We start from the raw sequence: 71819 nt of genomic DNA on the forward strand, positions 1-71819 counted from the left end.
GCTGCATAATTCCAGTCTGATTCCATAGTTTTAATAGATGAAAAAGATGCAGGTGCCACTTTAGTGAAGTGGCCAAAATGTTCTATTAATAATAAATATATTTATATACTATATGGCTATTTTAGTCAGAGATAAACTTTTTGTTTCTGCCAAAAAAATCATGAAATTATTTCTACCATCATGATACACTTCTCTCTGAAATACAATACAAGAAGGTACAAAAATTAAATACATGTATTTTATTTAAAGAAAAACAATGACAAATAACAAAAATAAACTTTCATTAACAATAAATTTGATATAATTATTATTAACTAGGAGTGGTGTATATCAGTCTAATTTTAATCATTTTTGATGATATTAAATAAAATCTCGGTGCACTGATTTTAGTGCGACTTCTCTGTAAGTAATGAACCTTGGAAAACAAAAGTATCATCAGTTTAAATGGAGCATTTGGTGCCATCTAGTGGTTCAGTCCTGAGCCTCCGCCACAAATCAAATAGAGACTTGACCTCATTTTATCTTGTAAACCGCAGAGTAATTTAAATACATGTAACTGCTGAAATGATTGTCTCTAAAATCAAACACTGAATTTCCATCTTCTCTGTTAGTTTGTGGATAAATTGGGAGATGAAAAGAGGTGATTTTATTCCTTTTGCTTGTCTGTCTTCTCAGGGCGACGCTGCAGCAGGTACACAAACACAGCGACATTCACAACAAACTGGATCAGCCCGATAGAGGAGACGCCGTAGTTCACATACAAGAAGCCACCAATAGTTGGTCCGACTGTGCGAAGCAGAGATTGGACGGATGCACACAGTCCCAGCATCGTGCCTGAGTACAAGAGCAAAGCAGGTTCCAGTAAACAAATAATTTAGTGCATCTGCATTTTGAAGTTAGTTAATCCTCATATGGCTCACCTCATATCTGATATGAGGTGATCCAGAACTTTGGTCTCAGTCTTTTTACACCTTATATCGAAACATTGGGAATTTTAGTTTTACTTCTTTCCCTCCTTTTCTTTAAGTGGCTGTAATTAGTTGCTGTCAAAATAAGTGATCAAAATGTGGCTTTGCTGTGACTGAGCTGCCTGCTGTTCAGGCTATATATCACTAAGCAGGCATTTTTGTCCAAAAAAATCAGCAAAATGATTTTGTGGATTCTTAGGAATGCTTGCAAACCCCTATTCGTGCAGAAAGAAAATTATTTGGACAAACTTTATATACGTTTGACCAACAAAATCCTTTGGTCCAACTGATGTCATACCTCCAAGACATTGCTAGCTGGCGGCCAAAATGGGGAAACATCTTAATTTTGTTCCTTCACACCCAATATTTTACGACAAACACAGTGACGACCACCTCAATGATAAGATAAATGACAATATATGACTTGAGATCGCCCAGCTGCTGCTAACATTATATATGTTGGTTATGGAACGGGACTAGCCACAGCAGTTAGCATTAGCACTGAATTTGGGGTCTGATTATGTATTTTGTAGACATTCTCTGTTTTGGTTTTTGTTGTGTTGAGCTGACACTCATTTGGGCCTTATTCATAAAATGTTCATAACGTGGAACATCGTAATGTGGGTAATTTGCACCTGACCTGGTGTGCATGGTAGTCAAGCAGAAATTCACATGCGGATTATTTGTATATTCATGCCACATTTCTGCATCACACTTGTGAGAAACAGCTTTAACCGTTGTGTGGTTGTCGTGAATGTTGTGCAAGCAGAAAAGCAGAGTGGCTTCACCTGTGTCGGAGGACGGTACACTTTTGGTGAGAACGCTGTCTGTGATAATACCAAACACACTGAGAGAAAATATCATCGGGATGACAGTGAGGCAGAACTGGAACACGTTCTGCATGTAAGCCTGCAGAAAGAAAGAAATATTAATATAAAAGCATCTATGCAGGAGGTGCAAAAGAGAGTATTTTCATTATGAACAAATGCCAACCTGGTATTAAAAACAAAACTGTTATATGAACTCAAATACTTTTACCACTTTAGTCCATTTTTACACACATTCATGGTCACCAAAAGCTTAAAAACTCAAAAGTCAGGTAATCTCCTTACTTTTACTCTAGCTTCACCAGCAGGTTCAAACTTGCAGCTTAAAGAGAAATGTTTTAACAACTATTGTATGGTTTGGGAAGAAATACAAATCGGCTATATTTTTGTCAAAAATATGTGAAGAAGGCAATGAGCAACATAAGCCCAAAGAAATGATCCCCCAAAAATTAGCAAGAAATCTGTAAAAAGTACAAGAAAATTACCTTAAGAACTGCAAATAAAAAAGGGAAGTCAAAAACAAACAAGGATATGACCTAAAAGGTGCTAAAAAAGAATTAAAATTCTGTAACAATTTTAAATATATAAAAATTATCATTCTAAATGTAGTTTTATGGACATTTTTTCCTTGCTTTTAAAAAATAATAATTTTCTAAATCTACTATTTTCTTGCAATTGGCAGAACATTTCTTGCCACTGTCTTTTCCTGTGTGTTTTCAAAAGTAATTAAACCAATTTGCTCAGGGTCCAAAGGTTTACATACTCGAGAGAGGCGTCTGAACACAGCACAAGAAAAATGATGTCAATCCAGATTTTGAAGGGTTAAATGCTCCCCCAGCTCTGGTGTGTTTGTGTTTATGTGAGTGTTTTCATGCGTACCTGAGCCAGTCCCACCAAAGCAGAAACTGCGATGGACAGAAGCAGCAGCGAGTTCTCAGAATATTTCGCCGTCAGCCGACCGATCACTCCTCCCTGAATAACCTAAAAGAACATCCAGCTTTTACTGACCTCGTCTTACAGTCTGATATCTTCATGAGCTGCGGCACGTACAACATGAAGCACTGAAATCATAATCAACTTGTTTTGTATTTCAGTCTGTGTGACACTTACCATCGAGGCAATGCCAAAATAAGCCATCAGATAGCCATTCTGCTCCGGCTGCAGCTTGAAGAAGTCCATCGCAATGATAGAGAACATCACTTGGAAAATTCCTGCGGTAAAAGAGGAGCAGTTCAGTTTGATTTACAGAGTTTTAGTGCTTAAATTAAATGTCCAAAGATGTTCATATGTAACTCTATTGAACCCAAACTGAGCAGATCATTAATATTATTTCTATTATATGTACCAGTCAGTAAGTGGACTCTACACACATAGTCTCAAATAATCAATTGTGCAATGGAAACATATCTTCAATCCAGTAAATCACAATAAATCACCATGTAACTGCAGTGGGAGGCAACACAAAAGGCCCTTAAAAACAGTAACACTGATTACTGATTGACCATATTGTGCAACAGATTAATTATGGGAAAAAATACTACATTTAACTGTAATTCACTCTCAATCTGTTTTCTGATGCACATCAGAAATGAAAACCATCATATGTTGTTTTACGAAGACAAGATTTGACATGGAAAGTTATAGATATACTGTGGTAAATACCAATGCAGCTCAATGCAACAACAATGTTAAAAGTTATGTTAACAATATTACAAATTAACAGGTCAATTTCAGCTTTCTGCTGCTTTCAGTATACTGCTAAAATCCCAAAATTTAATTGACTTAAAAAAAATAAAAAACATTGATTACCACATTAAACTGAACACAAAAGGCACCAGTATAAAAAAGAATGATTTGTGTGCAGTTTCCTACTGAAAAGGCCTATCAACTAACAAAAACAACACAATGTGATTATCACACAAGTTGACATTGCAGTGATGATACTGCGACATCATGTGCAGTCCTGGTAACTCCGGTCGTGCATCTTTAATTAACCTCTACATTAACTCTCACCTGATGGCAAACCGGCAACTATCTTCACAACAAAAGTCCGCTTCACACCTGGAAACTTAATCAGCCTCGTGATCTCTCTCACGTTGAATATTGATTTGTCATTGTTTTCACCTGTAGAAAATTCAAAGAGAGAATAAAAATGATGTGATACCTCCCAGATTACATAGCGTGGGGGGGGGGGGGGGGGGGGGGGCGCGGTGGACCGGTTGCTGTGCATGCTGTGCAACCGGTCCATCCAGTGGCTGTTACCTGTTTGGTTACTTCAGAAGGTATTCAGACTACTTCACCTTTTGAAAACTTTATTGTGTTGTTAATTTAATTTTAAATAAACAAAACTGTAATTTTCCCCCATCATAAGCTGCACCAACAAGTGAAAACACATTTTTAGATGTTTTTACAAATATATCAAAAATCAAAACCTAAAATCTTTATTAAATACTTTTGCAAAAGTTATAATATTTTATAATAATGTAAAATAAGCAATAAATTATGATATTTAAAACACAGCCTGCAGTTTCAACCAATATACTTTTGGATTCTGGTTCAGTTCTGGATACATTTGGTAACTATGGAACTGTGTTGTGTTCACAAATTCAACAAGAAAACATTTTTGAATATGCTACCACTTTGATTTGTACCTCTGACTGTGCAGTGGCTGGTTAGTTGGTCAGCTGCAGCACATTGAATAGCACAGTTTTCTTTATTTTAACCCTCATTCCCCTGCCGGTGCTCAGGCTACCACCTGCTGATCAAAAAAATTCATACTAATTCCCAAACAGCTGAGAACATTAGGTGCAACAGACAGAAGTGTGCCTTACTCTCTTTGTTGGTTCCTGGAGTTTGAATTTTGGTATTTTTTGGAATAAACATCAAAACCAACAATAAACTGAAGGCACTCCCCACAGCACCAAAACAGGCAGTAAACGTCTCCCTGGGAAACACAAAGTAAAAGAAGTGTTAAGCAGAGGATATACTTGCTTTTAACTACACATTCACAGGCAGATAAGGGCTGCCTCACATATCTTGCATCTCTTTGGGGCGGTGGTTGTGTACTTCCTTAGAAATTAATGCTACGCTGTGTCCGCAAAATGCTCTAACAGTAGCAGCAATGTAGGGGCAGTATAAGGTGATGTAACAGGGTCAGAGGGCAATAGGCACATTGGAGGCAACAACAATGGCAGAATTTTTTGAAAACAAGTCAACATATCGAGTCTGCAATTTCCTACATTTGTGCAATGTGTCATTTCCACTGCACAGTGACAAAACAGCTGACGACAGATCCAAATGTGAGACTGTTGTTATGGTATGTTTGCATCATGCAAATCCAAGGTTTTATACAGTCTGAGTTAGGGCTGGGTGTTGTTAAAAAAATTCTGAGTGACAGGGCTGACTCAGTCTAGCCGTTTAGTTATTGATGTGAGTTTGTTGGGATCGTTTTATGGCTCAGTGTTGGATGTTAGCTGCTGCTGCTGTGTTAGGTGTGCTTGCAAGGTGTTTGCAAATTTTGCTGATCTGGCCGGGAGTTGGGACGGTCTGGATTCAGACTCCAGGAACAAAAAGCATTGAATGCAGTATCATTTGACTGGACACATTATGATACTACTTGAGTTGATAGGTATCGAGTACCAATACTCAGCCCTAGTCTGACTTCTCTAGTGTAGAATTTACCGGTACCTACGTAGATAAGTATGTGAAAAATTCCATTCATGACGCAGTTTTTCTATGCAAACACATAGTTAAAAAGCAAGTATATCTCTGGCCTTAGGTGGACAACATTTTGGACATTTTAGGTGTAATATAAATATAGCATATGTAACAATTCTGCACACAAATAATTACAAATGAAACATTTCAAAGTTTGTCGTTGTCTTTTTTCATTGCATTTCCATGTTCAGTGAAAGTTATAGAAAGTTAAAAAAAAAGCAAAGTTTGTGATGATATGAAACATTGACATTTAAAAGGCAGCCAAAGTTTATCTCAACTTGAGTATCCTATCCATCCCTTAAAACTTTGTGACTGGATGTTTCTCATAATAATGACCTTTAATCCACCTTTCTACTCTGCAGTAACCCACTCAATCTAAACTCATTCTCCAACAAACACACACACAGTGACTCTCACCCGTAGCGTGTGTTAAGATGGCCGCCCAACGTGGAGCCGATTATCATACCGACACCAAAACACAGACCTATTTTAGATAAAGCATCCGCCCGTTTTTCAGGTTCTGAAAGGTCTGTGACGACCATCTGAGACGCTGCAGGTAGAAGAGGAATGAAGAGATAAAAGCACGTAAAACTGCATTAATTTTATGTAAGTATGTGTTTCAAATGCAGGAAAATATTGCTTATTAGCCAGAAGTACACAGTTAAAACGTCAATGACTCAACAAATTGTCTTAAGTAGTCAAGAAAGACAGATATTGAACATTTCTCAGTTACAAAGGGGAGTGTTTTAAATGCCTCAATTCGAATGCTTCACTAAACTTAACCACAGAATACAATTGGGGGGGGGTACAGTGATTAATGAATGATTCATCTCTAACAAATAATAATCTTGGTTTGAAGTTTAAAATGTCAGACTGAGTGAGCAGGATTGCAGGTGTTTACCAGGTAGGACATGCATGAAGACAGTGGGAAGTTTGTGGATGAACAGCATGGCAGGATGCTCTGCGATGGCCAGCAGCAGAAAGAAAACCACTGTTGAAGAACACGCCAGAGACAAAGCAGCTCGTGCTCCAAAAATATCTCCAAACCTGTCGAAACAACAAAACTGCAACCATGAGTTAGTTTTCATGTATTTATTTATTTTAAACGTGTAAAACAAGATAGAGAAACGACTATACAAACAAGCAGATGGACAGTAAGTAATACTTACTTTATAAAAACATAAAGCAAAGGAAATGGTCAAACACATGATGACTTGGTTTACATATTTGAAAAAGAGTGAGAAGAAGTGTAAACTTATTTAATCCCACCCCTACTCCTTAGGTCATTAAATTTTAAATAACTGCTTCCTTATTAATTTAAAACTATACTCTAATTAACAAAACATATATGCATGCACCAACATACCCCAAATCAAATCAACTAGTTTACATTATTATTTGTAGAAAGAAAAGAAAAGAAAAAAAGAGAAAGATAAACTAGGGAAAAATATTAAGTAACCGAATAAATAAACAGAAACCACTGGTGAAAACTGTGTAGGTCACTAATGTTGGCAAAACAGCAGCGTTTCTGATAAATCAATAATAATGTTCCTGTTTTTAAAAGTAGCTATAACTGAAACTTTTTTTGTGTTGTACTCACCGTCCAAACATAGGACCCCCAAACAGCTGAAATACACCTACCATGGTTTGCAAATAACCAAACCACAAGGTGTCAAAGCCGAGCTTCTTTGCCAAATACTAAAGGGAGACACAATAAAAAAATACAGATTGAAAACCACACAGCCATCTACAGCATGTGAACACGCTCACTGCAGGTATGATCCAGACCTCAACTGATTTTTACAGCACAGCTCTGCAAACGTCTGCATGTGACACTCACCTGGCTAATGCATTTCTCACCAGATAAGAAAACAATCAAACGCCCCTGCCCCACACCTGACCTATGCAGCCTGCTGCAACTGGCCCCTGGCCTCCTTTAATTTTGCAAAAGTGGCCCCCAGGCAAAGCAAGCTGATTATCCCAGGGCCATGCTACGCCATCACATCATGCTGTTTGGTTTTGTCTTTTTCGCTGTTGGCGGGGTTATTGTTTTATCTTCTATCTATCTATTTTATGACATATATTTAAATATATAGATAGATTATATTAATTTTACTTCTTCAACAGCGCTGTGGCGTAACATGTCCCATTGCTCTGATTGGTTGTCGATCCATTAATTCTACCCTAAATAACGCAACTAGGAAATCAAAAATGAGCTGAAAAGCCTGCTGCGACTGGCCCTGGCCTCCTTTAATTTTGCAAAAGTAGCCCCCAGGCAAAGCTGAGTATCTCAGGGCCATGCTGCACCATCACACACACACACACATACATGCTGCAGTCTGTTAACATGTGCCCGTGGCTCTGCATGTAAATATATGTATATATATATATATATATATATATATATATATTGATATTATTATATTAATATATATGCTGCAGTCTGTTTACATGTGCCCATGAATCAGTGCTACGTAACATGTCCGGTTGCTCTGATTGGTTGTAGATCCATCCATCTACAGCCGTAGATAACGCCCCTAGTTAATCGAAAATGAGCTAAATATATCAGCCAGGCTTTATAATGTGGGCATGTTGCTGCAAAATAATGTAATCTTAGCAAAGACAACTACTGTAAGCGTGTCATATAATACACACGATCACTCTTAAACGCTACATATCATCTTTAGTTCGGGTTTTCACGTTCATGGCAGGCACGGAAATGTCAGCTTCCTCAGAGATACTCACAGGAGTGACAGAAAACTGTATAAACATCCATGTGATATCCAAAGCAGCGAGGAGGTAAACAATGTAAATGATTTTCATCCTCTTGGACTGATCAGTAACGTTAGCTTGAGGTGAAGCTCCGGTGATTTCCTCGTTAGTTTCTCTTCCTCCACCCATGTTGCTTCTTGTAGAAAATCACTGGTAACGTCACAACAAATAGTTGACCTAAAAGTCAAAATGCGGAAGAATCGAGGTATGTATGGTCAGGTAAAGTACACTTTAACCCGGTGAACTCCTTCATAGGTAATCTAACGTTAGCTGTACTTTGGAACCGAAAGGAAAGGCGACAAGGAGGCGTTACCGAGGTACATGTTAGCTACTTACTAAAAATTTACCATAGATAATGTTCTGGATTAAGCTTTGTTCATTAGACAGCTGCATTTATCACTGATATAAATATTGTACCGTAATTAAGAACCGAGTGAACTTAAACGTCTCTTAACTAAAGTCCAACCGAGGATGTTGAATTTTTTTTTTGTTTTCTTTTTTACAGTGAGGCGTTCAAGTACGCCTAATAAAATTGTACTTTTATTTTTTTGTAAAGTTATTTAACTTTTTGAGACCTGAGCATACCAGCTTGATTTCAAAAAAGGCAATGAGCAACTCAACAAGATAGGGAAAATTTAGTAAAAATCTGTAAAATAAAGCAAAATAGAAAAAAAAAAACAAAAAAAAACAATGAAAGACCCAGAAAGAATGCAAGACAAATATCAAAGAATGATAAAATAGAAATATTTATACTTTCTGTAACATACTTTTAAATATATAATTATAATAATTAGACCTAAAGTTGTTTTCTTTACATTTTATAACAAACTACCAATGCTACAATAAAAAAAAACCCACTGTCACAAAAAATGGCACCATGCCACTGTGGCATAGCATATTTATATTATATGTATTATATAAATACCTGTATTTATTATGTTATATATTTATGTATTATTGCATTAGTTATGTTTTACTTATATGTAGGTTTATTTATCTATCTATCTATAGGTAACTTATCTTTTTTGTTTGAAATGGCACATCAGGCACAAATTATTATTTCAAGCAAAATATTTTAATATGTTTTAGATATCTTTAAACATGTTTGGGGGATCTTAAAAAAAACTAATCCAGCGCTCAAGTTAGCAGACTTTTATTTTGAAGCGACTGTATGATTCTTATTTTGAAGTCCGTTAGCGCCCTCCTCCCGGAAGTATGCCCCGTCGTCTGCTGTGACATCCTCCACTCTGTTATCTGTGTGGGGGATGGCAGCCTGCTAGAAGACGACTCCAGTGCATCAGTTTGAGTTGTATTTTCCTCATTTTTATAGCATGTAGATGTCAGAAAACTCAGAGTGACAATGCATATCCTTACCCCGCATGTGTACTGGGCTCAGCGGCACGGAGAGATCTATCTCCGGGTGGAACTGAGCGATGCAACGGTAGGACAAGTCCACAACATCCAACCGGCTTCTCTCAGCTTAAACTCACTCAGAAATGTCGTTTACTGCTCAACCAATATGCTTAAATGCTTCTAAACTTTATTTTATTTCTTCTGCGTGTGTAACGGTAGCTAACGTTTAACGCGAGTGGCTAGCTTAACCGTTAGCTAGCCTTAGTGATGATGCTCGTGGCTAAAATGACCTCTAACGTTGAGCTTATCTGTTAGTTAATGGTCATAAAAATGCTAATATCAAGACACAATTCTCCAGTGTTCACAAAGTTATGTTTTTGTGTTTTTTTATCTGCTTAATAAGCACTATTTAACACGAATTGATAATTATTTATTGTCTGTCGCTGTTCATTCAACGCTAACGGTTATTTTAAAATGTCTTTAACTAGTTAGCTGTCTGAATTAACGCCTTAAATTAATCCTTTGAGACCTGGAGTGACATTACTTTTCTTTAGCTGCTTTCAGATGCCTTTCACAAGTGTTTACGTCTTTGAACCATGAGCAAATTGGGGTTTCTTTCAAAAACATAGGGGGGAAAAAAGACAGTGAGCAACTTGGTAAAAAAAAATCGCAAATCGCAAGAAATTAGTAGATGTAGATTTTTTTTTAAAAGCTAGGGGAACTGTGTAGAGAAAACTGTATTTACAATTCACAAAATTACATATGTAGAATTATGGTACGGAATTAGTATCTTTTAGCACTTCTTTGGTCTTTGCCTTGGTTTCTACTTTCTTATTCTTTATTAAATTTTAATTCTTAATTTAATTTTCTTGTTCTTTATACTCTTTTTTGCTAATTTCTTAAATTTCGTAAATTCCTTTGTTGTTACACATCCCCTTCTTCCCATTTTTTTCCAAAGAAATTGACAGCTGTAGTTTGACTTCCTTATATATTGTAACTGTGCTACTGAACCTCAACAACTATACTAAACAAATTTGATTATCAGCAGCAAGTATACAAGATACCAAGCCCTGCGTAATAAAAAAAACAAAACACACACACACGCTAATGTATTAAAAAGTTTTGGGTAAGCCAGTGAAGACTTGTATTAACACCATAGCAAATTGGCTTGATTTCTTTGAAAAACATGGAAAGAAGGCAATGAGCAATAAGAAAAGAAATGACCCAAAATGAGCAAGAAATTAGTTATAACTACAAGAAAATTACCTGAAAATTAGTTTTAAAGAAAAAGAAGAAGAAAATGAAGGTGAACAAGACTTAGAAAAGGTGCTTGAAATTGCCGTAATTCTGTAATATAATTTTAAATTTGTAATTATGGCAATTACAAAAATAGCTTTCCCTAGCTTTTTTTTTTTAGACATTTTCTCCTAGCTTTTTTGTTTGTTTGTTTTTTAACCATTTTCTAAATCTACTTATATCTTGCAATTTGTGGAACATTTCCTACCAAGTTGGCCCTGCTTTTGAAAGAAATCAAATCACTTTGCTCTGTGTATGAAGGTTTAAATAAGTCTGAAAGGCATCTGAAAGCAGCACAAGAAAGGTGATGTTGCCCCCAGTTTCAAAGGGTTAAGAATTATTTGCGTTAATATGGGCGGATGTATTTACCTAATCATGTAGCCTGTTACTACCTACATTTCATTCTGCTGGCTGTTTGTTTGCATTAGTAACATGAAATACAGGTCCTCCTCCTCCTCCCCCATCCAAGTCCTGCATCTGTTTTACAGTTGTCTTATAAAAGATGCATGGCTGTTAATGGTTGTTCTGGATCTTGTTTAGCCTCTTAAGGTTTCATGGTAACTGAAACAAGCTGACAGAAGAACACCTGTCATGCTGCACAGTTTAAGCCCATCTATTAGCAACGAAAGACTTCATATAAGAGACTTGTCGTGCAATACAAGTAATAAGCAAAGCGTTACAGTCTTGAAATGTCCTTAAAGTCGTACCAACACTTTCATGATGGCATGATATGTGCAGGGCCGTTGTAACAGACTGTTTTGCTTAAGTTAAGAGGGTCTAATTATTTGGCTGTTTATGTTAAAGGATAAGTCTGATGATACACTACCTTTTTCCAGACCAAAACCAACGATGAATTGATTCTACTTACATGTGTTGTCAGTGTAGCCAAAGCCTGATTGATAAATCTTTGTCTTTGTGCAATAGAGCTCCACTGTTGTTCAAAAACTCACATACACCACCTTACTGCCTTAATTACGCACAAAAGCACCAAATGTGTATTAATTCACTTCCAAAAATAGTCTTCAACAAATTCTTTATTTATTCTGATTTGAGTAACATTTGTTAAAGGCTACAGTGCTCAACTGTTTTAGAATATCCGGCTTCTTTAGAATGAATTTCACTTTATATTTGTGACCTGTAATTTTTTTGTTAGTCAAAATTGTATTCATTTTAAGGACAATCAAATATACTGACTTTTATACTTTTTACAAAAATACAAATCATATAGATATAAAATGATCCACAGTCAGAAAAGGGGGAAAAATAAAATAAAATAAAGCCAAATTGGACAGACAAAACCAAAAAAACAGTTTTTTTAAATCCCCCGTTTTCATACGTTTCACATGTTATGTGATGTTGAAAAGAAACCTATGCCCTTGGTTGTGAAGACTGGTATTGTGTCTTTCAGAATCTCGACATCAGCTTGCAAGAAAATAACACTCTTCAGTTCAGAGGTTGGTATTTATATTTGAGCATCGAGACGACAATATTGTTGATAATAACCATCAAGGAGAAGTTGCTCAGTTGCATTATGACAGTTTTACAGTAAAATATTGTAAAATTCTTCCCAAACTTTCACTTTATTCTCCAGGTTAATTATGATTGCAATGTTTGCATGAAACAATGCAAAGATTTATACTTTTATAAAACATAATGTTGATATTGTTCCACAGCACAGGGACATGGAGCTAAAGGAGATAATGAATACGAGTTCAGTTTGGAGTTTCTGGAACCTGTTAGACCAGAGGTATTGATCTTTTATTCAACTATTACTGATCTTTTACTAACTGTGACAGTGGTTATGTTCAAAATCAGTGTTTTTGTATCTTTATGATATGATTTAAATTAAATGGTTGGGTAGAATTAAATATTTGATGAGTTTCCTTCCCTGGTATTAACTTTTTGCTGCACTTGTCTGTTATCCCTTATTGTGTTATTGTGTTACCTAATAGCTACACATTTGTCACTTGTTAAGATGAGTGTAAATGTTGGACCCAGAAGAGGTGCAGATGTCAGTGTGGTCAGCCCGCACCTTCCAGTATTACTTATACATAACTGGAAATTAATATTTAAAACAAGATTATGACATTTCACCAAAAACACAGTTAAGACTCAGCAGATGTTTTTTGTGTAGTTTTACTTTTTGTACAAAAAGTAATAATTTCATGTAATTTTCTCTTGCTGTTCAGATGAAAAATTTTCAGTTTTATCATAACTTCAATATATGAACAACTGATGATGCATCATAGCGCTGATTGAGCTCTCAAGTTGAACGCTGATTGAAAAATGCCTCCCTTCTGAAGAGAGGCCTGATTAGCTGGTACAGCATCGCCCAGGATATTCACTTTATTATTAGAGAATTTATTTCTCAGACAAAGAGCTGCTGCTTTTTATTCCACTGACTCAACTAAAATTCATTTGTCCTGTAACCATCTAAGGTCAGTGACCGTCAGCAGCAGATTAAATGTGCTTACAGTATGAGTCAGAGTCTTCTTGTATTGGACACAGAAGTACAAACTGTGTTTGCACCACAACTATTCACATTGTGCCATCAGTGTCTCAGTAAAGGAAAAAATTCTAACTCCGTGTTTTCAGATCAGCCATAGGTCCACCCAGCGTCAGGTGGACATCAAGATCAGGAAGCAGGAAGAGCGCTGGTGGGACCGGCTGACGCTGCAGGAGAAGAAGCCTCTGTTTTTGGCTCCTGACTTCGACCGCTGGCTGGACGAGTCTGATGCTGAGATGGAGCTTCAGGCTAAGGTAGGAATTTGAAAAACGAGCACATTAAAGTAAGTCCACAGTGAGGAGAGATTAAAATGTTGTCTGGCATGAAAAAGGCTTTTGTCTGTTTATGCAAACTGGCATGAGTCTGTTGTGAGGGCAACAAAATGAGCTCTTTGTGAGTGTTGAGTTTTATGGGATTAGTATAGACTTAGTTTGGATAGTTAGTACGGCTAAGAGAAAAGAACCCAAGGTGAAGCTTTTTAGCTCCAGCTCAGTTTCTTATGCTCAGTCTTACAAAGTCTCCCCACAAAACTTTGCATCGCTTATTGTGGTTTGGTAAAGTTGAACTCGAGAAAGATGTAATATCCGATAAGCTTCCTGACAGTTATCTTCTTCACGTCACGCTAATTTTAATCCTTCCTGTACATGATTCAACATAGCCACCTCACAATTTTTAAAGTAGTAAAACATAGGGCATATTATGGGATTGCTGTATCACTTTCCCGAATTTATCCAATAAAATATGGTTTGAAATTAAACAGAAGTTGGAGAGCAACATTTATGTGTTTTAGAATCATGGATGTATGTGATCCACTCCTTATATTTCTCTGAATGGTTCGGCTTTGATTATTTCAGCCAGTCTTCTCTCTATTTGTAACTATTTTCATTTTTAATTTTTGCCCCCTCAAAATTTATTGATTGAAATACAAAATATTCCCTGTCTGTTCAGTCACACCAACTCATTGTTTGTTTTTTTTGCTCCACTGTAAACATTTTAATTTTGGTTTATTTCACACTTTCTTATTGTGCTTTTCTAATTAAAGTTAGTGAAAATATCTGCTATTGCTGTGAAAATAGCCTTTGAATACACATTATTGAATTTAGAATCTGTCTTTTATTTGTAAATTTATTTCTGGTAAAACTGTGAGTAAAACTTTTTTATGAATCATGACTTTTTAAATCATGAAATAAAACAAATAAATGAGTCAACTCCTCTAGATCTAGTGAGAAATTTGAGATATGCTAATTTATATTCACCATATTAAAACAAGTAAGGATAGGAGTAAATATTAAATTAAAAAACAATGTAGAAAAACAGCATAGAACATTGATATCATTGAAAACTAAAATTCTGATGGTGTGATTTTTTTTCAGGAGGAGGAGAAGATAAACAAGATAAGTGTGGAGTCAAGAATTCGTAAAGACCGTGAGTAACACTGACCTCCTCAGTAGAAAGCATCAAAAACTCACAGAAATGTTTCTAATATGAACTATGTTGTCATAGACATCTGCTATCCTGCAGGAGTTGTTTTAGCAACATTAGCATCAGTTAACTTGTTTTATTTTCTTCTCTTCCTCAGCGTACCTCGGGCTCAAGAAAGGGTACTTGTTTATGTACAACCTGGTCCAGTTTTTGGGATTCTCCTGGATCTTTGTCAACATGACAGTTCGGCTCTTCATTCTTGGTCAAGGTTTGTAAAAAAACAAAAAAAACACTGTAGTCAATGGAGTGATATCCAGGTTATCTGCCACGAGAAGGCACAGTAGTGTGCAGAGAATAATTATGATTGGCCAAAGTAAATTTGTCTATTAAAGTTTCTAACCAAACTAGTGCACTGTTACAAGTATAGAGTATTACAGTAGTAAAACATGCATTTTATTATATATTCAAATATTTGCATTTGTTATTTTGTTACTGACAGTTATTTGGTCTTGAACGTGCCGACAATTCTCCTTCTGCCAAAACCAAAGTGTCATCGGTGAGGGAAACCTGTGAGGTGAAGCTTGGACTGTGCAGTCATTGGGTTACATGTAGAGTATCAGACTCTGTTGCACAAACTGGAGAAATCTGCAAAATGTTTGTGTGTGCTGGAGCTGTAGTCATTCTGTGGAGTTAAATGATAATTCCAGTTTATTACAGCTTCAGTCTTCATTTTGTAGTTATTTTTCAGCTGTAATGTCAGCTGTGATAGCATTGTACTCACAAAGGTAACTATTGAGATCTGGGAACACATCACTATCATCACAGTTAAATCCATATGGACAACACATTAGCTTATTACCTTAACCACTTTATTAGGAGGTCAAATGCAAAGTTAGCTCCCATGAAAAATCTCCTTGCAGAGAAACGAAACCTGCTTGAGAAAATGACTCTATCACAGTTTATTTTTAGTCACCACACTGTCAGTTACTGTGCTCTTGTGCTTTATTCAGTGCATCACATGAACCTCTATAAAGTGAAAAGAAAGGCACTCAACATGAAACAGTTAGTAAAATCAGAACGGGCAGACTGTAAAAAGGGATTAAACAACGATAAACAACAGAAAAAAATGTACTCTCTAATAGCTTTTAAATAATATGTACTAAATAATTAATAAACAAAATAATAAGTTGTTTTGGGGTGAGTGTTTATGAACACAAAAACAGACGGTCATAATTAGCACCGCTGTGCAGTAAATAAAGCAAACAGGAGAGAGGGAGAGAGGTCTTTGTTTTTGTTTGTGAGGAGCTATTCACAGATGAGCTCATTTGAATAGGAACAGGAACAAGACTACACAGCAGGGATTTGTTTTGCAAATGATGAAGATTATGAATAGTGGCTCATGTAATGTTCTGTTAAATTATGTCTGTTTGTTTGTTTCTCTCGCCCTCCACAGATTCGTTCTATGATACTTTCCACACCACGGCTGATATGATGTATTTCTGTCAAATGATGGCTGTGCTCGAGGTCATTAATCCCTTGTTGGGTCTGGTTAAGACTGGATTTTTTCCTGCTATGATACAGGTGATATAGTGCTTTAAATAGTTAATTTTTGAAAATTATTTACAGATATGACCAAAATTATGTGGACACCCTGACATTGCAACATCATGTGACATTTAAACATCCAATTTAATGCACCAAAGTGACTTATTGAGCAAGCCCACTCTTCATCAGAGTAGATTTACAATGCAAGCTATTATTTTAAATACATATCACCCAGCCCAGTACATAGGGGGTACAGCAGGGGGCTCAAAACCCAGCCTTGGGGTGCTCCAGTGTAAAGGATGAGTGTGGAAGAGGTGTGTTTACCTACTCTTGATCCTTGGATCTGCTTGTCAGAAAGTCAATGATCTACATACGACAGTAAGGTTTACTGGCCAATTTAAAAGTGTTGGATTTGTTTGAGGTCAGAGCATAGTGCAGGGCAGTCAAGTTCTTACACAAAGTCTGAAAATCAGTTCTTTATGAACCTGGCTTTGTGCTCATGGTCATTGTCCTTTTAGAAAAGGATAATTGTCTTTTTGAAGCAGAAAGGGGCCTTCCCTAAACAGTTGCTGCAAAATTGGAAGAACATTATTGTCTAAAACAACACTGTATGCTGCAGCGTTCAGTCTGACTTCATTTAACTACAGTGTGGTTAGTCTGAGCTCTGTTTTTCCTCTGCTCTGTGATGTTGCAGGTGGCAGGGAGGAATGTCATTCTTTTCGTCATCTTCGGCAGTCTGGAAGAGATGCAGAACAAACCTGTTGTCTTCTTTGTATTCTACGCATGGAGCACCATCGAGATCTTCAGGTGTGCTCACCTCCCCTCTCTGGTCAAGTCAACATTTGGTGTTATCAGCTGTAACATCACTTCTTCCTTCTTTACATCAGGTATCCTTTCTACATGCTGGCCTGCATAAACACAGAGTGGAAGTTGTTAACATGGCTGAGATACAGCCTCTGGATCCCTCTGTACCCGCTCGGCACTGTGGCTGAAGGTTAGTGACTAGTTTGACATCCTTACTGAAAAAATAACGGCACAAACCAAAGTTTGAGGCAAGTGCAAGGATAACACACGTTAGTTGATGCTGACATTTGCCTTTTTTTTCAGCGGTAGCTGTGATCCAGTCCCTTCCCATCTTTGATGAGACGCGTCTGTTCAGCCTCCGCCTGCCTGCGCTGCTGGGACATTTTTTAAGCTTCTCCTACGTTCTGCAGCTTTACCTGGTCCTCATGTTTCTGGGTGAGACATCCACTGACACACTGCATATCCTCCAGCATCTTAAACACATGACATTGACACATTTCCACTGCATGGTACAGCTCAACTCGATTCGGCTAGGAGCCAGGAATGTTTCTGAATTTCCTTTTTTCACTGCGAATAGTTCTTCTTCAATGAGGACGGGATTCTCATCGCATAGCTAAGCTGCCGTGATAATGCCCTCTGCCCAAACAGCAAAGTATGAAGAATTCGGTTGAGATTACTTTGTGCTGTGTTCGCTTGTGCTAATGGCGAAGAGAAGAGCAGGAATAGGTCACAGAGACGGTCCTTCAGCGCTGCATCGAACAGCAGCAACAGCTGATCGTCTGCAAACAGCAGTTGCTGCCTCCAACATCAGCATAACAAATAGATTCTAACATGCAGGGGAAACCCAGAAAACCCTCAAGGGGCTTGACAAGTGAGGTTCCCCATGAAACTATCATTTAGTGCATACAGTCTCATAGCATTGATAAGAAAAAGTTGTTTGAATTGTTTAAAAATGTATGTACATATAGGCCATAATAGAAAATATTAGTTAGAAAGGACAGGCAGATGAACACAAAGACAGTTATGTAAAGAAAAAGAAGAGCATTTAGTACAAAGCTGCCATGAAATCAGGTATTTCATTTCAAAAACAGCCGTGAAATCCAAGAGGGACGTCACTGGTAGCCTGACTATTTAAAAATGGCGGGTTTGTGTAGGCTGTTTATGTTCTCTGACCTATCAGCAGTGTGCAGTGATTTTACTCCACCCTCTAGCACTGCCTCACCCTGCTTGAAACGTCTGCTGCTAGTGCTGTCAAAAAAAAGTACTATTGATAACTTTTGCGGATGTAAACCTCAAAAAAGCAAGTTGCATTAAATTCAGCAGTGCCATCCGTACCTTTCACAGAAGATGCTGCATCATGTTACACGCACAAGCCTTGATAATGTCATAGGGAGAGTTTCACAGCCAGTGGCTCGAAATGCGTTGTCCGTCAGATTTGAGTATGGAGATCTGGGAGCTGTTAGGATGCAGGGAAGTTTAACATATATGTAATTTACACACTCTACCCACATTATTATGAAACAAAATGGGTTGAATGTCAGCAAAGAATCCTTGTAAGCAACAGATTTGTTCACCATTTTTGATTTTAGCAGCTGTTCACTGTGATGAATTACCAAACCCAAGCATGCTCAGATGCTTTGTGCATAGATTTTTACAGTATAATGAATGTAAAAAGAAGACAGCACTTCATATAAGGTACATACAGATCTAAAATAACAAAGATCTACGCTATGACATGTTTTTTTGTTGTTGTAGTTTTTTAAGATTGTATTTTTGGCCTATTTTTGGATAACTGTGATTTCATTGGATTTTCATTATACTGTGCAAATATGTCTCTGGAACGCTGTGGAGGAGTGAATGAATTACTAGTGTGGTGCTGTGCAAATGGGCTGCTGTGTGTTTCTCATGTGCTGTTGGTGTGTGCAGCCACCTGATGTGACAAACATAACAACTACTGTATCTAAGTAATATTGACAGGCTTCCTCTCCTCCTCAGGACTCTTCATCAATTTCCGTCACCTGTACAAGCAGAGGACGAGACGCTACCGCTCGAGGAAAAGGAAAGTCCACTAACTCATCAGCACTTGTAGTTTCCACACACCCTGAACTGCTGTCCACTTAAAGATAAAGCAGAGGTTTTCTTCTCCTCCAACTGCCTTTCCTCATCCTTATACTCACGCACTGATGTTGGAGTTCTGGTCCCCTTTATTCCTCCACTGGGTGAACTGTTAACATCCTGCAGGCCAAATCCTCTAAATCCTACTGTACCGCTCGACAACTCACTGTTGAGCAGTCATCAACTGAAAACACTGCACAGGGTGATCGAGTACTGTACCAGAACCATGTTTATTCTCTAAACTAGATTTCCGTCCATATCCGCAATTACCATCCAAGGTTTTGTTGTTTCTGAGAATTCATTTGAAATAACATGAATAATATCATGAATAACATGATTTTTCTTTGTTTTTTTTTGGTTTTTTTGGTATTATGGTAGGTGTCCGCAGGGGCACCTCCCAGAGTTGGATGCTTGATGGGTGTGCCACTAGGCCCGTGGGCTGTCTGCTCCCCAAATTGCAGATCTGACCAACATGGATGCTTTTTTCTTATATTACAAAAACTGTTCTCTGAAGTATGTCTCTGAAAACATTTGAGACGAGAAGTATGCCATGCAGTATCGTCATTTTAGATCGATAACAGTGATTTTAAAAGTTTTTCAAGAGTTTACAGAGACGGCAAGTCACACTGGATGCCCCTGATAAGCATAAAGTAGCCTACATTTATCTTTATACAAATGCGGAGTTAATGGCCCGTTTCTCAAAACGCAATACTGCATTACCAGAATGCATTGCTGAACTGCTTTGATGAAAAACCGAATGGGAAGCGTGGATTTGATAAGTCTTGTGACATGTAAAAAAGAGAGGGGTTTACTTTGAGCATATAGGAGTCATTATTTTTTGAGTATTAGATTATGTGGTTCAGGAAAACAATTTCTGTCTACAAACTCACTGCAACAGATATGCTACTTTCACTTTGTTAACATCTTTATGTTATTTATAAAATTATGGTCCTTGTTGGTTAAAAATAACATTGTTACCCTTAAAAAGACTCTTCAAAGCATGTTTTCGTTGTGCTTTTTGGCTATTTAACACAAAGACCCATCATAGTCAGCACACCTTTTTTTCATACTGATGTGTGTTAATGCATTTGAAAGCCAATGCGGTTTTGATACTCTTCCTGTTGTGTGTTCAAGGATGCTTCAGTATCTGAGAATATAGATTTCTTTTTTTTGCATCTTCAAAGATGCAAGAGATAAGTGTATTCATCCAGTCATCTCCCTGATGTTTTCTTGTTTTCTCCTGGGTTTTATTAGCTGAAAACACAGCCTGAAAACAAAATGTTTTTTGAATTATTGAAAGTCAGAACTTACTTCAACGCAACCTGAGAGTGTAAAAAATGTTCCTCCTTTCAGCAGCACAAAGACAGAAATCTCATGCAAGTTTCAAGTACATTCTGAAAGTTTCGATTCTGGAAAAATCCATCTGCAACGATGTTAAGTTAATAAGCTAAAACGCCACTTTTATGATTACGAATCCATTGAGAAATGTATTCACATGCCTTTGCATGAAAACACTGTGGTTCATAACTGTAAACTGTCAGTTTTGAATTTAAGCCAGAGGTGTGTTACCAACGCGAAACCTTGGATGACTGTCAGTTGTTCACTGTTTTATATATTAACAAAGCCATGCAAATAAGAGGGGAATATTCATCACTGCCTTTTCCTCTTACTGGCCTTTATTTTAGTTTTGTTGGTAACCTGCAACACACACCTCTGCTTGTACCTCATGGCCTAAAAATGTTTTGGTGATAACTTAATGAAAACCGAATGAAGTTAAGTTTTTTTGTCCTTTACAATCAGTCCACCTTTGAGCCTTTTCGTTATTTTATATATTTATATTTGTGTTTTACTGAAGATTTTGCTTGTAGTTTGTTTGTATGAGATTGCTTTTTTTGGGGTTTTTTTATTTTTAAAGGTGTGTTTTGGGAAGGATATGTGGACATACAGCTTGATTTAGATATTTTATTAAGACAAACAAATTGAACCTTGTTTGTAAGTCACAATTATGGTTTCCTGACAAAAAAATAAACATCATAGTTCATATTTTGGAAGAGGGGTGTATTTTATCAACTCCCTGGCAGCTCCACCCTCATGTCCATATATGGTCGTTTATTTTACCAAAATGGAGCTATTGTTGGTTGTGGTTTGTTGTTGATGATGATAATATTGTTATTTTTGTATTTTGAATACTTTAAAAGCACCCCTCATAACATGATTTCTTTTTCTATTTGCTTTATTTAGATCTTTTGTAAATTTAATCAACAGTAATGTGATTTAATTTAACTTTTGACATGAAAATTCTGTAATCTGTGAAAGTATTATAAGTATAGTAAGTAAGTAGTAGTAACTAGTTCTTACTTGAAATATTCTCATACAACGTAATGACAAACCATGTGTGTACTGGACACTTGAAATATGCCATTTTCGGTGTTAAACTGGTGAAAATCATCACGTCTCATGTGACGCAAATATTTTCCCGCTAAAACAAAAAGAACTGTTTTTTTAGCGTATATTTTGAGATGTGTATGTATGTTTTAAAATAAAATCAGTTCTCCACACTACTAAATTGAGGCTACACCCGACCACACCCATAATAACGACCACACTCCTATCAGCCTCCCTGACCATCTAATTATTCTCCATCCAGCAGGCACGCGCTCGGAGACGCCTCGTAGGTTCCCCTCAAACTGGCAGCTGCGTCCAACATTTTGAATGTTGGTGTATTGATACAGCGTTATGTGTGAAAGGGAAGGCGAGAGATGTTAGGCTCCCAATCCTCTTAGCAGCATTATGCTGAGCTTCGTTCAAGCCCTGAAATGCGGTGCGCACTTGTAGCTCCCCAAAACCCAGAGTCAGCATCTCTGCGTCCGTTACGCACAGCTGGAGGGACGCTCCGCAGCGGCGAGGGGCCGAGCAGCCGGCGCTACAGGTAGGCACCGCACCACCACTCACTGCACACGGTTCATTCTGTGATTTTATTATCTCTTTGCTATTATTTTTTGTGGTGAATGAAAATACATTAATGGTTTGTGGCGATTTACATGATGATCTGCCCTGGCCTCAGTTATTCCATAAAATAAACCGCAAAACGTCATTTTTAGTCATAGATTTAGTGATTTTAATAACATCGAGATCTCAATGCACTGCGGGTAGTGTTAATTAATGTTTCATTAATGATCGTTTACTGCACGCACGTGCGCATTTTATCAGGTTCTTTTCGTGCGCGCGCTCACGCTAAATATAATCAGATATAATTTCGGATTAAAATAGTTTTTTGTGAAGCAAGTCAGATTATTTTTCTTTCCATTTGAACATGTTAAACGTGTCTTCGATGCACTCCTGTTTTGTGAGAAGCCAAAGCCAGTGTGATTATGTAGCCATAGTAACAGGTGGCTGTCTGCATCTCCCCCCCCCCAACACACGTCTTCAGTGGATCTGCCTCTGCAGCTATGCACATACAGAAGATATAATTATGTTCCTGATGATGTGATTCTAACTGTTTTGTGTGTTTAGTCCTTCCACAGGTTGAAGCTGCCTGCTCTAAAAGATGAAACACACTCTGTGTCCTTGCATTCGTCCCCTCCCTGTCAGCGGCGTCTTCTCGCCACATAATGGATCCAGAACTATCAAGGAATAGCAATGCATCTGACATAACTTCATGTTTAGAGTCAAGACCACGAGGGCAATGAAGGTGCACTCGCCTCCGAGGAGGAGACTCAAGCGCAGTCGCATCCTCTTCCTCATCTCAGGTGTGCTGCTGTGTTTCATCTACATGCTGACTCTGAAGACCAGGCTGTCACAGCTGCACGCCTCCGCCCAGACGGATGACGCTCTAGGAGCAGAGGGGGGTGATGATGATGATGTTGTGGAGGTCAACATTCGGGAGGTGATGGCATCCAATGAGACAGAGGAGGAGGTTGTCTCACCTGAGAGCACCAAACCTCCACTGGTGATAATCGTCAACAGGACAGATATCGAACAGTGTATCTATGTAGATCCTCAACCTCCCAAACCTCCTCCGACTCCACCGCCACCGACCACCACAGCTGCCCCTCATCCCCCACGCCTGCCCCCTCACAGGAAGGGTGACTACCCAAACGACATCTTCTCCATAGAGCAGCGACAGCAAGGCTGGGTGATCCTGCACGTCATCGGCATGGTCTACATGTTTGTCGCCCTGGCCATCGTCTGCGATGAGTTCTTTGTTCCCGGGCTGGAGGTCATCACCAACAGTCTGGAGATCTCTGACGACGTGGCCGGAGCCACCTTCATGGCGGCCGGAGGCTCTGCCCCCGAGCTCTTCACCTCCCTCATCGGTGTCTTCATCTCCCACAGCAACGTGGGCATCGGCACCATCGTGGGCTCAGCCGTCTTCAACATCCTGTTTGTGATTGGCATGTGCGCCATCTTCTCCCGGGAGATGCTGCACCTGACCTGGTGGCCGCTCTTCAGAGACGTGACTTTCTACATCCTGGACCTCATCATGCTCATCATCTTCTTCCTGGACAGCATTATCCTGTGGTGGGAAAGCATGTTGCTGGTGCTGGGCTACATCAGCTACGTGAGCTTCATGAAGTTCAACAGTCAGATCGAACATGCGGTCAAGACCCAGATCAACAAGCACATGAGTATCGTGAAGGTGTGGACCGCAGAGGAGCCGGACAAGGTGAGTCGATGACTCACACGAACATATCTGTGGAAAAGTAGATGGATGTTCTAGATAAATTTATCTAAAGATGCACAACAACAGGATTTGTGCTCACACTGAGGTTGTAGAAGACAACTTTCTGCTGGTGTTTCTATCGGTCTGTGTCCGTCGAGGCTGATTTAATAGTTAAACACAGATGTAAACTGCTGCCTCAGGGTCGAATCATCAATGGTTTGCAACATCAAATCAAATTTATTCTGCACTGAAATGTTTCCAGTGGTAATAGTGTTGACTTTGCAGTGACACTTTTTTCTGATCAGTTTTCTACAGCTGAAACCACTGTGTGGCGTCCTATGGTTGGAAATTGGAGACAAATATTGGATCACTTAGTCAACTAATAGAAAATTGATTGGCGAAGATTTGATAATACATTCATCTTTTGACAGAAAAACCAAAAATTCAATGGTTTTATCTTTTAAATGTGAATATTTGCAGGTTCCTCAGTCATTTAAATGAACATATTGGGGTTTTTAATATGTCAAAACATTTTTTAAAAATATTTTTCTATCATTTTATAGCTCAAACAATCGATTAATCAAGAAATTCAGCGTAATGATGGCTAACATTTGTAGCTGCCTATGCTTTACATCAATTTTCTTTACAATATTATATGACTATTTTCCAGTTATATACCACAATATGGCAAATCATTATAAAATCAAAAAATCAAATTGCTTATTTGATGATGAGTAACAAAGTTAAATAATTTTGCGGAACGATAATATAATCATCAAAATACAACACCAGTAGAAGTTGATAATCGATCATTTTGAGTTATTGAACAGCCCTTGTTTATGTGGGTATGGCTGGTTATTTTCTTTATATAACAATATTTATATACTGTGTCTATGGGTTTGCAATGGTATGATATTTTCACAGTATGATGACTTTCTCAGAAATCATCGTGGTTTCACAGTGTCAAGTACAACTTGCATATTATCAGTTACATTGACCCTTACAGGAGTGAAAAAGAGGGATTTTTAATTGTCAAACCCTTCATTATAAAAATCTTGGAGATGTGCAAAAGCAAATGAGATCATCTGTCTAAATGTGCTTTTTTAATGCCAGTGATAAGCAAATTTTCACAGTATGATAACCGTGAATTTTCATACGACGGTACACTGGTTTCACGGTATAACAATGCAACCCTATGTGTGTATCCAAGCCTGATATATCATCTCCCTCTGTGTCACAGAGCTCCATTGTTGTCCATCAGTGAGCTGCACTGTTGTACTGGATGACATGTTCCTTCATTACCATAAACACACACACGGTACTTTATTTTGAATCATTCCTAGAAACACCGTCCTATTGCCACAAATACTCAATAGAGCACCAGATGAAGATTAATCCGCCATTAAAAATAGTGCAACAACTTCCCTATTTTTCTCTTGTTTGAGTAATAATTACAAAATACTTATATTACAATTCATGAGCTGATTTTAAGGATTTATGGGTTCAGAAAGAACCAGCAGGCTTGGGCTGAGTGCCACAGGTAGGATACTGAGGACAAAGCATTAAGAGATACATATATGCATTGTTGGTTTTGTCTTTTCATAGGATTCCCTGGTGACAATAGGAAAGAGACAGAATAACACCAGCTTTATCCTCTAAAATTACCTGAAGTGTTGAATCAACTCAGGTGTTGATTTTAAACTATTTCAATTTAGTGCAACCTCTTTGCAAAAAGAAAAAAACATACAGTAATCAAACATAACAAAAGAGGGATACAGACAACACAGATGTCTCTGCAGAGCAGTTTTACAAGACCGACTTCCATCTGCACACAGTGTATTTTCTACCCTTTCATCTCCTCACAGTTGGAACTGCTGCCTGCTCAGATACGGTGAAAAGAGAGACAGTGATTTGTGGGTCTGAGCAGGTGACAACCTGTATTTGTGTGAAATCCTTTGATGCTGAACAGAAAGGAGTCCAGGTGTCACAGATGGCGTGTCACAGTGATGAAGTGATTGAAACGTCACTTTGTCTCTGCCACAGTCCACAAATACCAGTAAATGTTATTTAATTTAGAATTCATAAAAAGAAATAATGTATTTTTAAAGGCGTATTTTCTACATAACTCCCGCAGACTAAATGGCTCCTTGCAGATGACAGAAAGCAGTTAATGTCGGCGCCTGTAATTAACATGCAGAACCGTGTTTCAATATTTCAAGTATCGCCAGCACATTCTTCAATTAGCCTGAACCATGTCTGCAGTCGGTATGTGCTCCGTCAGTCCTAACACAGGCATAATGAGGCATGCTCCCACATTAATGAGTCATAATTACTGGAAATCAAAATATTCTCTTCCAGGAACTCTAATATATGCCTTATCCAACTAGTTTCAGTATCTACAGTCTAATATCTTTGATGTGTTCACAGATACCTGTTGAATATATAATTATACACACAGGATAGAAAGCATTAAGCATTATGTTGCAGAAAGGACTCGTGCAGGAGTCACTCCTCATGGGTGATTTGAGTCATGAGTGGTCCAGATCTGCCACATGAGGCATGTTCAGATAGTCTGCCTTTTCCTCTTGATTGACTTATAAGGTCTGTTATTGGGATAAATAACAAAATCAACAAAAACCAAATTAAATAACGAAAGAAACTGCTAACTTTATAAAAACTGTTTTTTGAGGCAAAGAAGCATAATGGCACCAGCAGCTCCAGATGTTTCACTTTTCCATATTTTTAACGTCATAAGCGGCATGTTATGGCATATTAATCAGAGTATAAATGGCTGCACGTTAACGGGAGTATTAGTGAAATATTCCTTTTCATTAGCCATGTAAACAGCTTAGTAGGAATATTGTCTCTTTCAGAATAAAGGGAAACAACGGAAAAATGCATGGAAACCAGTCACTTAACAAACTGGTTGGTTCAGTTCAAAAAGGGATTCTAACCAATGGCCAAATCAATAACCGACCAAGTCTAAAGGCAAGTGGCTGAGTAAGACCCAGATCTACTTACAGCCACGACCCTAACCCAAACAATCCCCCCGCAGGCCCTCGGGATGTAGTAATAAAGCAGAATCCACTTTAAGGCTTAAGGTTTGTGAGGTGCTTTTTTGCTGATAGTGGGAAACTCATACATAATATAGTACACTCTAGATCGGATTACTTATTTGCCTTAGTCCATTCACTGGTCTACCCAGAAAGCTTTTGCACGTGTGTGCAGCTATTCTCCATTACAGTCATTTAGCGGCTGCAAGTACACTGCAATCATAAATGTACCTACATGCTAATGTCATATTAGGTCATATTAGAAACATCTTGTAAACTTTTCCCAAAGTTCAGATCATATTCCTGGTAAAAACATGTGATGTCATGTTGTTTGAAAGCTTTTATTGGTGATTTTTTCCGGTAAAAAGTGCCACTATTCCTTCCTACAGTCATTCCACAGCTGCAGTGATGGTGCAGAAATAACGCCAACCAATCAGAGCATTCTGGGCTTTTTCGAGAGGAGTAACTTAGAGAGACAGGTGCTACAGTGAGGCGTGTCAGACTGAATACAGGTGTTGCAGCACACACAATATGAGAAAACAATTTTTTTATCATTAAAGTATGTAAACATGTTCTTGTAGTAACCCAACCTACAAGTATGAACCCTGAAAATGAGCATACTAGCTCTCCTTTAAATCAAGTATGTTTGATTATTGGAAATGGACGTCTGATTAAGACGTCTGCAGTCCACAAAAGTGTCACTGAATGAGTTACACAGAATGTTTTTTCAGGTAAGATTCACAATGGAACCAGCAAAACTCTTCTAACTGATTATGTTTTCACCAACTTTACAGGAGAGTGAAGCTCCACCAGCACCTCCTCCTCCAGCACCTCCTCCTGCTCCCTCTGCTGCTGCTGCTCCTCCTCCAGTTGCACCAAAAGCTGAAGATAAATCCAAAAGAGAACTTGAACTGCCGCCGAGCAGCCCTCAACGCAACAAACCACCGTCAGATTTACAAGAGGACAGAGCAAGACTCAGGGTATGAAAAACTGAGTGTAATTTTGTAATTTTTGGTTGATAGCCTTTTTGGTATTATTTTAAATGAGCCATTAAACACAAAAGTTATTGATCCTATCAGCCTGAAGCATTTACATTAATTCAAATTTACATTACCTAAAAGTTATTCACAGTTTTCACAGATTCTTAAAACATCCAAAAAGACATAAAATTCATCAATAGTAAAGTATTGCATTATAATATCTCAAATTATTGATATCATCTATATTTTATAAGACAACACTCATATTTTGTTTTTGGCTGACACACTCAGAGCAGAGGATCCACTGTCTGCTAGCTAGCTTTCACTGTACCTCAGACTACATAGGGAAGTAAAAATTTACAATTTCACCAAGATGTTGTGACTTGGCTGAAACAAGTCAGTGCATATGAGGCTTAGTGTATTTAGTGGGAAAAGTTTTTCAAACTTTGCAAGATCGGAAATAAACACGAGAAATCTAACATGCAGAGTGCTAAAAACAAAATGCCAAAGTAATATTTTATGTTACAATAAACATTTGGCAACATTGTCCATGATTGTACGTAACTTATGTCGTTTTTTTAAATTCAGTTTTAACTATCGTAAAATTAGTGTTAAATTTCATTACGAGCGGCATTAAAAAATCTTAAATTTAACCTGTCTTGAGCTGTAAGAAACCTGTTTGGCTTCTGACTACGTGTCTGCTGGCGTGCAGGTGCGCCCCGTCCTGCAGCGAGGCGGCAGCTCGGCCTCCCTCCACAACACCTCACTGAGGAGCACCATCTTCCAGCTGATGATCCACACACTGGACCCTCTGGGAGAAGGTAACTAGAACCAAGCATGGTTCCTGCAGTGACAAATCTGAAGCCCGGTGGTCAATGTGTTTCATGAGTTAAAAAAAATCACTGGGGCGATCTCTAGCTCACTGGGCAGAGCGTGCGCTCCATATGCCTCAGGCTTCTGCGGCAGCTGGTTTCGAGTCCGGCTTGTGGCCCTTTGCTCCGTGTCGTTGCCCCTTCTCTGTCCCACCTTGTTGCTCTTTAAAGGATTTTCTATCAAGGTGCTAGCTGTGGAGGCAGCTTTTCTTCCAGTGTAGTGTTAGAGAGATTTTTCACAGTTTCTCATAAATCTTCTTAATTAGTCATTAAGAATTTAATCAAACGTAAAATTTAAACAATGAATCCATAGGCTATGAAATGCTGTCAAAATAAATGCAATATGTTGCTGTGAGCTTTGACTGAGGATAAAATGCATTTGGTATTGTTTGAAGTAAGCAAAGTTTTTTTGTGTCTTTTAATAACATTTAATCAATTACTTGATCATTAATATTGCAGAGTAATCAGTTAGGGAAAATGCTTACAATTTGCAACCCCAGTTATAGCTCTGTTTACCTCACGGTGCAAACAGGGATGCGATGGGGCGGCGAAATGTGATGTTAAAATGAGAGTCAGACAACAAACAAAATACATTAGATTTTATTTGAGTGCAAAAATTGGTAAATTACTTTTTGCATTATAACACCAGACTCTGCTGTTGATACTGTTACTTTTGCACCACATCATAATAATATTTGGGTGAACACTGCTGTTGGATGCAGTAGGGCTTCGACTAATGATCATTTACTGCTTATAGTATTTGATAAAAAAGCAGCAAATCGTCACATTTAAGCAGCTGGAGCTTGTGAATTTCTGCTTGAACAATTACTAAACTGATTGATTGATTCTCTATCCATCCGCTGGTTGGCTCAGTTTACACCTCTAGGTTGCAGTTACTCAGCTCAGTCCCGGTCTGTGCGTCCTGTCCCTTCCAGTAAGTTAGAGTAGCGTGATGAACCACCGCGACCTTCAGCCCGTCCTCGAACTCAGCGGGCCGCTGTTCCCCTCGCTCTCACAGCACCTCTGATCCTTAATCAGCTTTTCAATACAGGCTAATAAAAGCTGGATAAGAGCCAGCGTGCTACCAGACCAAGCTCTTTATCTCTGTGGAGGCAGTGTAGCAGCGGTGTGGGTCCAGAGCTGAGAGCAGCTCCATGTCATAACTGTGGTAAACTGACAGCATCTTAAATGTGAATCTAAGGAGGTTATTGTCCTTATAACTAAGCGGTTTCCTGTCCAGTGACATGGAGTGAGATGTAAAGCAACTGACAGCTGTGGAGGAAGTATTCATTCATTCTGTTACTTAGGTGAAAATACTCACACCACACTTCATTATAGCCCATTATAAGTTAAACTTCTACACTGAAAATGTTACTTTTGTAAACTTTTGTAAGTAGAATCAGAAAAAAATGTACTTAAAGTCAAATTACTCAATGCAGACAAATGTCCCCTCTGTTATGCTCTAATATAGACCTTATCATTAGATTATGACTCGTGCATTAATGTGAAAGCAGGATTTTACGGTTGTCACTGGTTAAGTTAGAGCTTATTTGAACTATTTTGTGTTGGATTACAACTAATGACTAAATTAGAATTGTCTAGATATTAAATCTGTTGTTGGTAACTAATAAAAAATAACTTTTTGCCATTTTTTTCTGAAACTGTCGTTATATCCTCGTAGTCATACATGAGGCTGATGAGGGAGTCTCTCACGCAGCTGACAATCATGTCAGTCACTAATGTGAGCTGCTGTCAAACTGGATCGTTATCAAATATGAATTGAGATTCTGTTACTGCATCGCTTATTTCTTGCCTCAGATGTTTTCAGAAACATATTCTAGTGTACTGTTAAGCTGTAAAATAAGAAAGTTTGCTCTGGCCATTAGGTGGTGCTTCGTTTTGGCTCTGCTGTTTTTAACACTGCAGTGGGGTTTGAGTGGACACAGAGCGCAGTCACATCGAAATCAGATAAAAGGCAGGTGGCTCAGATGAAGTTAAAATGGTCTCTGTGGGTTTCCATCCTTAGAGGCAGCTCTTAGAGGTGCAGTGAAAACCCCAGGCCCGAGGAAAGTCAGGAGAGGTAAGAGCAGCGACAAGATGTCGCCTTGCTGTTGTTTCCTGTCGTGTGTCTCGCTGTGATCGTCCTTCATGTGTGGGTTCTTGTGTTGAAGTCACATGCAGCTCTGTAAGACAGCGGTGAACAAACCTGCGGGGCGAAATTCTGACTTTGCAGCTTTAATTCATCGTCTCACCAAGAATAAATGTTTAATTTCATATATACATATATTTGGTTGCACATAAATGAAGTGTCATATAACTGGAGAAGAGTGATCATGTTCAGTATTTTGTCTGATGTGTATCTCTGCCAATCAGAGACTTCCTTTAATGGTGATGTCAGAGGGGAGGGGTCAGTACAGAAGAAAGGTAAGACTTTTTCGTGCCATGTCTGTTGTTGTTGTTGTTGTTGTTGTTGTTGTTGTTGTTGTTGTTGTTGTTGTTGTTGTTGTTGTTGTTGTTGTTGGTGGTGGTGGTGGTGGTGGTGGTGGTGGTGGTGGTGGTGGTTTTGGGTGGTTGTTTGTTCATAGCCGATGGTGCTGTATATACAATGGATGGCTGCATGTTTGTTGGTTTGCATCCAGTTGTTTCTGTGATGTTGTGAAGACTATTGACCTTTTTCACAGGCTGGCTGTTTGGAAAATGTATAATATATATTATAAAGTAATAATAATAATCAAAGGATTGTTAAAGACTCTGATTTTTGCTCACAGTTTGTGTTGTTTTTGTTTACAAGGCTTCAAAATGAATTTCGCAGGATTCACCAGTGCATCTTGAATATAATCTAAATATATTTTTTTTCTTTTGTTGTTAGCACAATCAAAAATAGAGGGAACAGAAAAAAATATCTGACACTGTCTTTTCATATCTGTTATACAGATGTGCATTTTTGGAAAAGTTAGACACAGAGTTTAACTTTTTTTAACAGTTTGTAAAGATCATGATATTTTTGTTCAGTTGTTAATTTGACCACCCAGCACAGATATATAAAAGTCAAGGATATAAGATACTCACATTCATGTCCCACTGTTGTGTACCAAAATGTAGTCTCTTTCCTCTGAGCTAAACAATAAAATTGTCAATAAGAAAAATCTGGAGGGATGTAGATTTAAATTTCAGCTGTCTGTAAGTAACTTAAGTCCTTCTGTGTTTTGTTCTTCACCAGTCTTTTCAAAATGTGAGTAAGTGTGAATGTAAGGTCAAAAGCATGTTGACTTAGTTGCACAAAACTGCTTGTGGACAAAGTATCTCTCGACTGATTTAAAAAAAGACTCACAATGTTTTATGAGCGATGATTCTCTTGATTGCAGCAAAGAACAAAGTTAAGCCTTTGAACGTCCCAGTCACGGGCAAATTACAGAGCAAGTCACATCACAGACACTCTGAAGGTGAGTTGCATATTAGAGGTTAAAGATCAAAATGGTTTCTTCTGTAAAATCTCCATTTTTTCTTTGCAACAGGTCAAATTCCAGTTCCAGATAGTTTATTTGTCCCTGTGGAATTTATTTTCACAGTAGGTGCATGAACATGTAAGACATGCAGAGTTTTACAGAAATTTCAAAGACATGGATTGGCATTCAACATGCCACAGACTGGCTTTCTTGTGGAGTCAGGAGATTATTGAAAGTTTGTAAGGCTGCAGGAGAAGATGTTTTACTCCTGTTTAAAACACAAAACATTTTAAATTGCTTTCTGCATTACATTAATTGGCCTGTTGTCATTCACAGGTCGTCATATACCAAAGCTTTGTCTCACGCTAAAGCTCTCATGACACACATGAGGCTTTCAAATAACTCTAATATAAACCCATCAACAGTTAATGCTTTACGCTTGCAGCAACTAGTAGACATAGTAAGAAGTATGAGTAAGTCCACGTAGGGTGGAAGGTGAAGTGAATGGGTCCAACAAAAACAGACTTTAACCCAGGAGTCATTGCTGTTTTAATGTAAAGTTACATAATTTGTGTACAGTTATTGCACATTGGCATCACACATGTTATGTATTTTGGTCACGTTACATTTGGTAAACAGCATACTTACATAAACCCCAAAATACGAACCTTTCCCTGAACCTAACCAGGTAGTTTTGTTGCCTAACCCAACGCCAACTGTTTCACAGTATTAACTGCGGGTTATGATGTGTTTCATCGATGTATGACAGAGATACACTAAAGCTTTCTTGAGCATCACTATCAGAAGCTGATAAGCCTGAAGAAACCTGAAAGCTAATATAATCAATAATAATTAATATAATAAATGTTAGTTCTAACTATGTAACTCTCTCTGAAACCATTATATTTATTTTAAGTTTTCATTTGTTTATTAAAAATGATGAAGCACACTGTCGAAATTATTTAATAATACTACCTTTTGTCCCCTTCCATCCAGTCTTTGGTACACAGACTTGTTTAGTTTAGTTTAGTTAAACAAAAACCCTGACATTTATACAGTTTTTCACATCTTAAAAAAATTCAATTGACAGCAACTGTCATATTGTGTACTTTCTTATTATTGTAGTTAATATCGTATTTGTGATTGTTTCATAGTTTTGTGGAGTACTCTTTTTTTATTTAGAAGTTTCTGTGTTGGGAGTTTGAGCACTCATGTATAAAAGGTTGGTTGTTTATCAAGGATCAGAGATGGTTTGTGCGTTTGAAGGAGGTTGTTCTCCACAATCAGCAGAGCCTCTCAGTGGGTGTGTTTGTGCGTCACCGTGTAGAGTAATGAGGTGCTTCAGAGTCTGAGGTGCAGAGCAAAGTGGGGCTGCAGGGAGTCTGGAGAGGCCTTAATGAGCCCGCATCAATCAGCCTGAAGACTAACTTGCAGATGGGACCGTGTGTGTGTGTGTGTGTGTGTGTGTGTGTGTGTGTGTGTGTGTGTGTGTGTGTGTGTGTGTGTGTGTGTGTGTGTGTGTGTGTGTGTGTGTGTGTGTGTGTGTAAGTAAATCCCTTTTCCTCCATTTGTGGAGTGTGTTTATCTCCAAACACTCCAATCACTCCCACCGGCACTCCATAGCGGCCCACGCAGCATCATAATGTTGTCAGCCTAACATTATGAATATCCCGTAAACGCCTTTGATTTGGTTTGTTCCAAAGTGTGAAACAGAAAGAACTTCTTATACATCTGATGTACGTATGTGTTTGTTTATTCTGTGTGTTATTCCTCTTTTCCCCAGAGGTTGATCACAAGCCAGCGGAGCCGCCCAGTGCTGCTGCTGCTGGAGCACCAGCGGGCGCTGCAGCCGAGCCATCCACCTCACAGCCTCAAAAGACAGAAGGGACAAGTGAGAAGACAGCCAATCAGCCGGAGGAGTCAAACGTACGCTAAGATGATCTCAACTGGACAGAAATACTGAAAAAAGAGGCTGTTAATACAGAGTTGTTTTAAGATGAGATTTTGGAAATGATGGTGACCATCTGGCTTTTCTTTTCCCTGTACTGTGTTGCAAAACAAACAATCACGTCAAAACAACATTTCCTGAGATGAAGACCCAACAGCATCTGTTTCCTCTTGACATACAACACGTTGAGACTTTGAAGTACTTGATTGCTTCTTACTTACAGCTTGACAACTGTGAAATAGGTATTATTGATGAGCATGTGAAGGCAAGTTGCCTTAAACTTAAATTAATTAGTTGTTTAAAGGGATAGTTAGATAATTTGTGTTTTTATGTGACTTTAGTGTTTTGAAGCGTTTGTTCGGATCCACCAAAGTCACAGTATCACAAACTTACCTAACCGATTGAGGCAGTGGTAGAGCAGCACCTTCTGTGTTCAGCAAGCTAAAATGACCATTTTTGGCTTTGACAAGAGTATAGATGAGAGCAATGAAAATACTCTGAATATAGCAAACACTTTACACTGTACTTACTGTTATAGTTTTTTGTGGGTAGGACTTTTTTGTAGGTGGTTTAAATACATTGTGCTACCGCCCCCGTCCACAGAAGTGCATTGCTTAGCGTCTGTGTCATACTCCAGCCTGCTTCTCCAAACTTGATGTGCCAACTTCCAAACTGGGAGCATGCCAACAGCCATCTACTGTATGTACTAAAATTTTCACTTTTCCTGATCAACACAGCATCAGGAGAAAATTAACTAAAGAGAAAAAACAGACTAAGAGCACAATAAAAAAAAAAAAAAAAACGTTCCAAAAAAAAACCCTAAGAGCATAAAATTTGAAATGAAAGACTTTGGATAGGAACCTTGTGCAACCTCTGTTCAAAAACATCTGAACCATCCCGCTAACTGGAAATATTCACCCTGAAAAGCTAACAGCTATATATATAGAAAACATGCAGTGACATGAAGAAATTTTCCAATGCTGATGTGACGTTTGACAGCTGAAACATCTTCATCAGGAGGACAAAGCAGAATCCCCCGGACTCAAAACCCTTGATTTTTATGCGTTTGTGTGAGTCACAGCCTCATCACTCTGATTCCTGATAATCCTTCCTCGAGTGAAAGCGAGGGCGAGACGTTCAGCTCAAATCAGGCTCTTAGAACGAGGTCAGCTGAAGTGCTCCTACTGCCCCAGAGTGCTTTTTAAGTGGAATCACCAGCACGGAGAGAAGATTTTAATGGGTTTTGCATTTTAAAAATGTTACTTAAAGCATTTATGAACATATTTAAAAGGCACATGATGCACAAGCACCTTGTGTTCTTGTGTGTTACACCAAATGATGAAGAAAAAGAAACCCAGTTTCAAAGGAAAAAAACAAATGAAAGTATGTGTGCAATACTGTCAGTGATTGTTTCACTTTTGATGTTACCATTAGCAGTCATTTAATTAAAATAAATCATTAAATGCACTAGGGGAAGGGATTTTTGTCATGACAGAAAAAAGTTTGTTTAGTTAGTTTGAACACACTTTGTTTAACTGGTGTGTTTTCTCCTGCAGACAGCAGCGGGGGGCTCAGAGGGCTCAGAGGGCAGCGGGGAGGATGATAGCAGCGACGAGGACAGCGGTGACTCTGGTGGGAGTGAAGGCGATGATGGTGATGACGATGACAACAAGGAGGAGGAGGAGGAGAATGAACCGTTGTCTTTAGAGTGGCCTGAAACTAGACGCAAGCAGGCCACCTACCTGTTCCTGCTGCCTATCGTGTTCCCGCTGTGGCTCACACTGCCCGACGTCCGCAACCCGGTGAGTACAAAATTGAAGTTACTTGTACTTAGGTATTTCCATTTTGTGCAAATTTTTACTTCAACCTCACTCCATCTCAAAAGTAAATATTGTACTTTTTACCCCACTAAGGTGTAAACTGATGTTATCAAACACATACAAATCAGTTTAACATGTTTTAATAAATAGGGCCATTTATTCACCTGTATCCAAATCTCTGTTTGGGTCGTAATGTATTGTTGCAGTTTCTCTGAACAACGTCTGTTTTCCAGGCATCCAGACGGTATTTTGTCATCACCTTTATTGGCTCCATCCTGTGGATCGGAGTTTTCTCCTACCTGATGGTGTGGTGGGCTCATCAGGTGGGTTGACACATTTGTGTTTTGTACCTTGTTTGGAAAATGTTTCATCCAGTGAAGTTGGATGATAAAGCAAGGTGAAATCAGACTACACTAAACTGCAGTAATTCAAAAAAATATCTCAAGTAGATGGCTGAGTGATATTTTTTTTTTGTAAACCCACTTGTTGAATAGTTGTTAAAACACTTGTTGCCTACAACTTCACACTTAAAAAAACTATTTTGGGAAATTCACTTATTTCAGATTGGCAGATGGCAAGACTGACACCGCGTAGCATAAAGAGTGGAAACAGCTGGCCTGGCTCTGTCCAAATGTAACAAAATCTACCAAGCAGAAATTTAAAGCTAATTAACAAATCATACCTTACTTAATATATTCAAAAAACAGTGTATAAATGACAGTTATGCTGAGGAGTGCTGCTTCAACAGGTGCTTTTTGGATTCAAGGACAAAAGTAGACTAAATAAAGGAGAAGGAGGTTAAACTTGTTATTTCTTTTGTCAATAAGTCAAAACCAAAAAAATTCCCAGGCACACTGTTATGCAAAAGTTAAAATGTCTAGATGTCTTTAATAAATAAGTTTGACGCCTACATGTTTCAATTCACAGTCACAGTGATGACTTGATGAAGACTGAGTTGAAACGCGTAGGCATTAAGCCAGTTATTAAAGGCCTTGTGCTTTGGAATTTTTTGGTTTTGATTTATTGACAAAAGAAACATCGAGTCTAATGTCTCCCTCTTTTTTTTTGTAAAAGTGGCTTTTTTAAAAGGACTTCTTAGAGTCTGCTGGTCGTCTTGCAAACTTACATTATCAAGACAGTTTATGGACAGATTTTAACATTTATTAATATTAAAAATAAACACAAATATCTTTGGGTTTTTCTTATTATAAAAAAGCAAAGAAAGATTTGCATGTAGACGGAGGTACTGACATGTTTTATTCCTCTCTTGTTGTACAGGTGGGTGAGACTGTGGGCATCTCTGAGGAAATCATGGGCCTGACAATCCTGGCAGCTGGGACGTCGATCCCTGACCTTATCACCAGTGTGATCGTAGCCCGGAAAGGTCTCGGAGACATGGCCGTGTCCAGCTCAGTGGGCAGTAACATTTTCGACATCACTGTAGGGTGAGTGACTACAACACAACTCTCTGTATCAGCTGTGACCAAAGAGAACATTTCACACTTTTAGAGGGATTATTAAAGAAAGCATACTGAAACCAAACAGCATGTCTAACATACGGCTCACATACGGCATCAAGATTAAGTTGTTACAATACTGGAGAAATATCTTTGTTCTTGTGACCTGAGATGAGAGTAAGTTGTAATAGTATAAATGCAGCGGTGGAAAAAGTTCTCAGTTCAGTTACTTAAATTGGTAAAAGATACGTTTTTGTCTTAGGATATCATTATAAAGTAAATTTTGATTGCACAATTTAATGGCCACAGAGTAATAGCACCATCTGCCTTCAGATAGTTTCCATAAAAGCCTCACTTTCACCGTTTATTTCTCTCTGCCACCTGGTTTGATCTCCTGGGTAAATGAAGCTCAATTTACTGCACAAAAGAAATGAAACAGTTGAAAAGTTGTTTGTTCCCACTTTGAGTGAAAATACCAGTACAACTATATATATAATTACTCCATTACAAGCAAACTAGCTTAGAGTTAGGATCACATTAAAACAGTCAGGATAAAATGAAAACGAGAGGAAAGATAATGCAAGATGTAGGATGCAATAAAGCAATAAAAGCACAAATAAAACAAAAAAAAATTAAACAGGTAAAAAAAAATGAAATTAAATAAAAAGGTGACAAAACATGAAAGCAAGTCAAGTCAAAAATGCTTTGTGATGATTTAAAAAAAAAAATTAAAAAACACTGATTGTGTTTAGTCCAGTGGCTTCTCAACCTAGGAGTCATCGTCGTTAAATAAACTTAAACAAAGTTAATTTCATTTCAGGGAAATGTATTGAAGTATTAGAAGTAAAAAAATACGCAAGTAAAAGGCTTTACATAAATTAAATAAATTAAAATAATCAAAATGAAAAGCAGCAAGTCCTCATACATACTTTATATATGAGAAGCAGGAACCATAAAATGTGTGTGAAATGTATTTAAGTATGAGAAGTAAAAGTATTGAAGTATTAAAAGTAAAAGTACACAGAAGTACACAAATGTAATAAATCCAAATAATTTAGATAATTAAAAGGAAAAGCAACAAGTCCTCATACATACTTTATATATGAGAAACAGGAACCATAAAATGTGTTTTGCACAAAAAATGACTTACACGAGGATAAATACAGTTGCCAATTAATTTTCTAATTAATGGACTACTTGTTTTAGCCGCACTTGTATACTTTCATTCAGTTTGTGCGCAAAAATCTTAATTTGTAAAGTACTTATATAATAATAGAGTGGTGAGATAGATTTGGAAAGTGGCCTAAAATAGAATTATGTAAGTGATTAAATTTAAATTCAATTCAATTAAAAGCAAGTACCTCATAATTGCACTCAGGTACAGTACGGAAGTTAATGTACTTTATCTAAAATTGCAGTGCTCATCAGATATATAGACAGATAAAGTATGTGAGCTGTAAACAGAAAACCTTCCTGTCCTCTCTGGTTTTAGTCTGCCGGTCCCGTGGCTAATGTTCACTCTGTTACACAACGGCCAGCCGGTAACCGTCAGCTCCAACGGCCTGTTCTGCGCCATCGTGCTGCTCTTTCTCATGCTCCTCTTCGTCATCATCTCCATCGCCGCCTGTCGCTGGAGGATGAGCCGAATGTTGGGCCTCACCATGTTCGTACTGTACTTTGTGTTCCTCGTGCTCAGCGTCCTGCTGGAGGATCGCATCCTCACCTGCCCCGTTTCAATCTGACTCCCGACTCAGTGTCCACACAGGATCAAAACTACACGTAGGATGTGTTAGAAGAGCCGAGCCTGATGTCAACAGGCCGACCTGGCGCACCGTAGCAACACTAAACAAGCAGAGATATTAAAGGAAAGTCCGCCCGCAATATAGTTTTACATTATTAGTCTGTGAACATTTTCCAGCAGCTACTCTGTGGTCACTGTGTCCAAAATCACTCTATATTAACTATATGCTGCCTCAAAAAATGACCAAATACAGTAGTTTTCATGATATGTACAGTATTCCCATTCTCTGCCAATAATCCCACTAGTGTTTGACACAATACCTTGAAAAATATCTATTCAAAACCTTTGTTGTACCATGGAAAAAATTTGACATTGTGAGGGAATAAAATGTAAAAAGGCTTTAAAATGACAACTGCAACTATTTTTTTTTTGGTTAGTAGCTGAGAATAGCAGAATGAATGTAGTAAAGAATAACCATAAGAGAGAGGCAAAGAGCACCAGAGTATCTTTACAAACCGTTTTAAATTTCACCACATCCCACCATGCCACTGAAGGGACGCAAATTTCATCCAAAATGTCCGAAATACTGCTTACTGTAAACTATTTAGTCAAGTCGCATTTATTTATAAAGCACATTTAAAAACAACAAAAGTAGACCTTAGATGACATAAAACTGAGGCATTATCATATACAAACAGTCATAAATAGGAGAAAGGCAGTGAAATTTATAAGAGCATAAAATATAATGAAAAAATCATCACAAAAATAGAATTGTACAAATAACTAAATTAAATAAAGCTAAAATCGAGCAGCGTGGTCGAGCATGTAATCATCATGAAGGTTTAAAGGCGAAAGAAAAGAGATGGGTCTTGGGACAGGTTTTAAATTTGTCAGTTAACAGGTAATATCTAATTGTTAGAGGGAGAATATTCAACAGTTTACGGCCAACGACTAAAAATGCCAAATCAACTTTAGTTTTTAAGTAAGTGCATGAAATGGCGAGCAGTAATCGGTCACCAGATCCAAGGCGTCAGGAGGTGGGATAGTTGATGAGCAGTTTCGAGACATAACCAGGTGCGAGTCAATGCTGTGCTTTAAAAGGGAATACAATTATTTTAAAAACATGTGTTTACCATAGAGAAGGTAGTGAACAAAGGAGTGATTTTGTACACAACCCTGGTGTTCAAATGTATCCTCAATATGCGTCCTCCACTTCATATGGTCTCCAAAGTTCAAGTCTCGCTTATTTTTTATTGATAAATTCTTAATTGTGCAGACGCCAATTAAATCAGATTTGTTTTTTAGGTTCCATAGCCTGAGGTTTATCTGAACATTGCATTGTGTGACACAAATCAAAACACACACACTTAATGTTTTCTATGTGAGCCTGCAGAGTTTCAAATTTTGGGGCATGCCACTGTTTTATTTTCCCGAACTGATGAGCATCAGCGCTCGAAAAAAGCAGCAGTTTTATCACTTTACTGTACCTGGATGTGACCCGGCTCACTGCTGTCATCTTCTGCTTTCTGTCAGTTGGCCTGATGCAACACAACAGATGTGGATTATATTACCGATGTCTTAATTTTTTTTAAAGAGCAAACAAACAAAAAAAGCTAATTTGGGGCAGAAAAAGCAGTTTTTACAAACATTTTTTTGTTTATGTGACAACAAAATTCAGTGTAAACCTGCAGTGCATTTTTGTCTTGCCTACGCCTGAAGGTGTAGAAATTACACCTTTTCATTGATTCATTTTTTCTATTGAGCTTTTATGAAAAATTGTAGCACTAGACAAAAAAACTCACTATTTGATTCAGTGTCTATTGTTTTTGGGTTTTTTTGCTACGATATAAGACTCCACTGTAGCTGCTGGAAATATCTGGATGTGACTGCCCAGAAAATAAAAAATGCTTACAAAAAAAAAAAAAAAATAGTCTGTAAAATCAAAACTTACTCTTTCAGTCAACAGTGTTGAATAGTTTTTGGGTGGAGTTTCCCTTCTTATGTTATGACCATAATGCTCATGGGTCATCTCTAAGGTGATTTTAATAGATAGGTTAATTTAATATTTTATGGCAGTGAAGGAAAAAGATTCACTGCAGCAACTCAAGCCTACTCGATGCAACTTCAGTTTTGTATGTTCAGTATTTTCTCTAAAACTGTTCTGTATTCAACCAAGCACGTGTTCGTTCAGTGTAGAAAAGGATGTTTTCGTGTGAACAAATATTTCATTTTGTTAACATAAATGTGTGGAGACAAACGGTGATTGTTTGTGTGTGAGTCAGACTGTGTTAGCTGTGAGAGAAAAAAAAACCCAAAAACCCAGAAGTGTCACAATGTCAGGTGTTACTGTCTTGTTAAGCTCGTATTGGATTGAGGAGGATGCAAACGTGTTAATAATGACGTGTTATTATTGATAGGACAACTGTCAGTATTTCAAATTAAAATTCCATGCTGCAATAAATTATTTTTTTAACATTGATCTGAAGCTGTGTGTGTGCAGTGTGTGGTACTCGTTTACATCAGAAAACAAAAAGATGGATGAAAGATAGAGACAAACTTAACTGGTCTTAGATTTTTTTTTTAAAAAAAAGGTGTGCTGACATACTTAACTATGAATTTATATTTTTAATTTTTTTTATATTTCTGACACTATACAATGACTTATTTGACATTTTTTATGACACATACAATTCATATTCAGGTGTTTTTCTCCGTTTTTACAATGTTCTATGCTATGGTGTGTCTCGCCATGCTATTTTATGTAGTTTTTAGCAGTTTTAAGCTGTTTTTTGGGAAATGTCATTTTTGACATTTTTGCCATACTATAGCCTTGCTTTTTTGGTCATTTTTTTTGACATGCCACATTAGGGTGTTTTTGGCTGATTTTGCATCATTTTATGCTATGAGCGTGTTTCGGCACACAATTTTATGTTGTTTTTAGCAGCTTTTTAGGTGTTTTTTGGAAATGTCATTTTTTGACATTTTTGCCATACTATAGCCTTGCTTTTTAGTTCATTTTTTTCGACATGCGTTATTCGGGTGTTTTTGGCCTTTTTTGCAAAAAATTCTAAGCTATGGCGTATCTTTTCACGCCATTTAATGCTGTTTTGAGGTGTTTTCAGCTGTTTTGGGAATGTCATATTTTTGAATTTTTTTGCCATACTATAGCCTTGCTTTTTCGGTTTATTTTTCGACATGCGTTATTATAGTGTTTTTGGCCGTTTTTGCAAAAAAAAAATAATACTATGGCGTATCTTTTCACCTATTTTTTTGCTGTTTTGAGGTGTTTTCAGCCTTTTTTGGGACATGTCATATTTTGACATTTTTGCCATACTATAGCCTTGCTTTTTTGGTCATTTTTTGACATGCATTTTTTATTGCGTTTTCAGACGTTTTTGCAACATTTTATGCTATGGCGTGTCTTTTCACACTATTTTATGCTGTTTTGAGGTGTTTTCAGCCTTTTTGGGACATGTCATATTTTGACATTTTTGCCATACTATAGCCTTGCTTTTTCGTTCATTTTTCGACATGCATTTTTATGCCGTTTTTTTGGCCGTTTTTGCAAAAAAGTAATACTATGGCGTATCTTTTCATGCTATTTTAATGCTGTTTTGAGGTGTTTTTTAGCTGTTTTTGGGACATGTCATATTTTGACATTTTTGCCATACTATAGCCTTGCCTTTTTGTTCATTTTTCTCAATATGAATTTTTATGGCATTTTTGGACGTTTTTTTGCAAAAAAAATAATACTATGGCGTATCTTTTCACGCTATTTAATGCTGTTTTGAGGTGTTTTTTAGCTGTTTTTGGGACATGTCATATTTTGACATTTTTGCCATACTACTATAGCCTTGCTTTTTTGGTAAATTTTTTCACATTCATGCATTTTTATTGCGTTTTCAGACGTTTTATGCAACATTTTATGCTATGGCGTATCTTTTCACACGCTATTTTATGCTGTTTTGAGGTGTTTTCAGCCTTTTTTGGGACATGTCATATTTTGACATTTTTGCCATACTATAGCCTTGCTTTTTTTGGTCATTTTTCGACATGCATTTTTATTGCGTTTTTGGACGTTTTTGCAACATTTTATGCTATGGCGTATCTTTTCACGCTATTTTATGCTGTTTTGAGGTGTTTTCAGCCTTTTTTGGGACATGTCATATTTTGACATTTTTGCCATACTATAGCCTTGCTTTTTTGGTCATTTTTTGACATGCGTTTATTATGTGTTTTTGGCCGTTTTTGCAAAAAAAGTAATGCTATGGCGTATTTTTTTCACGCTATTTTATGCTGTTTTGAGGTGTTTTCAGCCTTTTTTGGGACATGTCATATTTTGACATTTTTGCCATACTATAGCCTTGCCTTTTTGTTCATTTTTCGACATGCGTTATTATGGTGTTTTTGGCCGTTTTTGCAAAAATTAATACTATGGCGTATCTTTTCACGCTATTTAATGCTGTTTTGAGGTGTTTTTAGCTGTTTTTGGGACATGTCATATTTTGACATTTTTGCCATACTATAGCCTTGCCTTTTTGGTCATTTTTTTCAACATGCATTTTTATGCGTTTTTGGCCGTTTTTTTTGCAAAATTTTAATGCTATGGCGCATCTTTTCACGCTATTTTATGCTGTTTTGAGGTGTTTTCAGCTGTTTTTGGGACATGTCATATTTTGACATTTTTGCCATACTATAGCCTTGCTTTTTTGGTCATTTTTCGACATGCATTTTTATTGTTTTTCAGACGTTTTTGCAACATTTTATGCTATGGCGTATCTTCAGCACGCTATTTTATGCTGTTTTGAGGTGTTTTCAGCCTTTTTTGGGACATGTCATATTTTGACATTTTTGCCATACTATAGCCTTGCCTTTTTGTTCATTTTTTCAACATGCATCATTATTGGTTTTTTGGCCGTTTTTGCAAAAAAATAATGCTATGGCGTATCTCAGCACGCTATTTTATGCTGTTTTGAGGTGTTTTCAGCTTTTTTGGGACATGTCATATTTTGACATTTTTGCCATACTATAGCCTTGCCTTTTTGTTCATTTTTTCGACATGCATTTTTTATGGCGTTTTTTGGACGTTTTTTTGCAAAAAAAGTTTAATACTATGGGTATCTTTTCACGCTATTTAATGCTGCTTTTGAGGTGTTTTCAGCTTTTTTGGGACATGTCATATTTTGACATTTTTGCCATACTATAGCCTTGCTTTTTTGGTCATTTTTTCAACATGCATTATTTTATTGTGTTTTTCAGACGTTTTATGCAACATTTTATGCTATGGCGTGTCTCAGCACGCTATTTTATGCTGTTTTGAGGTGTGTTTTCAGCTGTTTTTTGGGACATGTCATATTTTGACATTTTTGCCATACTATAGCCTTGCTTTTTGTTCATTTTTTCGACATGCATTTTTATGGCGTTTTTTTGGACGTTTTTTTTGCAAAAATTCTAATGCTATGGCGCATCTTTTCACGCTATTTTATGCTGTTTTGAGGTGTTTTCAGCTGTTTTTGGGACATGTCATATTTTGACATTTTTGCCATACTATAGCCTTGCCTTTTTTGTTCATTTTTTTTCGACATGCATTATTATGTGTTTTTGGCCGTTTTTTTGCAAAAAAAATAATGCTATGGCGTATCTTTTCACGCTATTTAATGCTGTTTTGAGGTGTTTTCAGCTTTTTTGGGACATGTCATATTTTGACATTTTTGCCATACTATAGCCTTGCCTTTTTGTTCATTTTTTCGACATGCATTTTTATATGTGTTTTTGGCCGTTTTTGCAAAAAAATAATACTATGGCGTATCTTTTCACGCTATTTTATGCTGTTTTGAGGTTTTTTTCAGCTGTTTTTGGGACATGTCATATTTTGACATTTTTGCCATACTATAGCCTTGCTTTTTTGGTCATTTTTTTCGACATGCATATTTTATTGTGTTTTTGGACGTTTTTTGCAACATTTTAATGCTATGGCGTATCTTTTCACGCTATTTTAATGCTGTTTTGAGGTGTTTTCAGCTGTTTTTGGGACATGTCATATTTTGACATTTTTGCCATACTATAGCCTTGCCTTTTTGTTCATTTTTTTTTTCGACATGCATTATTTTATGTTTTTGGCCGTTTTTGCAATAATACTATGGCGCATCAGCACGCTATTTTATGCTGTTTTGAGGTGTTTTCAGCTGTTTTTTGGGACATGTCATATTTTGACATTTTTGCCATACTATAGCCTTGCTTTTTTGGTCATTTTTTTCGACATGCATAAATTATGTGTGTTTTGGGATGTTTTTGCAACATTTTATATGCTATGGCGTGTCTTTTCACGCTATTTTTATGCTGTTTTGAGGTGTTTTCAGCCTTTTTTGGGACATGTCATATTTTGACATTTTTGCCATACTATAGCCTTGCCTTTTTGGTCATTTTTTCGACATGCATTTTTATGGTGTTTTTGGCGTTTTTTTGCAAATTTTATGCTATGGCGTGTCTTTTCAGCACGCTATTTTATGCTGTTTTGAGGTGTTTTCAGCTTTTTTGGGACATGTCATATTTTGACATTTTTGCCATACTATAGCCTTGCCTTTTTGGTCATTTTTTCGACATGCGTTATTTTATTATGGTGTTTTTGGCCGTTTTTGCAAATTTTAATGCTATGGCGTATCTCAGCACGCTATTTTATGCTGTTTTGAGGTGTTTTTCAGCTGTTTTTGGGACATGTCATATTTTGACATTTTTGCCATACTATAGCCTTGCTTTTTTGGTCATTTTTTCAACATGCATTTTTTATGTGTTTTTTGACGTTTTTGCAACATTTTTATGCTATGGCGTGTCTTTAGCACGCTATTTTATGCTGTTTTGAGGTGTTTTCAGCTTTTTTGGGACATGTCATATTTTGACATTTTTGCCATACTATAGCCTTGCCTTTTTTGGTCATTTTTTCAACATGCATTATTATTGTGTTTTTGGGCCATTTTTGCAAAAATTTTAATGCTATGGCGTGTATCAGCACGCTATTTTATGCTGTTTTGAGGTGTTTTCAGCTGTTTTTTGGGACATGTCATATTTTGACATTTTTGCCATACTATAGCCTTGCTTTTTTGTTCATTTTTTTCGACATGCATTTTATTATGGTGTTTTTGGACGTTTTTGCAAAATTCTAATGCTATGGCGTGTCTCAGCACGCTATTTTATGCTGTTTTGAGGTGTTTTCAGCTGCTTTTTTGGGACATGTCATATTTTGACATTTTTGCCATACTATAGCCTTGCTTTTTTGGTCATTTTTTCGACATGCATTTTTTTGTGTGTTTTTGGCCGTTTTTTTTGCAACATTTTATGCTATGGCGTATCTTTTCAGCACGCATTTTTTTATGCTGTTTTGAGGTGTTTTCAGCTTTTTTGGGACATGTCATATTTTGACATTTTTGCCATACTATAGCCTTGCCTTTTGTTCATTTTTTCGACATGCATTTTTTATGGTGTTTTTTTTGGACGTTTTTGCAAAAATTCTAATGCTATGGCGTATCTTTTCACGCTATTTTATGCTGTTTTGAGGTGTTTTCAGCTGTTTTTGGGACATGTCATATTTTGACATTTTTGCCATACTATAGCCTTGCCTTTTTGTCATTTTTTCGACATGCATTTTTTTATGGTGTTTTTGGCCGTTTTTGCAAAAAAAAATGCTATGGCTATGGCGTATCTTTTCACGCATTTTATGCTGTTTTGAGGTGTTTTCAGCTGTTTTTGGGACATGTCATATTTTGACATTTTTGCCATACTATAGCCTTGCCTTTTTGTCATTTTTTCGACATGCATTTTTATGGTGTTTTTGGCCGTTTTTTGCAAAATTCTAATGCTATGGCGTGTCTTTGGCACGCTATTTTATGCTGTTTTGAGGTGTTTTCAGCTTTTTGGGACATGTCATATTTTGACATTTTTGCCATACTACTATAGCCTTGCTTTTTTGGTCATTTTTTCAACATGCATTTTATTGTGTTTTTTTGACGTTTTTTTTGCAACATTTTTATGCTATGGCGTGTCTCAGCACGCTATTTTTATGCTGTTTTGAGGTGTTTTTCAGCTGTTTTTGGGACATGTCATATTTTGACATTTTTGCCATATACTATAGCCTTGCCTTTTTTGTCATTTTTTCGACATGCTTATTATATGTTTTTGGCCGTTTTTTGCAAAAAATTAATACTATGGCGTATCGTTTTTCAGCACGCTATTTTATGCTGTTTTGAGGTGTTTTCAGCCTTTTTTGGGACATGTCATATTTTTGACATTTTTGCCATACTATAGCCTTGCTTTTTTGGTCATTTTTTCAACATGCATTATTATGTGTTTTTGGCGTTTTTGCAAATTCTATGCTATGGCGTGTTCAGCACGCTATTTTATGCTGTTTTTGAGGTGTTTTCAGCTTTTTTTGGGACATGTCATATTTTGACATTTTTGCCATACTATAGCCTTGCTTTTTTTGGTCATTTTTTTCAACATGCATTTTTATGGTGTTTTTGGCGTTTTTGCAAAAAATAATACTATGCTATGGCGTGTCTCAGCACGCTATTTTAATGCTGTTTTGAGGTGTTTTCAGCTTTTTTGGGACATGTCATATTTTGACATTTTTGCCATACTATAGCCTTGCCTTTTTGGTCATTTTTTCGACATGCATTTTTATGGTGTTTTTTGGCGTTTTTTTTGCAAAATTCTAATGCTATGGCGTATCTTTCACGCTATTTTATGCTGTTTTGAGGTGTTTTCAGCTGTTTTTTGGGACATGTCATATTTTGACATTTTTGCCATACTATAGCCTTGCTTTTTTTGGTCATTTTTTCAACATGCATATATTTATGTGTTTTTCAGACGTTTTTTTGCAACATTTTATGCTATGGCGTGTCTCAGCACACTATTTTATTTTTATTGTTTTGAGGTGTTTTCAGCTGTTTTTGGGACATGTCATATTTTTGACATTTTTTGCCATACTATAGCCTTGCTTTTTTTGGTCATTTTTCGACATGCATTAATTTATATTGTGTTTTTGGCCGTTTTTTTTGCAAAAAAAATGCTATGGCGTGTCTCAGCACGCTTTTTATGCTGTTTTGAGGTGTTTTCAGCTTTTTTTGGGACATGTCATATTTTGACATTTTTGCCATACTATAGCCTTGCTTTTTTGTCATTTTTTTTTTCGACATGCATTTTTATGGTGTTTTTTGGCCGTTTTTTGCAGTTTTAATATGCTATGGCGTGTCTTGGCACGCTATTTTAATGCTGTTTTGAGGTGTTTTTCAGCTGTTTTTTTGGGACATGTCATATTTTGACATTTTTGCCATACTATAGCCTTGCTTTTTTGGTCATTTTTTTCGACATGCATATTTATGGTGTTTTTGGACGTTTTTGCAACATTTTATGCTATGGCGCGTGTCTTCAGCACGCTATTTTTTATGCTGTTTTGAGGTGTTTTCAGCTGCTTTTTTGGGACATGTCATATTTTGACATTTTTGCCATACTATAGCCTTGCTTTTTTTGGTCATTTTTTCGACATGCATTATTATGTGTTTTTTGGCCGTTTTTTGCAATTCTAATGCTATGGCGTGTCTGGCACGCTATTTTATGCTGTTTTGAGGTGTTTTCAGCCTGTTTTTTGGGACATGTCATATTTTGACATTTTTGCCATACTATAGCCTTGCTTTTTTGGTCATTTTTTCGACATGCATTTTTGTGTTTTTTTGGACGTTTTTTTTGCAAAAAAATAATGCTATGGCGTGTCAGCACGCTATTTTATGCTGTTTTGAGGTGTTTTTCAGCTTTTTTGGGACATGTCATATTTTGACATTTTTTTGCCATACTATAGCCTTGCCTTTTTGGTCATTTTTTCGACATGCATTTTTTATGGTGTTTTTGGCCGTTTTTTTGCAACTTTCTAATGCTATGGCGTATCTTGGCACGCTATTTTATGCTGTTTTGAGGTGTTTTCAGCTGTTTTTTTTTGGGACATGTCATATTTTGACATTTTTGCCATACTATAGCCTTGCTTTTTTGGTCATTTTTTTTCAACATGCATTTTTTATGTTTTTTGGCCGTTTTTTGCAACATTTATGCTATGGCGTGTCTTTTGGCACGCTATTTTATGCTGTTTTGAGGTTTTTTTTCAGCTGTTTTTGGGACATGTCATATTTTGACATTTTTGCCATACTATAGCCTTGCTTTTTTTGGTCATTTTTTTCGACATGCTATTTTTATGTTTTTTGGCCGTTTTTTTTGCAAAATTTCTAATGCTATGGCGTGTCTTTCAGCACGCTATTTTATGCTGTTTTGAGGTGTTTTCAGCTTTTTTGGGACATGTCATATTTTGACATTTTTGCCATACTACTATAGCCTTGCTTTTTGGTCATTTTTTTTCGACATGCATTTTTATGGTGTTTTTGGCCGTTTTTGCAAAAAATTCTATGCTATGGCGTGTCTTGGCACGCTATTTATGCTGTTTTGAGGTGTTTTCAGCTGTTTTTGGGACATGTCATATTTTGACATTTTTGCCATACTATAGCCTTGCTTTTTTGGTTTTTTTTTTCGACATGCATATTTATGGTGTTTTTGGCCATTTTTTGCAACATTTTATGCTATGGCGTGTCTCAGCACGCTATTTTATGCTGTTTTGAGGTGTTTTCAGCTTTTTTTGGGACATGTCATATTTTGACATTTTTGCCATACTATAGCCTTGCCTTTTTTTTGGTCATTTTTTCGACATGCATTATTATGGTGTTTTTTTTGGCCGTTTTTTTGCAAATTCTAATGCTATGGCGTGTCAGCACGCTATTTTATGCTGTTTTGAGGTGTTTTCAGCTTTTTTGGGACATGTCATATTTTGACATTTTTGCCATACTATAGCCTTGCTTTTTGGTCATTTTTTTCAACATGCATTTTTATGGTGTTTTTGGCCGTTTTTTTTGCAAAAAATTAATGCTATGGCGTGTCTCAGCACGCTATTTTTTATGCTGTTTTGAGGTGTTTTCAGCTTTTTGGGACATGTCATATTTTGACATTTTTGCCATACTATAGCCTTGCCTTTTTTGGTCATTTTTTCGACATGCATTTTTATGGTGTTTTTTGGGCCGTTTTTGCAAAAATTTTAATGCTATGGCGTGTCTTTTGGCACGCTATTTTATGCTGTTTTGAGGTTTTTTTCAGCTTTTTTGGGACATGTCATATTTTGACATTTTTGCCATACTATAGCCTTGCCTTTTTTTGTTCATTTTTTCAACATGCTAAATTTTATGGTTTTTTTGGTTTTTTTTGCAAGTTTTCTAATGCTATGGCGTGTCTTGGCACGCTATTTAATGCTGTTTTGAGGTGTTTTTCAGCTTTTTTTGGGACATGTCATATTTTGACATTTTTTTGCCATACTATAGCCTTGCCTTTTTTGGTCATTTTTTCAACATGCATTTTTATGGTGTTTTTGGCGTTTTTTTTTGCAAAAATTTAATTGCTATGGCGTGTCTCAGCACGCTATTTTATGCTGTTTTGAGGTGTTTTTCAGCTGTTTTTGGGACATGTCATATTTTGACATTTTTGCCATACTATAGCCTTGCTTTTTTTCATTTTTTCGACATGCATTTTTATGGTTTTTGGCCGTTTTTGCAAAAAAATTTAATGCTATTGCAAGCTATTTATCTTTGCACAACATGGCATTTATGCATGCTGTTTTTTGCTATTTTTTTACTGTTTTGAGGTGTTTTTCAGCTTTTTTTTTGGGACATGTCATATTTTGACATTTTTGCCATACTATAGCCTTGCATTTTTTTTGTCATTTTTTGACATTTTTGCAATTTTTATGGCGTTTTTTGGTTTTTTTTGCAAAATTTTAATGCTATGGCGTCTTTTCACGCTATTTTAATGCTGTTTTTGAGGTGTTTTCAGCTGTTTTTGGGACATGTCATATTTTGACATTTTTGCCATACTATAGCCTTGCTTTTTTGGTCATTTTTTCAACATGCATTTTATGGTGTTTTTTTGGCCGTTTTTTTGCAACATTTCTATGCTATGGCGTGTCTCAGCACGCTATTTTTATGCTGTTTTGAGGTGTTTTCAGCCTTTTTTGGGACATGTCATATTTTGACATTTTTGCCATACTATAGCCTTGCCTTTTTGGTCATTTTTTCGACATGCATTTTTATGGTGTTTTTGGCCGTTTTTTGCAAATTTTCTATGCTATGGCGTCTTTCAGCACGCTATTTTATGCTGTTTTTTGTGGTGTTTTCAGCTTTTTTGGGACATGTCATATTTTGACATTTTTGCCATACTATAGCCTTGCCTTTTTGGTCATCATTTTTCGACATGCATTATTATGGTGTTTTTTGGCCGTTTTTTTTGCAAAAATTCTATGCTATGGCGTGTCTCAGCACGCTATTTTATGCTGTTTTGAGGTGTTTTCAGCTTTTTTTGGGACATGTCATATTTTGACATTTTTGCCATACTATAGCCTTGCTTTTTTGGTCATTTTTTCAACATGCATTTTATGTGTTTTTGGCCGTTTTTTTGCAAAAAAGTTTTCTATGCTATGGCGTGTCTTGCACGCTATTTTATGCTGTTTTTGGTGTTTTCAGCTGCTTTTTTTGGGACATGTCATATTTTGACATTTTTGCCATACTATAGCCTTGCTTTTTGGTCATTTTTTTTTGACACATTTATTTTTATGTTGTTTTTTTGGCCGTTTTTTGCAAAATTTTTTAATGCTATGGCATGTGTCTCACGCACGCTATTTATGCTGTTTTGAGGTGTGTTTTCAGCTGTTTTTGGGACATGTCATATTTTGACATTTTTGCCATACTATAGCCTTGCTTTTTTTGGTCATTTTTTTCGACATGCATATTTTATGGTGTTTTTTTGGCCGTTTTTGCAACATTCTATGCTATGGCGTGTCTTGGCACGCTATTTTATGCTGTTTTGAGGTGTTTTCAGCAGCTTTTTTTGGGACATGTCATATTTTGACATTTTTGCCATACTATAGCCTTGCCTTTTTGGGTCATTTTTTCGACATGCATTATTTTTATGTTTTTGGCCGTTTTTTTTGCAACTTTTAATGCTATGGCGTGTCTTGGCACGCTATTTTATGCTGTTTTGAGGTGTTTTCAGCTTTTTTGGGACATGTCATATTTTGACATTTTTGCCATACTATAGCCTTGCCTTTTTTGGTCATTTTTTTCAACATGCATTTTTATGGTGTTTTTTGGCCGTTTTTTGCAAAAATTAATGCTATGGCGTGTCTTGGCACACGCTATTTTATGCTGTTTTGAGTGTTTTTCAGCTGTTTTTGGGACATGTCATATTTTGACATTTTTGCCATACTATAGCCTTGCTTTTTTGGTCATTTTTTTTCAACATGCATTTTATGGTGTTTTTGGCCGTTTTTTGCAAACATTCTATGCTATGGCGTGTCTTGGCACGCTATTTTATGCTGTTTTGAGGTGTTTTCAGCTTTTTTGGGACATGTCATATTTTGACATTTTTGCCATACTATAGCCTTGCCTTTTTTGGTCATTTTTTCGACATGCATTTTTATGGTGTTTTTGGCCGTTTTTTGCAAAAAAATTCTATGCTATGGCGTGTCTCAGCACGCTATTTTATGCTGTTTTTTGAGGTGTTTTCAGCTTTTTTGGGACATGTGTCATATTTTGACATTTTTCCATACTATAGCCTTGCTTTTTGGTCATTTTTTCGACATGCATTTTTTTATGTGTTTTTGGCCGTTTTTTGCAAATTTAATGCTATGGCGTGTCTTTCAGCACGCTATTTTATGCTGTTTTGAGGTGTTTTCAGCTTTTTTGGGACATGTCATATTTTGACATTTTTGCCATACTATAGCCTTGCTTTTTTTTTCATTTTTTCAACATGCATTTTTTTATGTGTTTTTGGCCGTTTTTTTTGCAAATTTTTTAATGCTATGGCGTCTTTTCAGCACGCTATTTTTATGCTGTTTTGAGGTGTTTTTTCAGCTGTTTTTGGGACATGTCATATTTTGACATTTTTGCCATACTATAGCCTTGCTTTTTTTGGTCATTTTTTTCAACATGCATTTTATGGTGTTTTTGGCCGTTTTTTGCAAAATTTTTAATGCTATGGCGTGTCTTGGCACGCTATTTTATGCTGTTTTGAGGTGTTTTCAGCTGTTTTTTGGACATGTCATATTTTGACATTTTTGCCATACTATAGCCTTGCTTTTTTGGTCATTTTTTCGACATGCATGCATTTTATGGTGTTTTTTTGGCCGTTTTTTTGCAAATTCTAATGCTATGGCGTGTCTTGGCACGCTATTTTATGCTGTTTTTGAGGTGTTTTCAGCTTTTTGGGACATGTCATATTTTGACATTTTTGCCATACTATAGCCTTGCTTTTTGGTCATTTTTTCGACATGCATTATTATGTGTTTTTGGCCGTTTTTGCAAAAAAATTCTATGCTATGGCGTGTTCAGCACGCACGCTATTTTTATGCTGTTTTGAGGTGTTTTCAGCTTTTTTGGGACATGTCATATTTTGACATTTTTTTGCCATACTATAGCCTTGCTTTTTGGTCATTTTTTTCAACATGCATTTTTATGTGTGTTTTTTGGGCCGTTTTTTGCAAAAAGTTTTATGCTATGGCGTGTCTTTCAGCACGCTATTTTATGCTGTTTTGAGGTGTTTTCAGCTGTTTTTTGGGACATGTCATATTTTGACATTTTTGCCATACTATAGCCTTGCTTTTTGGTCATTTTTTTCAACATGCATTTTTATGTGTTTTTGGACGTTTTTTTTTTTTTTTCTATGCTATGGCGTGTCTCAGCACGCTATTTTTGCTGCTGTTTTGAGGTGTTTTCAGCTTTTTTTGGGACATGTCATATTTTGACATTTTTGCCATACTATAGCCTTGCCTTTTTTGGTCATTTTTTCAACATGCATGCATTTTTTTGTTGTTTTTGGCCGTTTTTTTGCAAAAATTTTTAATGCTATGGCGTGTCTTCAGCACTATTTTATGCTGTTTTGAGGTGTTTTTCAGCTTTTTTGGGACATGTCATATTTTGACATTTTTGCCATACTATAGCCTTGCTTTTTTGTCATTTTTTCAACATGCATTTTTATGGTGTTTTTGGCCTTTTTTTTTGCAAAAGTTTTCTATGCTATGGCGTGTTTTGGCACGCTATTTATGCTGTTTGAGGTGTTTTCAGCTGTTTTTGGGACATGTCATATTTTGACATTTTTGCCATACTATAGCCTTGCCTTTTTTGGTCATTTTTTCAACATGCATATATTATATGTTTTTTTTGGCCGTTTTTGCAAAAAAAAATAATACTATGGCGTGTCTCAGCACGCTATTTTATGCTGTTTTGAGGTGTTTTCAGCTGTTTTTTTTTGGGACATGTCATATTTTGACATTTTTGCCATACTATAGCCTTGCCTTTTTTTTTTTCATTTTTTCGACATGCATTATTTTATGGTGTTTTTGGCCGTTTTTTTGCAAAAATTTTCTAATGCTATGGCGTGTTTCAGCACGCTATTTTATGCTGTTTTGAGTGTTTTTTCAGCTTTTTTTGGGACATGTCATATTTTGACATTTTTGCCATACTATAGCCTTGCTTTTTGGTCATTTTTTTTCGACATGCATTTTTTTGTTTTTTGGGCCTTTTTTTGCAAATTTTATGCTATGGCGTGTCTTTCAGCACGCTATTTTATGCTGTTTTGAGGTGTTTTCAGCTTTTTTGGGACATGTCATATTTTGACATTTTTGCCATACTATAGCCTTGCCTTTTTGGTCATTTTTTCAACATGCATATTTATATGTTTTTGGCCGTTTTTGCAAACATTTCTAATGCTATGGCGTGTCTTGCAGCACGCTATTTTATGCTGTTTTGAGGTGTTTTCAGCTGTTTTTGGGACATGTCATATTTTGACATTTTTGCCATACTATAGCCTTGCTTTTTTTGTCATTTTTTTCGACATGCATTTTTATGTGTTTTTTTGGCCGTTTTTGCAAATTTTTAATGCTATGGCGTGTTTTTCAGCACGCGCTATTTTATGCTGTTTTGAGGTGTTTTCAGCTGTTTTTTTTTGGGACATGTCATATTTTGACATTTTTGCCATACTATAGCCTTGCTTTTTTGGTCATTTTTTTTCAACATGCATATTTATTTTATGTGTTTTTTTGGCTGTTTTTGCAACATTTCTATGCTATGGGCGTTTTCTCAGCACGCTTTTTATGCTGTTTTGAGGTGTTTTCAGCTGTTTTTTTGGGACATGTCATATTTTGACATTTTTTTTGCCATACTATAGCCTTGCCTTTTTGGTCATTTTTTTCAACATGCATTTTTATGGTGTTTTTGGCCGTTTTTTGCAAAAAAATTAATGCTATATGGCGTATCTCAGCACGCTATTTTATGCTGTTTTGAGGTGTTTTCAGCTGTTTTTGGGACATGTCATATTTTGACATTTTTGCCATACTATAGCCTTGCTTTTTTGGTCATTTTTTCAACATGCATTTTATTGTGTTTTTGGCCGTTTTTTTGCAACATTTTCTATGCTATGGCGTGTCTCAGCACGCTATTTTATGCTGTTTTGAGGTGTTTTCAGCTGTTTTTTGGGACATGTCATATTTTGACATTTTTGCCATACTATAGCCTTGCCTTTTTTGGTCATTTTTTCGACATGCATTTTTATGGTTTTTGCCGTTTTTGCAAAAAAAATGCTATGGCGTGTCTCAGCACGCTATTTTATGCTGTTTTGAGGTGTTTTCAGCTTTTTTGGGACATGTCATATTTTGACATTTTTGCCATACTATAGCCTTGCTTTTTTTGGTCATTTTTTCAACATGCATGCTATTTTATGTGTGTTTTTTGGCCGTTTTTGCAAATTTTATGCTATGGCGTGTCTCAGCACGCTATTTTATGCTGTTTTGAGGTGTTTTCAGCTGTTTTTTTTGGGACATGTCATATTTTGACATTTTTGCCATACTATAGCCTTGCTTTTTTGGTCATTTTTTCAACATGCTTTTTGTGTGTTTTTTGGCCGTTTTTTTTGCAAAATTTTTAATGCTATGGCGTGTCTCAGCAGCACGCTATTTTATGCTGTTTTTGAGGTTTTTTCAGCTGTTTTTTGGGACATGTCATATTTTGACATTTTTGCCATACTATAGCCTTGCCTTTTTTATCATTTTTTCAACATGCATTTTTATTATGTGTTTTTGGCCGTTTTTGCAAAATTTTTAATGCTATGGCGTGTCTTCAGCACGCTACGCTTTTATGCTGTTTTGAGGTGTTTTCAGCTTTTTTGGGACATGTCATATTTTGACATTTTTGCCATACTATAGCCTTGCTTTTTGGTCATTTTTTCAACATGCATTTTTATGGTGTTTTTGGCCGTTTTTGCAAAATTCTAATGCTATGGCGTGTCTTCAGCACGCTATTTTTATGCTGTTTTGAGTGTTTTTTCAGCTTTTTTTGGGACATGTCATATTTTGACATTTTTGCCATACTATAGCCTTGCTTTTTTGGTCATTTTTTTCAACATGCATTTTATGTGTGTTTTTGGCCGTTTTTTGCAACTTTTTATGCTATGGCGTGTCTTTGGCACGCTTTTATGCTGTTTTGAGGTGTTTTCAGCTGTTTTTGGGACATGTCATATTTTGACATTTTTGCCATACTATAGCCTTGCCTTTTTGTCATTTTTTCAACATGCGTTTTTTTGTTTTTTTTTTGGCCGTTTTTTGCAAAATTTTTAATGCTATGGCGTGTTTCAGCACGCTATTTTATGCTGTTTTGAGGTGTTTTTCAGCTGTTTTTTTTGGGACATGTCATATTTTGACATTTTTGCCATACTATAGCCTTGCCTTTTTGGTCATTTTTTTTCAACATGCATTTTATGTGTTTTTTGGCCGTTTTTTGCAAAAGTTTTAATGCTATGGCGTGTCTTTGGCACGCTATTTTTTATGCTGTTTTGAGGTGTTTTCAGCTGTTTTTGGGACATGTCATATTTTGACATTTTTGCCATACTATAGCCTTGCTTTTTTGGTCATTTTTTTTCAACATGCTATATTATTATGTGTTTTTTTGGCTTTTTTTTGCAAATTTCTAATGCTATGGCGTGTCTCAGCACACGCTATTTTATGCTGTTTTGAGGTGTTTTCAGCTGTTTTTGGGACATGTCATATTTTGACATTTTTGCCATACTATAGCCTTGCCTTTTTGGTCATTTTTTCAACATGCATTTTTATGGTGTTTTTGGCCGTTTTTTTGCAAATTTTAATGCTATGGCGTGTCTCAGCACGCTATTTTATGCTGTTTTGAGGTGTTTTCAGCTGTTTTTTTGGGACATGTCATATTTTGACATTTTTGCCATACTATAGCCTTGCTTTTTTGGTCATTTTTTTCAACATGCATTTTTATGTGTTTTTTTGGCCGTTTTTGCAACATTTTATGCTATGGCGTGTCTCAGCACGCTATTTTTATGCTGTTTTGAGGTGTTTTCAGCTTTTTTGGGACATGTCATATTTTGACATTTTTGCCATACTATAGCCTTGCTTTTTGGTCATTTTTTCGACATGCATTATTATATGTTTTTGGCTTTTTTGCAATTTTAATGCTATGGCGTGTCTCAGCACGCTATTTTATGCTGTTTTGAGGTGTTTTCAGCTGTTTTTGGGACATGTCATATTTTGACATTTTTGCCATACTATAGCCTTGCTTTTTTTGGTCATTTTTTTCAACATGCAAATTTTTATGGTTTTTTGGTTTTTTGCAAAATTCTAATGCTATATGGCGTGTCTTCAGCACGCTATTTTATGCTGTTTTGAGGTGTTTTCAGCTGTTTTTTGGGACATGTCATATTTTGACATTTTTGCCATACTATAGCCTTGCTTTTTTGGTCATTTTTTCGACATGCATTTTTATGGTGTTTTTGGCTTTTTTTGCAAAAAATTTTTGCTGCTATGGCGTGTCTTGGCACGCTATTTTATGCTGTTTTTGAGGTGTTTTCAGCTGTTTTTTTGGGACATGTCATATTTTGACATTTTTGCCATACTATAGCCTTGCTTTTTTGGTCATTTTTTCAACATGCATTTTTATGTGTTTTTGGCTTTTTTTGCAACATTCTATGCTATGGGCGTGTCTCAGCACGCTATTTTATGCTGTTTTGAGGTGTTTTCAGCTTTTTTTGGGACATGTCATATTTTGACATTTGCCATACTATAGCCTTGCTTTTTTGGTCATTTTTTCAACATGCATATTTATGGTGTTTTTGGCCGTTTTTTTGCAACATTTATTATGCTATGGCGTGTCTTTGGCACGCTATTTTATGCTGTTTTGAGGTGTTTTCAGCTTTTTTTGGGACATGTCATATTTTGACATTTTTGCCATACTATAGCCTTGCCTTTTTGGTCATTTTTTTTCGACATGCTAAATTATGGTGTTTTTTTTGGCCATTTTTTTTGCAAAAATTCTAATGCTATGGCGTGTCTCAGCACGCTATTTTATGCTGTTTTGAGGTGTTTTTTTCAGCTTTTTTGGGACATGTCATATTTTGACATTTTTGCCATACTATAGCCTTGCTTTTTTGGTCATTTTTTTCAACATGCATTTTTATGGTTTTTTGGCCGTTTTTGCAAAACTTTAATGCTATGCGTTCTTTCTTGGCACGCTATTTATGCTGTTTTGAGGTGTTTTTCAGCTGTTTTTTTGGGACATGTCACATTTTTGACATTTTTGCCATACTATAGCCTTGCTTTTTTGGTCATTTTTTTCAACATGCAAATTATGTGTTTTTTGGCCGTTTTTTGCAAATTTCTATGCTATGGCGTGTCTCAGCACGCTATTTTATGCTGTTTTGAGGTGTTTTCAGCTTTTTTGGGACATGTCATATTTTGACATTTTTGCCATACTATAGCCTTGCCTTTTTGGTCATTTTTTCGACATGCATTTTTATGTGTTTTTGGCCGTTTTTTTGCAAAAAATTCTTATGCTATGGCGTGTCGTTTTTCAGCACGCTATTTTTATGCTGTTTTGAGGTGTTTTCAGCTGTTTTTTGGGACATGTCATATTTTGACATTTTTGCCATACTATAGCCTTGCTTTTTTGGTCATTTTTTCGACATGCATTTTTATTATTGTGTTTTTGGCCGTTTTTTTTGCAAATTTTTAATGCTATGGCGTGTCTCAGCACGCTATTTTATGCTGTTTTGAGGTTTTTCAGCCTTTTTTGGGACATGTCATATTTTGACATTTTTGCCATACTATAGCCTTGCTTTTTGGTCATTTTTTCGACATGCATTTTTATGGTGTTTTTGGCCGTTTTTTTTGCAAAAAGTTTTAATGCTATGGCGTGTCTCAGCACGCGCTATTTTATGCTGTTTTGAGGTGTTTTCAGCTTTTTTTGGGACATGTCATATTTTGACATTTTTGCCATACTATAGCCTTGCTTTTTGGTCATTTTTTCAACATGCATATATTATGGTGTTTTTTGGCCGTTTTTGCAAAAAATTAATGCTATGGCGTGTCTCAGCACGCTATTTTATGCTGTTTTGAGGTGTTTTCAGCTGTTTTTTTGGGACATGTCATATTTTGACATTTTTGCCATACTATAGCCTTGCTTTTTTGGTCATTTTTTCAACATGCATTTTTTTGTGTTTTTGGCCAGTTTTTTTGCAACATTTTATGCTATGGCGTGTCTTGGCACGCTATTTTATGCTGTTTTGAGGTGTTTTTCAGCTTTTTTGGGACATGTCATATTTTGACATTTTTGCCATACTATAGCCTTGCTTTTTGGTCATTTTTTCAACATGCATTATTTTGTGTTTTTGGCCTTTTTTTTTGCAAAATTCTAATGCTATGGCGTGTGTTTCAGCACGCTATTTTATGCTGTTTTGAGGTGTTTTCAGCTGTTTTTGGGACATGTCATATTTTGACATTTTTGCCATACTATAGCCTTGCTTTTTGGTCATTTTTTCGACATGCATTTTATTATGTGTTTTTGGCCGTTTTTTGCAAAAATTCTATGCTATGGCGTGTCAGCACGCTATTTTATGCTGTTTTGAGGTGTTTTCAGCTTTTTTTGGGACATGTCATATTTTGACATTTTTGCCATACTATAGCCTTGCCTTTTTGGTCATTTTTTTCGACATGCATTTTTTATGGTGTTTTTGGCGTTTTTGCAACATTTCTAATGCTATGGCGCTTTCAGCACGCTATTTTTATGCTGTTTTTGAGGTGTTTTCAGCTGTTTTTGGGACATGTCATATTTTGACATTTTTGCCATACTATAGCCTTGCTTTTTTGGTCATTTTTTTTCAACATGCATATTTTATGTGTTTTTGGACGTTTTTTTGCAACATTTTATGCTATGGCGTGTCTTGGCACGCTATTTAATGCTGTTTTGAGGTGTTTTCAGCTTTTTTTTGGGACATGTCATATTTTGACATTTTTGCCATACTATAGCCTTGCCTTTTTGGTCATTTTTTCGACATGCATTATTATATGTGTTTTTGGCCGTTTTTTTTTGCAAAATTCTAATGCTATGGCGTGTCTTCAGCACGCTATTTTATGCTGTTTTGAGGTGTTTTCAGCTGTTTTTTGGGACATGTCATATTTTGACATTTTTGCCATACTATAGCCTTGCTTTTTTGGTCATTTTTTTCAACATGCATTTTTATTGTGTTTTTGGCGTTTTTTGCAACATTTTATGCTATGGCGTGTCTTTGGCACGCTATTTTATGCTGTTTTGAGGTGTTTTCAGCTTTTTTGGGACATGTCATATTTTGACATTTTTGCCATACTATAGCCTTGCTTTTTTGGTCATTTTTTCGACATGCTATATTATGGTGTTTTTGGCCGTTTTTGCAAAAAATTTAATGCTATGGCGTGTCTTGGCACGCTATTTTATGCTGTTTTGAGGTTTTTTCAGCTTTTTTGGGACATGTCATATTTTGACATTTTTGCCATACTATAGCCTTGCCTTTTTTGTCATTTTTTCGACATGCTTATTATTATGGTGTTTTTGGCCGTTTTTGCAAATTTTAATGCTATGGTGTCTTTTCACACGCTATTTTTATGCTGTTTTGAGGTGTTTTCAGCTGTTTTTGGGACATGTCATATTTTGACATTTTTGCCATACTATAGCCTTGCCTTTTTTGGTCATTTTTTTCAACATGCATTTTTATTGTGTTTTTGCCCGTTTTTTGCAAATTTCTATGCTATGGCGTGTCTTTGGCACGCTATTTTATGCTGTTTTGAGGTGTTTTTCAGCTTTTTTGGGACATGTCATATTTTGACATTTTTGCCATACTATAGCCTTGCTTTTTGGTCATTTTTTTCAACATGCATTATTTATGTGTTTTTGGCCGTTTTTGCAAAAAAATCTATGCTATGGCGTGTCTTGGCACGCTATTTTATGCTGTTTTGAGGTGTTTTTCAGCTTTTTTGGGACATGTCATATTTTGACATTTTTGCCATACTATAGCCTTGCTTTTTGGTCATTTTTTCGACATGCTTTATTATTATGTGTTTTTGGCCGTTTTTTGCAAGTTTTCTATGCTATGGCGTGTCTTTTTGGCAGCACGCTATTTTATGCTGTTTTGAGGTGTTTTCAGCTGTTTTTTTGGGACATGTCATATTTTGACATTTTTGCCATACTATAGCCTTGCCTTTTTTGTCATTTTTTCGACATGCATTTTATGGTGTTTTTGGCCGTTTTTTTGCAAAATTCTAATGCTATGGCGTGTTTTGGCACGCTATTTTATGCTGTTTTGAGTGTGTTTTCAGCTGTTTTTGGGACATGTCATATTTTGACATTTTTGCCATACTATAGCCTTGCTTTTTTGGTCATTTTTTTCAACATGCATATTTATTGTGTTTTTGGCCGTTTTTTGCAACATTCTATGCTATGCGTGTCTTGGCACGCTATTTTATGCTGTTTTGAGGTGTTTTTCAGCCTTTTTTGGGACATGTCATATTTTGACATTTTTGCCATACTATAGCCTTGCTTTTTTGGTCATTTTTTCGACATGCATTATTATATGTTTTTGGGCCGTTTTTTTTGCAAAAAATTCTAATGCTATGGCGTGTCTCAGCACGCTATTTTATGCTGTTTTGAGGTGTTTTTCAGCTGTTTTTTTTTTGGGACATGTCATATTTTGACATTTTTGCCATACTATAGCCTTGCCTTTTTGGTCATTTTTTCGACATGCATTAATATGGTGTTTTTGGCCGTTTTTTTTGCAAATTTTAATGCTATGGCGTGTCTTTTCACGCTATTTTATGCTGTTTTGAGGTGTTTTCAGCTGTTTTTGGGACATGTCATATTTTGACATTTTTGCCATACTATAGCCTTGCTTTTTTGGTCATTTTTTTCAACATGCATTTTTATTGTGTTTTTTCAGCCGTTTTTTGCAACATTTTATGCTATGGCGTGTCTTTGGCACGCTATTTTATGCTGTTTTGAGGTGTTTTCAGCTTTTTTTGGGACATGTCATATTTTGACATTTTTGCCATACTATAGCCTTGCTTTTTGTCATTTTTTTCAACATGCATTATTATGGTGTTTTTGGCCGTTTTTGCAAAATTTTAATGCTATGGCGTGTCTTTTGGCACGCTATTTAATGCTGTTTTGAGGTGTTTTCAGCTTTTTTGGGACATGTCATATTTTGACATTTTTGCCATACTATAGCCTTGCCTTTTTTTGGTCATTTTTTTTCGACATGCTAATATTATGTGTTTTTTGGCCGTTTTTGCAAAATTCTAATGCTATGGCGTGTCTTTTCAGCACGCTATTTTTAATGCTGTTTTGAGGTGTTTTCAGCTTTTTTTGGGACATGTCATATTTTGACATTTTTGCCATACTATAGCCTTGCTTTTTTTGGTCATTTTTTCGACATGCATTTTTTATGGTGTTTTTGGACGTTTTTGCAAAAATTTCTAATGCTATGGCGTGTCTCAGCACGCTATTTAATGCTGTTTTGAGGTGTTTTTCAGCTGTTTTTGGGACATGTCATATTTTGACATTTTTGCCATACTATAGCCTTGCTTTTTTTGGTCATTTTTTGACATGCGTTATTATGTGTTTTTTGGCCGTTTTTTGCAAAAAAATATGCTATGGCGTGTCTTTGGCACGCTATTTAATGCTGTTTTGAGGTGTTTTCAGCTGTTTTTTTGGGACATGTCATATTTTGACATTTTTGCCATACTATAGCCTTGCTTTTTTGGTCATTTTTTTCATGACATATTTATTGTGTTTTTGGCCGTTTTTTGCAACATTTTAATGCTATGGCGCGTATCTTTACACGCTATTTAATGCTGTTTTGAGGTGTTTTCAGCTTTTTTGGGACATGTCATATTTTGACATTTTTGCCATACTATAGCCTTGCCTTTTTGTTCATTTTTCGACATGCATTTTTATGTGTTTTTGGCCGTTTTTTTTGCAAAAAAATAATACTATGCTATGGCGTATCTTTTCACGCCTATTTAATGCTGTTTTGAGGTGTTTTTCAGCTGTTTTTGGGACATGTCATTTTGACATTTTTGCCATACTATAGCCTTGCTTTTTCGTCATTTTTTCGACATGCGTTATTATGTGTGTTTTTGGCCGTTTTTGCAAAAATTCTAATGCTATGGCGTGTATCTTTGGCACGCTATTTTATGCTGTTTTGAGGTGTTTTCAGCAGCTTTTTTGGGACATGTCATATTTTGACATTTTTGCCATACTATAGCCTTGCCTTTTTGTCATTTTTTCAACATGCATTTTTATGGTGTTTTTGGCCGTTTTTGCAAAAAAGTAATACTATGCTATGGCATCTTTTCACGCTATTTATGCTGTTTTGAGGTGTTTTCAGCTGTTTTTTGGGACATGTCATTTTGACATTTTTGCCATACTATAGCCTTGCTTTTTTGGTCATTTTTTTAGACATGCATTTTTATTGTGTTTTTTGGCCGTTTTTTTGCAACATTTTATGCTATGGCGTGTCTCAGCACGCTATTTTATGCTGTTTTGAGGTGTTTTCAGCTGTTTTTTTGGGACATGTCATATTTTGACATTTTTGCCATACTATAGCCTTGCCTTTTTGGTCATTTTTTCGACATGCATTTTTATGGTGTTTTTTGGCCGTTTTTTTGCAAAAAATTAATGCTATGGCGTATCTTTTCACGCCATTTTAATGCTGTTTTGAGGTGTTTTTCAGCTTTTTTGGGACATGTCATATTTTGACATTTTTGCCATACTATAGCCTTGCTTTTTCGTTCATTTTTTCGACATGCATTATTATGGTGTTTTTGGCCGTTTTTTTGCAAAAAAATTCTATGCTATGGCGCATCTTTTCACGTATATTTTATGCTGTTTTGAGGTGTTTTCAGCCTTTTTTGGGACATGTCATATTTTGACATTTTTGCCATACTATAGCCTTGCTTTTTTGGTCATTTTTTTACATGCATATTTATTGTTTTTCAGCCGTTTTATGCAACATTTTATGCTATGCGTATCTTGGCACGCTATTTATGCTGTTTTGAGGTGTTTTCAGCCTTTTTTGGGACATGTCATATTTTGACATTTTTTGCCATACTATAGCCTTGCTTTTTCGTCATTTTTTCGACATGCGTTATTATATGGTGTTTTTGGCCGTTTTTTGCAAAAAAATAATGCTATGGCGTATCTTTTCACGCTATTTTAATGCTGTTTTGAGGTGTTTTCAGCTGTTTTTTGGGACATGTCATATTTTGACATTTTTGCCATACTATAGCCTTGCTTTTTCGTTCATTTTTTCGACATGCGTTTATTATGTGTTTTTGGCCATTTTTGCAAAAAAATAATACTATGGCGTGTCTTTTTACTATTTTATGCTGTTTTGAGGTGTTTTCAGCTTTTTGGGACATGTCATATTTTGACATTTTTGCCATACTATAGCCTTGCCTTTTTTGTTCATTTTTTTGCATTTTATGGCGTTTTTGGACTTTTTTTTTCAAAAAATAATACTATGGCGTATCTTTTCACGCCATTTAATGCTGTTTTGAGGTGTTTTTTTTGGGACATGCCATATTTTGACACGCCATTTATTAGCCTTTTTGGTCAATTTTTAGTCATGCATATTTATTTGTTTTTCAGACGTTTTATGCAACATTTTATGCTATTGCGTATCTTTTCACGCTATTTAATGCTGTTTTTAAGGTGTTTTCAGCTGTTTTTGGGACATGTCATATTTTGACCTTTTTGCCATACTATAGCCTTGCTTTTTAGTTCATTTTCCGACATGCGTTATTATGGCGTTTTTGGACGTTTTTGCAAAAGAATAATACTGCTATGGCGTATCTTTTCACGTTATTTTATTTTGTTTTGAGGTGTTTTCAGCCTTTTTTGGGACATGTCATATTTTGACATTTTTGCCATACTATAGCCTTGCTTTTTAGTTCATTTTCCGACATGCGTTATTATGCGTTTTTGGACGTTTTTGCAAAAGAATAATACTATGGCGTATCTTTTCACGTTATTTTATTTTGTTTTGAGGTGTTTTCAGCCTTTTTGGGACATGTCATATTTTGACATTTTTGCCATACTATAGCCTTGCCTTTTCGTTCATTTTTTGACATGCGTTATTTATTGCATTTTTTGGCCGTTATTGGAAAAAAAAAAAATACTATGGCATATCTTTTCACGCTATTTAATGCTGTTTTCAGCCGTTTTTGGGACATGTCATATTTTGACATTTTTGCCATACTATAGCCTTGCCTTTTGTTCATTTTTCGACATGCATCATTATTGCTTTTTTGGCCGTTTTTGCAAAAAAAGAATACTATGGCATATTTTTTCACGCTATTTTATGCTGTTTTGATGTGTTTTCAGCTGTTTTTGGGACATGTCATATTTTGACATTTTTGCCATACTATAGCCTTGCCTTTTTCGTTCATTTTTTGACATGCGTCATTATTGCATTTTTGGCCGTTTTTGCAAAAAAAATAATACTACAGCTTTAAATAGTGTGCTGAGACACGCCATAGGATAGAGTGTTGCACAAAGAGCCATAAAATACTATGATATAGTATGTCGAAATAATGACCGCGAAAGCAAGGCTACAGTTTGGCATTAAATGTCAAAATATGACATGTCTCAAAAGCAGCTAAAAGCAGCTAAAAGCAGCATAAAATAGCGTGCCAAGAAACGCCACAGCATAGAATGTTGCAAAAACGGCCAAAAAAACCATGATATAGCATATTTAAAAAATTGACAGAAAAGGAACGGCTATAGTATTGCTTTTCTCAACATACCATGTTTTGGTGTTTTTCGCCGTTTTTGCAACATTCTGTGCTATGGCGTGTCATGTTATGCTGTTTTATGCTGTTGTGATGTATTTTCAGCTGTTCTGGGGACATGTCATATTTTTACATTTTTAGCCATGCCTTCTCAGTCTTTTTTTAAAACATGTTATATTCTGGTGTTTTTTTGCCGTTTTTGCGACATACTATGCTATGCAGTGTCTCGGCACATATTTTACCCGGTTTTGACATCCTATATTATGATGTTCTTTGGACGTTTTTTGGACATTCTATACTATGTGTTCGACATGCTATTCTATGTGGTTTTCGGATGGTGTGGTGTGGGTGTTAGGTGCATGAAATCTGTAGGTGCTTGTGTTGTACGTCGCTTTGGATAAAAGCGTCTGCTAAATGAAATTGTAGAATTGTAGGTGCTAACTCTTTTACCAAACAAAACCTGAGAGGCACCATCCTTCCAGGAGGGAAAGAGTGAGCCGTCTCTGAAATGGTATAAATAAATTTGTTAGGTGAGGTGAATCCCAACAATGAGGTGGGAGGAGCAGAGCAGGGAGATCCTGAAACAAAGAGCACAGGTAGGCCAAACAGGGGCTGACAAATTTCCCAGGGTCACCACAGCTTTCCTATGACGTTTTTCATGATTTTTGGTGATTTTCGAGCGGCACACTATACTATGACAATTTCCCTGAATTTTTAACGACATATTAAACTATGACATTTTTGAGCGAAATACTCTACAATGATGTTTTTCCTTTCGGCGAATTTTGAGCGACATACTATATTATGATTTCTTCATTATTTTTGGGCATTTTAGAGCAACATACTATACTTTGGCATTTTTTGTGGATTTTGAGGGACATAATATACAATGGCAATTTTTGAGCGATGTACTTTACTATGACGTTTTTAGGATTTCTGAGCGACACTCTTTAATCTGGGGATTTTGATGCATTTTTAGTGACATACTATACTATGATGTTTTTGTTGATTTTTGAAAGACATACTATAGTATGAAATCTATGAATCTATGAAATTGTATTCTTTCATTAACATTTTTTTGGCATTTTTTTCTATGATGGTTTCTTTTTTAAATGACAAAATATAGTTTAACCTTTTGAAGAATTTCTTCACATATTTTTCACTGATCTTTGGATGATATGACATGATAAATGTCATACTAAATTTACCAAATATTACAAAATAATAAACCAAATATTGCCCTACTTTTTAAAATTATAACAGAGAGGCCAACAATAAGTGTAAGTGGTTTTATTTACAGTTTAACAGTCCTGTAGATCTGGTCGCTGTACAGAACCTTTACCACATCTAAAAAGGACCTTTGCACATGTGTTATAAAATGTGATTTCTACAAAGGGCGAGTTAAAATGTACATGGCCCCAGATTCTTCAAAATCATTCATTTTGTACAATTTTATAACGCAACAAAAATCCACAGATGAACTGCAGCTTTCTCCAGCTGCTGACATCGCAGTCAGTGTGCCCTGTCCTGCTTCAAAGTGCAACTTGCTGACTTTTCCAGTTTGGTTTCTCTTTCACAAATTGCACACATGGTTGACATTCATGAGACCCTAATGAGTCTACACTTGAGGGTCCTCCTTCAACCATGGTGTCAGTCTGTCAGTCATAGTTTCCAAATGACATTAACATGAAAACAGTAAGTAATGTGAGGTGACACAAGTTCTCCTGCTTATATCCAGTTCTATCCAAAATCTATTTGGTATTATTTCCCTCGATAGAATCTGTTCAACGCTAACCCGCAATGAATATCTTTGTCACGTCCATCATTTTAATGCAAATAAAAGCTGGACTGCAGATGCAGACATGGGCCAACGTGTAAAGAGATTTTTGTTTCAAGAAGAAAAATCTTTCAACACATTCACAAACCTCAGCATGTAAACATTCGTGTTAAGAAGTTATACGTTTACAGATCTCTGTGTTCCTTTGTTTTGCACATTCATTCGATTCCACTAAAAACCTGCTTTACTTTCCAAACTTGCACAAACACTAGTGCATGTTGCATTGAGCAAAAATATAAACGCAGCACTTTTGATGTTGCTCCCATTTTGATTTTTTAGTGGGTTTAAATAAAAGACTACTAGGTTTTTCATGTACAGAAAAAAGTATGAAAATTTCAAGTCACAAATTGGTTAAAATCTGTGGCAGTGAGCACTACTTCTTTCTCAAGAACATCCATTCCCCTGACACGTAAGGTATATCAAGATACTGATTAAAAAGTATTACTACACAGGTGTGCCTTGGGATGGTCACAATAAAAGGACAATCTAAACCACGCTGTTTTAGCGCGTTTACAAAAATCCACAGATGTTCCAATTTTTGGGGGAGAGTGCCACTGGCATGCTGACCGCAGGTAAATCCTGATATGCCACATCTGTCAGGTGGATGGATTATGTAGACAAACACTTACTTAAACAAATTCTTGTACACAATTTGAAAATAGTAAGTCTTTTGTTTGCATAGGAGAGTCTTGGACCTTTTAGTTTAACTCATGAAAATGGGATCAAAACCACAAGTGTTGCATTTATATTTATGTTTAGTGTAAATAAAACAGTTTATACATGACCTACAACAGTTATCCAACTCCTCAGAGCACATTAACACAGAAATATGAACTCTTTTTTTAATTTCAGTGACCGTGTTAGGTTTCATTTTTCTAAGAAATGAAAAAAAAATCTGGACCTTAGTGTAACTTAAATTTTGCATTTCTGTGTTTGTAGTGCCTGTCAGCAGAGAATGATCTGCAGGGTTAGTTAACTGCAACATGTTTTGATAATTTTTGATAACGTGGACCCATTACAGGTTTTTTTGGGGAGTTTTCCTTAGACAATGTGAGGGTAGGGCAGAGGGGTGTCGTATGCTATAAAGCCCTCTGAGGCAAACTGTGTTTTGTGATAATGAGCTTTAAAAATAAAACTGAAATTGAAATTGAACTGACGTTCTGATCAATGTGGCTTTTACTCGCTAGTATTTTCTGAAACAGCAAAACATTAACTGCTACCTTCTGTTGCTGCATCCTTAGTATATCCTGAGGGCACTGAATGAACTTTTTGTGTGGGGGGGGGGGGGGCGGCAAAGCTGGTGTAACGGTTAAATGTTACTGTAGGGGGTATTTAAAGAACTTTTTTTTTTTTTTTTTACAAAACTGCTTAATGTGCATCCAGAGATATTTGGAAAACAAAGCAATGACAACCATAAAATCTCAATAATGCACCTTCGAGAAATCACAGAAGGAGACTCATAAAAACAATGCAGAGCTCATCAGCACTTTGGCTGCCGAGCGTAGGACCTTCAACTGATGCAGAACACAATAACAGAAAGAGATTTAACTAATTCAGTCCTGTCAGAAGTCGAGCATGTGACTGAATAAACACGAAGATACAGTGTGTGGTTATAAAACCAGAGGTTGGATATGTAGCTGTATCTCTAACAGCCACTGACAGCTCGAGTAATCTTCTTCTCTGAGATATCAGCAACACATCGAATGTTGAAATAGATTTTTTTAGATCATGTGGAGAATATTGTTTCTGTCTGATCGTCTGTTTATGTTTTTTGTCCTGTTGGACTTTCTTTTAGCCGTGTGAGCTACTATTCATTTGTACAATTTTATAGTTAATAACTGTTAAAAGTATGAAAATAAAATCCAAGCTGTGATATGCCTGAAGTTTTGTAAAGAACTGCAAAGCAGCGTAAAATGAACTGCTCGCACACTGCAGAAGACGCTGGTGATGTTTCGAGCACAGCCGCTCTTTTATCGACTCTGATGGACTGATGAGGAGCAGTTATTCTTGAAACATTACCGATTTAACGTCAAAGGTTCCAACACATTTTGACGGACAAAATTTCTTAAATTATCCATAACTTTTCAGGACCCACAAATTAAAAAAAAAGTTCTTGCCCCACTTTCCTGATGTTTTTCAATTTTTATCAGATTCATTCACTCTACTCAAAAATAATTTGAGCTACGGGCATTCATGAAGGGAAAGCAAACGCTTATTTGACAGTAAACATATTGTCACACGCATATTTAAGCCTCTTTACATTTATAGCTACAAAAAAAACTACTACTATGTTACATTACTTGGTGGGTTATACAAGGGAAACTATTTGCAAAAAGCAAAATTCATTAATTTTTCTGTTTTCAATGTTTTTTCCAAAGTCCACGACTTTTCCAGGCCTGGAAAACGTGATTGTGAAATTCCATGACTTCTTCAGATTTTCCACGACAGCGGGCCTTCGAGCGCTGCCGTGTGCGAGCGGTTCATTTAATTTAACATCTGCTTACTTTCTGCTCAGCACCTGTCCTCCTCTGTCTGGATATACGTTCATTTTCCTATTTGAAAGATCTGTAAACCTCCAAATATGGCCGTCAAAACATGTTAAATCACCTGAATTCATTCTTCAGCTTCGACAGCGACTACGCACAGAAAAGTGACCGTGCTGGTTTTTTCAGAGCAGCTTCTGTATGTTCAGGATAAACTATTCGTGCTGTAGTGAACGCTCTCACCCGTCCTGCCTTCATCCCAACTGTCTGCACGCTTAGTATGAAGACGTTAAACATTAATACTGATATTTTCTTTGTGAACAAACGTTGCAGCACTCCACTGCTGAAGTAAACTAAATATTTCATCATATGAACAGTTTGGTTTTTTTTAAAAGTTCAGTAACATATTTTTTTGTAAACAAATTAAACTTTTTATGTTTTGGAACAAAATGAAATTAAATGTAGAGCACTATTGTCACTGGTCGTGGCAGCAAAGCGGACATTTATCTTCGGATACTGGACTAACATTAAAGGCAGCTTTAAAAGTGGTTTTAAACGCTTAAATTAGGGCTGCAATAAGCAATGATTTGATTGGTAAATGTGATGATTAATTTAGCCGTTTTGTCTGTGTAATATTAAAAAAAGGACTTTTGAAATGTTATTAGACCGAATGGATCAAATGATAATAGTTAAAAAGAGTAATTTCATGGGAGTTGTGACACACAAAAAATGCATCCACTGATATACAGACTTCTCTTTTTCAATTAAAGTTTTGGGTAAAAGTATTTTTGGGTCGAATCTCATCATGTGACGGACCTAGACGCTGTAATTACACTGTTTGGTCATAACAAAAAATGGCTTCAAAGCTCAGTGCTGTTCCTGGAAATTCAACCCTGACAAAAGATTGCAAAATGTTTATTTAAAAGGAAACAATTGTGCGTTAAAACAACCTAAAC

General features: G+C 36.4%; 3 protein-coding genes across 5 annotated transcripts; 2 read left to right on the forward strand and 1 right to left on the reverse strand.

Annotated features, from left to right (window-relative positions):
* Window positions 1-302: 302 nt before the first annotated feature.
* Window positions 303-8413, reverse strand: slc22a18 (solute carrier family 22 member 18). Its single transcript, XM_042490911.1, has 10 exons — window positions 8258-8413; window positions 7113-7210; window positions 6414-6559; window positions 5930-6062; window positions 4627-4739; window positions 3809-3919; window positions 2906-3006; window positions 2675-2776; window positions 1757-1877; window positions 303-834 (listed from the first exon to the last, which is right to left on the reverse strand). Exons 1-10 carry the CDS (start codon window positions 8411-8413, stop codon window positions 647-649), a joined length of 1269 nt encoding a protein of 422 aa, XP_042346845.1. The 3' UTR covers window positions 303-646.
* Window positions 8414-8444: 31 nt separating this feature from the next.
* LOC121946343 (very-long-chain (3R)-3-hydroxyacyl-CoA dehydratase-like) lies at window positions 8445-21368 on the forward strand. 2 transcript variants are annotated; one of them, XM_042490900.1, is made up of 11 exons: window positions 8445-8503; window positions 12342-12387; window positions 12607-12680; window positions 13529-13693; window positions 14813-14864; window positions 15019-15129; window positions 16315-16442; window positions 17101-17213; window positions 17294-17400; window positions 17514-17645; window positions 19206-21368. In XM_042490900.1, exons 1-11 carry the CDS (start codon window positions 8474-8476, stop codon window positions 19280-19282), a joined length of 1035 nt encoding a protein of 344 aa, XP_042346834.1. In that variant the 5' UTR covers window positions 8445-8473; the 3' UTR covers window positions 19283-21368. The 2 variants fall into 2 exon arrangements, with proteins under 2 accessions (XP_042346834.1, XP_042346825.1); XM_042490891.1 differs by lacking the exon at window positions 8445-8503 and adding an exon at window positions 9431-9725.
* A 1642-nt stretch (window positions 21369-23010) lies between these two features.
* On the forward strand, window positions 23011-41293 carry LOC121943231 (sodium/potassium/calcium exchanger 1-like). 2 transcript variants are annotated; one of them, XM_042486709.1, is made up of 11 exons: window positions 23011-23991; window positions 27836-28021; window positions 28734-28842; window positions 30920-30973; window positions 31267-31317; window positions 32259-32336; window positions 34123-34265; window positions 35844-36089; window positions 36341-36430; window positions 37386-37552; window positions 39057-41293. In XM_042486709.1, the coding sequence occupies exons 1-11, from the start codon at window positions 23011-23013 to the stop codon at window positions 39304-39306; spliced, it is 2355 nt and encodes a 784-aa protein (XP_042342643.1). In that variant the 3' UTR covers window positions 39307-41293. The 2 variants fall into 2 exon arrangements, with proteins under 2 accessions (XP_042342643.1, XP_042342652.1); XM_042486718.1 differs by lacking the exons at window positions 30920-30973; window positions 31267-31317; window positions 32259-32336.
* The last annotated feature ends 30526 nt before the right edge of the window (window positions 41294-71819 follow it).

The sequence above is a fragment of the Plectropomus leopardus genome, chromosome 1, assembly GCF_008729295.1.
Source record: "Plectropomus leopardus isolate mb chromosome 1, YSFRI_Pleo_2.0, whole genome shotgun sequence".
NCBI classification, from domain to species: Eukaryota; Metazoa; Chordata; class Actinopteri; order Perciformes; family Serranidae; genus Plectropomus; species Plectropomus leopardus.

What these genes read in the sequence shown, in the direction of transcription:
- slc22a18 (XM_042490911.1), bottom strand. Translation starts at nt 8,413, where the DNA reads ATGGGTGGAGGAAGAGAAACTAACGAGGAAATCACCGGAGCTTCACCT. An exon ending in ATTTTGGCATTGCCTCGATG is followed by an intron (nt 2,777 to 2,905) that starts GTAAGTGTCACA and finishes ATGTTCTTTTAG; the next exon opens with GTTATTCAGGGAGGAGTGAT. An exon ending in CTTTGGTGGGACTGGCTCAG is followed by an intron (nt 1,878 to 2,674) that starts GTACGCATGAAA and finishes TTCTTTCTGCAG; the next exon opens with GCTTACATGCAGAACGTGTT.
- LOC121946343 (XM_042490891.1), top strand. Translation starts at nt 9,645, where the DNA reads ATGCATATCCTTACCCCGCATGTGTACTGGGCTCAGCGGCACGGAGAG. An exon ending in TAACACTCTTCAGTTCAGAG is followed by an intron (nt 12,388 to 12,606) that starts GTTGGTATTTAT and finishes ATTGTTCCACAG; the next exon opens with CACAGGGACATGGAGCTAAA. An exon ending in CCTGGTCCTCATGTTTCTGG is followed by an intron (nt 17,646 to 19,205) that starts GTGAGACATCCA and finishes TCTCCTCCTCAG; the next exon opens with GACTCTTCATCAATTTCCGT.
- LOC121943231 (XM_042486709.1), top strand. Translation starts at nt 23,011, where the DNA reads ATGAAGGTGCACTCGCCTCCGAGGAGGAGACTCAAGCGCAGTCGCATC. An exon ending in CCGCAGAGGAGCCGGACAAG is followed by an intron (nt 23,992 to 27,835) that starts GTGAGTCGATGA and finishes CCAACTTTACAG; the next exon opens with GAGAGTGAAGCTCCACCAGC. An exon ending in CCCGAGGAAAGTCAGGAGAG is followed by an intron (nt 30,974 to 31,266) that starts GTAAGAGCAGCG and finishes TCTGCCAATCAG; the next exon opens with AGACTTCCTTTAATGGTGAT.